Genomic DNA, 70477 nt, shown 5'->3' with positions numbered 1-70477 from the left:
TATTTTTTGTTTCTATTTTTTTTTAACTTTCTTTCTTGTGACATGCAGGCTCACTGGTTGCAAGAGGTTTAGTTGCTCCTCAGCATGTGAGATGTCAGTTCCCCAGCCAGGGACTGAACCCATGTCCCCTGCTTTACGAGATGGATTCTTCACCACTGGACAACCAGGGAAGTCCCTTTTGTTTTTCAGTTTCCAAGCTCCCAGATGCTCCTTTGGGGCCCATATCTCTGCTTGCCCCCACCCCCAACCTCACCCTTCCATTTGACTGAGGCCCCTCTCAGCTCCCTCAAGAAAGGTTCTCTTCTCCAGGGCCTTGAGGCACCACCCACCCTCTGAGCACAGCTCAACAACTCTGCCAGAGGCTTTCCACCACCTACTCAGCACAGAGAGCCCATTTGTGAAATATACTCTTGTTTACATTTGCAACCACCAAGCTAATTGTCTGTGTCTTTTGCTAAAAGCTGTGGGTGATAACAGGCCCACTGGTGGTTGTAGGGACTGTGCAGAAGATTCTGGCTTTGAAATCTCCTCGAAGGCCTACTTGGGTTTGGTCATTTCATCATCTTATGCTTTAAGAGCATTATTGAGCAAGTCTCAACCAGATTAAGAAAATCTGACTAAGGGTGATGCCTGAATGCCCCTGGCAAAGGCATTTCTAAGTATCTCCAGAGCAGGCAATGACAAAGAGGCCGGGCATCTGGGGAATTCAAGTGGAAGAGCTTTTGTGAGAGAAAGCAAGTTGGAAACATTTCATCCAAAAAAAACAAACAAACAAACAATACAAAACCAAAAACCCTTTCATGACCAGAAGCTCAATGAAATCTAAGCATAAGAATTACCAAGCAGGAACTTCCCAGGTAGTCCAGTGGTTAAAGCTCTGTGCTGCCAATGCAGCGGATGTGGGTTCAATCCCTAGTTGGGGGACTAAGATCCCACATGCCATGAGCTACAGCCTAAAGATTAAAAAAAAAACTACCAAGCAAGTAGTAAATGATAAACAAATAAGCTGTCTAGCAAGAAATACAGAGGCATGACCATTTCAATACCAAAGATGAGTGAGGATACAAAAATAAACATCGAATACAGTATAGAAAGCCTCATCTTTTCTCCTTGCTTTGTTTCCATCAGTGCTTCCCAACCTGTCATTTGAATATCACCGTCATGGTTTCCCTCCCTCCTCTGAATTCCCACCTATGTTGTTATTTATTTAGCATTCTTGTCTAAATTAACTCACTTTTTTTTTAACTTTAATTATTTGGAAAGGAACCTTCATACTTTGATTGTAGATGGAAAATATATGTAAAACTATAGCAAATAAAACCAAATATTGTTATTTTTAAATTCTAGCGAAGCAGAATCTGGGATCTGCCAAAGCCTCTAAATCAAGACCGACACTCTCTGTCTTAAAGAGATTAGCAAGTATTAGAGAGTGTATTAAAGATATATTGACACTATAGTGAGACTTTCTCACCAAAGTGAGATTCTTCTTGACTTCATTAGAAGAACTGAAAGAAAGTGTGATCCACTTCTAGGAATTTATCCTATGGCTTTCTGCTCTACAGAATGTCACTCCCTGACGCAAGAACTGGATCTGTTGTGCTCACTACTCTACACACACACACACACACACACACACACACACACACACACACACCATGCCGAGAGCTGATCTGGTGTTACAAGTGCTCAGGAAACATTTGTGGAATGCATGGACTGATTAATATGCAAAATGAAATTGGTACAAAGATATTTACTGCAACAACTCTTCTAATAGGAAACGGGTTGGAAACAAGTAAGTCCATCAATAGGGGGCCAGGTAAATTACATACCAGCAGTACAACAGGATAGAATGAGGCATGTGCGATATGGAACTCACTGATATGTAAAGTGAAATAAAGTACAGAGCTGTTGTGTATAGCATAGTTCCATTTATTTTTTAAAAAAGAGGACACATGAATTTATGTATTTGTAGATGCATGAAACACATCTGGAAAAATACGTAAGAAACTGTATTGGGGAGTTATTTTTGTTTTGTTTTTTTAAATATTTTCTTTTTCTTTTTTTTTTTTTCAGTTTATTTTTTGGCCCTACCACATCAACATGTGGGATCTTAGTTCCTCAACCAGGGACTGAACCCCAAGCTCCCTACATTGGAAGTTTAGAGTTTTAACTGCTGGACTGCCAGGGAAGTCCCAAAACTGTGCATTTTTGAATGGTTGCTTCAAAAGAGGGAAACCTTGGGGCAGAGGTGGGAGAAGCGCACACTTCTGAAATTTGTACATAGTACACACATCAACTATTCAAGGGATAGATAAACCTGAAGAACGAACTGGAAAGAAAACAGCTTTCTCAGCATGGGGTCCAGTGATGCTGAGAGCTGTGGGCCACCATGCATTGTCCAGGTCACCACTGGAGAATCATGTGCCCACTTTGGGTCTATAGGAAAGCTTTACCCAGGTGGCACAGATTTCATGAAAGCATTCTCATCTGCTCAGACATCTGCCCTAACCTTTGAATCTTAATGCCTGGGTTTTTCCTACACCTAATTTGAGCATATTTTATCTTGATTGGCTAAAGCATATCTTGGCCTTGACTGGTCCATCAGCAATGGAGTCATGCAGTCCTTGACTGACATTTCCAGCATCTTTTCCAGCTCATGAAGTCACTCATCTCCTTCCCAGGCAAGGTTTCCTTTCTCAGGAAATAGGAGTGGCACTCTCGGCTGACTTGGGCTACAGACCTGTCTTTCTGTGCTGTTTCCACGCGTTACACAATCTCTCATAAGCAAATGCTTATCATACATTTAGGCTTTTGACACAGTGTGATTCCATTCTGGGGCTATTTTTTACCATTGGGAATTCTCAAGTGGGATAAATTTTTACCAACCTGGGAAAATGGTGGTAGAACAGTTTCATGAGGTCATCAGGGACTCAAAGCCCACATAGCTTTCAGCTCTCCCATCAGAGAATGGAGTTTTCATGTTTATGGCTCCAACACTGGCTACTACACCTCCTGGCAGTGAGTATGCATTCTAGGCTGAAGAAGGATAATAAAACAAAGGGTATGTGCCGGCTGCCCTGGTCCTCTTTAGCAAGTTTTCCCAAGAACCCCACCCAGAGACTTCCATGTACATCTCCCTGGCTAGCATTTTGTCACATGAACTTCCTGGCTACAAGAGAGTCCAGGAAACATTTAAAATGAAGCAGGCCGCCACTACGAACAGAATTAGAATTTCAGTTTTAAATAACGACAGACAAGACAACCTTATGTGTGAAAGACAGTGTTATTATTATTAATATTATTATTTTTACTGTGCTAGGTCTTCATTGCAGTGTGCAGTCTATTAGTTGCATCACATAGGCTTTCTCTGATAGCTCAGTTGGTAAAGAATCCACCTGCAATGCAGGAGACCCAGGTTCTCCCAGGTTCAATTCCTGGGTTGGGAAGATCCCCTGGAGAAGGGATAGGCTACCCACTCCAGTATTCTTGGGCTTCCCTTGTGGCTCAGCTGGTGAAGAATCCACCTGCAATGTGGGAGACCTGGGTTCAGTCCCTGGGTTGGGAAGATCCCCTGGAGAAGAGAAAGGCTTCTCACTCCAGTATTCTGGCCTGGAGAATTCCATGGACTTAATTAACTGAAATAGGCTTTCTCTAATTGTGGCACACGGGCTCTAGAGCATGTGGGCTTAGTTGCCCCACAGCCTGTGGGATCTTAGTTTCCTAATCAGGGATCCAACCCATGTCCCCTGCACTGGAAGGTGATTTCTTAACCACTGGACCACCAAGGAAGTCCCTAAAAGGTATCATTTTAAACTGACATTATATTAGTTACTATTCCCTGGTGGCTCAGATGATAAAGAATCTGCCTGAAATGCAGGAGACCCAGCTTCGATCCCTGGATCAGGAAGATTCCCCTGGAGAAGGGAATGGCTACCCACCCCTGTATTCTTGCCTTGAGAATTCCATGGACAGAGGAGCCTGGCAGGATACAGTCCTTGGGGTTGCAAAGAATCAGATACAACTGAGTGATTAACACACTCCACTACATTAGTTTATTAGTAGGCATAGTTTATCCATCCTGGTAGATAAGGGGAGGGAAGGCAGAATGGCATAGAGTTGAAATTGAATAAGGAATATATTGAGGGGAACAGCAGGGGAATAAAGTTAGAAGATGGAACCTGGGAAGCCACTAGGAACAGATCTGAAGTGGTGGACAATGGGGAGTCACAGCAGGTTCCTGATCTGAGGAATGGTTTTTGAGCCAATTCAGTTCAACACATATTTACTGAAGACCTATGCATCGCAGCGATGAAAAGCTGCCCTCTTAACAGACAGCCTCAGGGTGCTGTGTGTTAAGAGATGAGGCAGTGAACTAGGAATTGCAGTGAGTGGAGAGGAAGCATTTCATCAGGGCCTTGAAGGATGGGTGTGATTTGACCGGCAGAGGCAGGAGACACACGTTGCTGTAGGCAGGACAGCCTTGGGTCTAGACGCACAAGACGTGGGATGGTCTAGGACAATGGAGTCGTACAGAAGGGTGTCTGCCGGGAAGTGGGGAAAATTAAGAGCAAAAAAAGGTAAGCGGGGGCTGGATTGCAAGGACTGAGAGCCAGATAACACGAGTATACTTATCAGTAGGCAATGGAAAGTTTTGAGCGATAGAGAGTCACAACAGACAATAGGAAGGATCATAATAGAAATGACAGGAAGCGAGAGGAAATGGTGGGACATCACGGGGGCCCTGGCGGAAAAGGGGGCCGAAGGGAGGCCACAGGCAGGCCATTATGGAGACAGGATCCACGTGACTTGAGTGAGCAGGCGAGAGGAAGCCAGGACACTCCTGAGAGGGATGGTGATGTCATCAACAGAGCGAGATGCACAAGGCACAGGTTTGGGGACTACTTACAGGCAGCAGCTTCCCTGATAGCTCAGTAGGTAAGGAATCTGCCTGCAATGCAGGAGACCCCGGTTTGACTCCTGGGTCAGGAAGATCTGCTGGAGAAGGGATAGGCTACTGGAGAAGGGATAGGCTACCCACTCCAGTATTCTGGCCTGGAGAATTCCATGGACTCCATGGTCCATGGAGTCACAAAGTCGGACACGACTGAGTGACTTTCACTTTCTTTCACTTTTAGAGGCAGCAAGAATTCGGAAATGCTCTCTGGGCCCCTGGAAATTCCAGTATGCAGCTCAGGCTCGAGGTCAGAGCTAAAGGTGTTCATGTGGAAGTGAACAGTCAAGAAGGACAACTAACAGGGCTAGATGCCCCTCAGATAAAATTAACTGGCCAAAGTTAACACTCCTCTTCCTCCCAGAACCTGTCTCCTCCTATGGCTCATGACCTCAGCAGTATCAGCACGGATTCGCCACCCCCATCTTCCATCCACACCTGAAGATCCGACTTACATTCTCAATTCTGAATCTCTCTGTATTTTGCTAGTCTGTCCTGGCTCCCCATCCCCTTGCTCTGTTGGAGTCCAGCCCCTATCGCCCATCACCTGGTTTATGACAAAGCCTCTCCCATGGGCCTCCTGGTTTGTAGCCTGCTCCACCACCCCAACCCTTTCACACTGCGGAGAAACATCTCTAAAATTGTGTTCCAGAAATGTCTTTTCCCCAGTCCAGCCTAAGGACACAAGGCTGTCTGCAGTTCAGAGTGCAGCCTGAGGGGCCAGCCTGAGGCTCGCTCTCTCTCCCCATCCTTTGCATTCCACACCAGTTCCTTAATGTGCCTTGATGTGCCCCTTGGCTCCATGCCTTTGTACTTGTTATTCCTTCCGCCTGAATGTTCTACCCACCTCATTCACCTGGCTCACTGCTAGTGTACTTGGCAGAAGTCGGCTCCAGTGTCACCTCCTCCAGGAAGCCCTCTAAGCCTCCCTTGATCTCTTCTAAATGTTCTTTCTTCACCCAGGACTTCCTCCACTCTCCACATTGTATTGCAACCTTGTCTGTCTCCTCTTTGAGGGCAGGCCTCATGACTCATTCATCCCTCACTGTCATCAAAGGCTTTAATCAAGTGCCTCGCACACATGAGGCACTCAATTAATGCTTGTGGAATGATGGAATCAAGTCAGGAATAGATGAGATCTCCAAAGGAGAAAGTACAGAGAGGTAGGGGGTTTAGCACTGAAACTTGGGGTGTGTCTCAATCTTTAGGAATGGGAGAATGAGCCACAGCATGGCCAAAAAATAAAAGAATGAGAAAAAGAAATAGAGGCAGAAAGTACAGTATCTGTGAAACCTCAGGGAGAGAATGGGCAGAAAAAAATACCATTTTAATTGTCTCCATAGTTTTGCCTTTTTCAGAATGTCATATAGTCAGGATCATATAATATGTAATCTTTTCATATTGTCTTTCTCTTAATAATATGCATTTAACTCTTGTAAGTAATATGCATATAAATACATAAGTAATGTGCATTTAAATCTTTTCATGTCAGATAGTTCATTTTAGCACTGAATAGTATTTCATTATCTGGATGTATCATAATTTTATTTATTTATTACTATGGAGATAGTAAAAATATCAGCGGCTGCCAAGCTTTTGGGGGGTGGTGGGGTGGGAAGAGGGAGGAATGAACAGAGCAGAGAGGATTTTTAGGGCAGTAAAAATACTCTGTATGATATAATAATGATGAATCATACACTTGTCCAAATCCACAGAATGTACAATAGCCAGAGTGAACCCTATGGAAAGTGTGGACTTTGGGTCATTACAGTGTGTCATGTAGGTTCATGGACTATAATAACAGAGGTACCACTCGGGTGGCTGATGCTGATAACGAGGAGGCTATGCATGTGTGGGGGCAGGAAGTAGATGGGAACTCTCTGCACCTTCTGTTCAGTTTCACTGTGAACCTCAAACTGCTCTAAAAAATTGAAGTCTTTTTAAAATGCCAGTGATTGCTGCGAACATTTTCTCCTCTAACTCCCCTTCACCCTGCAAATCTCAGCTTAGCTTCTCAAGGAAGCCTTCTCTGAATCCCTTTCACTCAGTCAGTCCCCCCTCTCATCGTCTCCCATCCCATCCCTATGGTGGTTTGGCTGTTGCCCTCCCAATCCAGTCCTCACCTTCTCTCTGCTCTTCACTGCTGGTGACTGACCCTCGTAGGGCCTGAGCAGGAGACCAGAGGGTGGAAGGTGAAAGCAAAGGAGAATCTTTGCCTGGCTCAGTCCTAAGCGGTATCTATGGAAGTGGATTGCATCTCTTCTGTGGTTTCAACTTCTTCCAAGTAACCCTGGCCACCAGCCACTGATTACACTGCTTTCTTTCAAGCCAGGACTCATAGTGGATTCCTGGTTACCTCGTCATCTCCTCCTGGGGTTCTCAGCTCTTCCATTCTATGTATAACCAACTCCTTGTAGGAAATTTCATGTTTAAAAATTCAGAGTGAGTTCTGCTTCCCTGGCTGGCCCCTACCTGATGCAGTATACTCTGTCCATCCTCTCAATATCCTCATCATCTGAAATGACTTCAGTCCCCATCCGTAGTCACTCGTTCAAGGCCTACACTCACGCCCCCCTCCTCTCACCCCACACAAACTCTAGACAGGAAGCTCCCTGAGGGCAGGGCAGGGACAAGTCTGAAGGTCCCATACTCCCTCCCCAGGGCCTGATACAGTAGGTGCTCAGAGCATCACAGCAGTGGCTGGCTGCAGATGGGAGCCACAAGAAGTCATCTAACTCTGATGCAATTAGTGAGGGTCTCTGGTGGCTCAGACAGTAAAGCGTCTGCCTACAATGTGGGAGACCCGGGTTCGATCCCTGGGTCAGGAAGATCCCCTGGAGAAGGAAATGGCAACCCACTCCAGTACTCTTGCCTGGAAAATCCCATGGAGGGGCTTGGTGGGCTACAGTCCATGGGGTCCCAAAGAGTCGGATCCGGCTGAGTGACTTCACTCTCTCTCTACAGATAGAAAGGGTGGTGGGCAGAAAGCAACCTACAGGCAGTACATGCTAGTGGGAGATGTAGTGGACACCAGGAGTACTGAGAAGTGTGGCGGCTAAGAGGGGAAAGGAGGCTGGGCCAAGAGTTGAGGGGAAAGCCAGGACGGAGGAAGGGTTTTGTTTTTCTTTTTTCTTCTTTCTTCTTTGTTGGCCTGTTTTTAGGTTGGGTTGAGAAGAAAAAGCCAAAGGGCAGGAGGTGCCTGGATATCCGGGGTGGCACACAGGACCTACGGGGTCTCTCAGGAGGATTAAATCTACCAGAGGGTTTAGGATGATGTTGAGGTGAGTTAGAAGGGGATAACCAATCAGGAAGTGAGAAAAATTTGAGTCAAGCCTTAGCCCAAGGTTCCTGAATAAGCCTAGGAAGGTTCCAAGTTCAGGAAGGGTCTTGAGGATGCCCAGGATCTGCTCTTGGTGACGTCATTTTTGCCCCATGTTTGAGAATTCCCCACCCCCACCCCAGGCTCCATCCTTTGCGAAAATGGACACTTCTCTCCTCAGCCACATCGCCAGGGCTTCTCCTCTTGTCCCATAGCTCTATGGCTTGCAATCCCATAGCTCTATGGCTTGCCATGCCCTCTTCCATGTCCCCTTTGAAGCAGAATGGATAAGGGGCAATCAGAGTCCAGAATCCACATACAATGGTGTGCTGGGAAATGTTGAACACTCAGCTTGGGGGTAGGTAGCCCTGGTTTATATTGTCTGCCAATTACCATGGTGTAAATATTTACATCATGTCTGATTTCAAGCAACATGAATTCCTGACGGCAGCACAGGAAAAGAGTCCCAGCACAGCACTGTCTGCATCCATGCCCTGTCCAGTCTCCCTGGGCCCCTCTTATACGTCTGGACTGTGTGGCAGCAATGGGGCAGCTTCACGCCTGGGAGGACGACAGCACCATGGCTGCAGCCTCGGCCAGGCCCGATGGCAAAAGAAAACTGCGTCTCCTTCAGAAACATCCACTGCCACTCCCTAGTCCTCTCTGATCTCAGCCTCACATCCGAATTCTTCTCAAGCGTAACTTCAGGATCTCCCAAGAATGTGGGGCCTGAGATCCACAGACACACAGATGATTCACTGGCCAGTTTCTCACTAGATGTGGTTGGACACCATGAACTGTGCTGACTAAGGCAATAAAAACCAGAATATAATTCCCTTTGTTCCAAAGCAAACAGAAATGGAGAAATGATTCAAGAATGGCACTCTCTCCCTGATGCACAAAAATCACTCAGTCTTCATCACTCTTCTACAGAAATGATTGGGCAATTTACTTCTTAAAGCCCACGGTGTCTTTGTAGAGTCCCGCATGCAGGAGAGCAGAAGCTCTGGGTCGCATATGATTTGAAAGCCAGATCTTCTATTACTTGAGTGTTACTGTTCTCTGAGCCTCAGTTTGTTCATCTGTGAAGTGGGGGTGGTAATAACAATAACCTATTCTATGAAGTTAAGGGTTCTCAACTGGGGGTAATTTTGCTGTCTTTGGGACATTTGTCAATGCCTGAAGACATTTTTTGTTGTCACAACTGGGTGTAGGAGGGTGGTGTTACTGGCATCAAGTGGGCAGAGGCCAGAAGAGCTTTTTTCTTTTTTTAAACACGGGATATAATCTCCCTTTTTATTTTTTATCTATTTTTATTTTAACTGCACTGGGTCTTCATTGAGGTGCATGGGCTCTCTAGCTATGGCGCTAGGGCTCAGTAGTTGATGCAAGCATACCTCTATTTGTGTCATGCAGGCTTAGTTGCCCCGCAGCATGTGGGATCTTAGTTCCCTGGCCAGGGATCAAACCTGAGTCCACCTGGTGGATTCTTAACCACTGGCCCTCTGGGGAAGTTCCCAGAAAAGCTATTAAAAATCTTATAATATATATGATGCCCCCCCCAACAACAAAGAATTATCCAATCCAAAATGTCAGCAGTGCCAGATTGGGAAACCCTGGACAGAAGTGAATATTTAGCAAGGTGATTATGCATACAAAGCATTTAGAGGGACTTCCCTGGTGGCCCAGTGGCTAAACTGCTGCTGCTGCTAAGTCGCTTCAGTCATGTCCAACTCTGTGCGACCCCATAGACGGCAGCCCACCAGGCTCCCCCGTCCCTGGGATTCTCCAGGCAAGAACACTGGAGTGGGTTGCCATTTCCTTCTCCAATGTATGAAAGTGAAAAGTGAAAGTGAAGTCACTCAGTCGTGTCCGACTCCTAGCGGCCCCATGGACTGCAGCCTACCTGGCTCCTCCGTTCATGGGATTTTCCAGGCAAGAGTACTGGAGTGGGGTGCCATTGCCTTCTCCGGTGGCTAAGACTACACATTCCTAATGCAAGGGGCCCAGGGTTCAATCCCTGGTCAGAGGACTAGATTCCACACGCTGCAGCTAAAGATCTCTGGCTCAATAAAAACAAAAAAATTTTTTTTAGGTTTTTTAAAGCACTTATAAATAGCTGATTTATTTTCTGTAAGCTCTCATAAAACAGAAGCTGTTATTCGTCTTGGAAAAGCAGTCTTGCCCTTCCATTTCCAGACTTGAAACATGGAGGTGAGATGTGGAAATCCTTGACTGCTGAGAACCCAGCTCACTGCTCCAGGTGTGAGTCACCCCACAAATACCAGTTTATTTTATTTCGGGCAGAGCTGAGACTGCACAAGTGACTCGGGGCTAGAAACCTTCCCAGGTTGTCATGACTTAGCTGGCTGGGCTGGAAGGAAGTCATTTTACCCTGAAGCACTCCTTCCAAAAGATGCCAGCATTTCAAGGCCTGGAGTCTCTGTGGAGCTCAGAGTGGATGTTATGCTGCCTCTTACCTCAGCCCACACACAGTGGATCTTGGAAAGGCCTGAGGAAACTAGCTGAAAAAACCACGAGGCCCCGCTTGCCCCAAATCTCTCCCTCACTAGCCTGTAGAGGCTCGCTCCTCTCCTGCAACCTAATGTGAAATTCCTTCTTGGAAGTTGCAACTCTGGATCAAGACATTCACTCATTCCCACTAATACACATTAGTGTTAGTGGATAGATTTTGCTGTTGTTGTTCAGTCGTGTCCAGCTTTTTGCCACTGCTGAGTTTTCGAAAGCTTCTGGATAGATTTAAAGGTAGATCATCTTGATTGCAGGGGGTGGGGGGTGGGGGGTGTGTGCAGGGCTGGGGTGAGGGCATCCCACTGACCCAGAGAAGCGTCAAGGGAAGCTGGGTAAAGTACATGGGCACTGGGTGTCATAAAGAAGGAACAGTGCAAGAGGCAGAAGGCTAAGGCGGGTCAGGGAATGTGTGCAAACTCTGGCCCTGTGCCCATGTCTTTCCTGAGAAGCAATATGCCCAGAGGCAAACAGGTGGTGGAAGAGGCAAGCTCTGCATCCAGGCTTGCTGATAGCAACCATCTGGCCAAGCTCTGCCTCTCCCTGACTCACTTAAATGAAAACCCTGGGGTTGGAAGCAGCTTTAAGGGGCCCCCAGCTTCTTCTTTACCCATCATTTCCCACACCAGTCAGTAGCAGAGCCAGTTTATGCAACGGAGACTATCCAACTCCGAAGCATGGGCTCTATTGGGACCATAACCCCGAATGTCTCAGTAGCCAGGCAGATGACATAGGTTAAGTGGTTGAGAGCAAGACTGGGGGAGGGAGGTGGGGGTGTGCTGTGAGGAACTCCAGGCTCTGCTCTAAGGCATGCAAATTCAATTTTAAGAAAACATTGCACCAGCCAAACAAAACTAATCTATGGCCTGAGTGAGTGGATGAGGCCCTGAGGTTAAGTTTTCTGCCTGAATGAATGGTCTTTCCTATTCCCCTCAACCAAGATGTCTGCTAGAGGCAGATCTCCAGAAACATACATCAAGCTATGAACGACTGTCCAAAAAGTGGTCCTGCGACTTCTCTGACACCCCCATGCTTAAGACTCCGCATTTCCAATGCAGGGGGCATGGGTTTGACCCCTGGTCAAGTAACTAAGAGACCCCATGCTGCGTGGTACAGACTAAAAAACAAAACCTGAGCAGGTCTTTGCTCCAAGGCTTCCAGAGATGGGGTAATCCTTATTTCTCCAGACGGCCTTGAATGGGGCCTGCTTACCTCTACCACTAGAGCCGCTTACCTCACTTGCCTGCCCTAGACCACTGATGGGGGTGGAGTGCCCAGGTACCGGCGTATCTTTTATTTTGCAAACTACTTTTTAAGTGTGGAATTTTTTTCTTTATTATAAATAAAAAACAAGCTCACTGTGGAAACACTAGAAAATTTGGAAAAGCAAAAGTTAGAAAAGAAAAAATAGTCACACCTCCCTAAACCAACTCCCCAACCCCTTCGCTGCCCCATCCCCATTCAGAGAAGCACTGGTGACACCTTGGTGCATATTCGTACTCCAAGTCCTTTTTATACATAGGTAAAGCTCTAGTCTTCTTTCTGGCTCCATAAACCCAGCGAGGAGATGCTTCACGCAGCGCTCACACCAGGTTACTTCTCTGACTGTGGGACGGGATTGCACCACGCCAGCCGCACGCTCTCACCAGACAAGGGTTTCAACACACAGGTGTAACCTGTATAAGCCTTTAACTCCGCAAGCTTCTCGAAGGCAGGCACTATTTAAGCCTCAGAGACGCTACAGCGCCAGGTTCACAGTAAGTGCTTAATAAAATGTTTCTAAATACACAGCCCCGCCCCGCCCTGCCCCTCTCCCCCCAACTGCCAACACACCTGCCTCAGCCGCCAAGGCTTGGAGCAAAGAAGAAACACAACCAAAACCTGGGGAGACGGCGCTTCGCGGTCTCCTAGGTAACCAGGTCTTAGGCTGGGGAGTGCCCATGCATGCGCACACTGGCCCTTCCTTCCCGTAACCTCCAGAGGAACGCAACCAGTAAGACTGCCAGAAGCCGAGCGCGCATGTGTGGTTCCACCAACACCCCGACCGCCTCCGCCTTCTGTCAATCCGTCGGCCCAGCCATCTCTTTGCTATAAACACTGTCCGGAAATAGTGCCCATTTCTGGAAACAGGGCCTCGTTAACCAATCGTTGCTTGGGGCGGTAGGAAGGAACTGGCTGAGACGCGCCGTCTCATTGGAAGATTGGGGAGTGGGCGGGGCCAGAAGCTAGGCGCTGCCAAAGCAAGGAGGCGCGAAGCGAGGCAAATTTGCTGCCGCGGGTGGAGGCGTGGCCCCGGGGGCGGCCGGGAAGGCGGTGAAGGGGCGGGGTCCGGGGTGGGGCGGGGCGACCGTGGGCCCAGAGAGCAGCGGTCCGCGACAGGCGGCGGGAGATCGAGGGCGAGGCGAGCGCGACACTCGCTGGTGGGGGAGATCGGCGCTCGGCCGGTAGGTGACTAGAGCGAGTCCCGGGGCGAGGGGCAGAGAGGACGGGTCACTCCTCAACCCGGGGCCGGGCTGCGGCCTGGCCCGCCGCATCGGAATGGTGGGGTCGGCGGCGCGGCCCGGGGACCCACTCGCGCCGGTCCTCGGCTGTGGCAGCTGGCCGCCGGTGCGCCCTCCCTCACGCCGCCAGGGCCACGGTCGCACGCCGGCCTCACCCTGCACACCCGCAGGCCACACGCTCCCCCGAAGCGCGCGCAAGGGCCCCTTCCTTCCCTTTCCCGGACACCCCCGTTTCCCCGCGCCAGGCTGCTCCACCGCCCAGGCCTGCCCGTCCTGCTCGGTTCCCTGGATGTTCTCCAGAAGGAGGGCTTACCTCGGCACTGGGCTTAAGGTGCCGAACGCCCCAGCGCGCCGGGTCCCTGCGTCCTCCCACCTGTCCAGGCAGTGAAACCCTCAGGTCTTTCCTGGGAAGTTCTCGGGGTCACACCCCGAGCCTGGGAGAAGAGATGGAGCCTCCGATTAGCACCCAGCGGGGCAGTGCTGGCTGGTCGCAGCATCCTTTCTCTCCCTGACTCCTCGATAATTCTTTCCACTCCACTCAGGACTTCCTCTGTCGGCTCAGATAAAATATCCCATCTTGGAAGTCCATCATGGTCCTGGCAGCCTGCAGCCAGAGGCACCAGGCAGAAGGAGGCCCCGTGTAAAGAGCCCCATTTGCCCAGGAACCTCCTCTGTGCCGGGTAACTTCAGGAAAAGCAGTTTGTTTCCTAACTGAAGTTAGGATGTGGCTCTCAGTCCTAAAGGGTGGACTAGGGAATGAGTAGAGAAAAGAGACAGAAATCTGTGATATAAATTGTTTTAACTGGAGGACAATGAACCCTGTCCCTTGATGATGAACTCAAAAAGCAAGTGAAGTTATATGGTGAGAGGTGGGATCTGATACAAAATAGCCTTCTGAAGTTTATTCCAGGAATAAATGTTGAAAACCCCTTGACTAGAAACATAGTCTTTCTGAAAGATTAGAAAGAGATAGTATCTTAACATTAGTGATGTTTTTTTTTTTTACTTAGTGTCTTCATACCTGTAACCCTTTTCCTTCAGATTTGTGTGTGATAAGATAAATAATATTGTCCTGTTTTAGAGGTGAGGCACCTGAAGCAGGTGTGTGTTTGGCAGGGACTGGAGGCGGGTAAATGGCTCTTGCCCAATGCCTCACAGCTGAGACTCAGGGTGACGACTTTAATCTGGGCCACTGGAATCTTTCCCCAGCTCCTTTCCCTAAAGCAGAACCACGTTATGGAACTTGGATGCAGGACATGGGGAGAAATATTTGGTGTGGTATTTATGCTCTTAACATGAGAGAACAGGTGCTTGTCTCACTTACAAAGTGTTTGGATTTACTCTTGGTGTTTTTTAAGTGATGTCAAAGTCCGTTCCTTTGGTGCAGTGATGCCAGACCTCTGAGATTTTCAGATGCCTGGAGGACATCCTCTTTTATTTTGAAGGGTGTGGCAGTGAACTTCTCAGAAGGCCTCAAAATAAAAGTACTCATCTCTGACTTTAATTTTAGAAATCTATACCCAGGTATGTGTTCCAGCTCTTTTGTGAGACCAGACAGCAGTAAGCCACCAAGCTTCAGTCCCCTTCTGACTGTTTTCAGGTTATAAGGAGTAGTTCTGAAAGGGGGTTTTTCGCCCCTGGTGCTGTCTGTTAGAGTTTGTGGGAGCAAGCGGTACCACAGACAGAGACCCTGCCAAATGAACCCTCATCTATTAAACAAAAATGTCTGGTTGGCCATTTCGCCTCCACAGACGGAGGTTTGGTTCCTCATTTTGTTTCTCCTATTGAACACTGACTCCATTGTGATCTGCTTGGAGTGTTTGTGTATCACTGAATGTTGAGAAGCGGGCTTGCCCTGATTGGTTGTCCAACTCCAGGCAACTGTTGTGGTTTTTGTTTGGTGCGTGGTAACGGTTCTTCCTGGCCAGGGTCTGGTGTGAGATCTGCAGAGATGGGAGATGGGTAAAGACTGACCCAGGGCTGTTCTCCTCGTTGTTGGCACCCTCTTAAGGGTGTCCGATCACTTTGGCCTGCGACGTCACTTTAGCTTCCTATTTTTTTTCCTGTCTCAAGGGACAGCACATGAGCTTTCCTAACCGGCCTGCCTCCCTTGATGAAGAGCTGAGAGATTCATGTTGGTTGACCTAACAGATGGTCTTTCTGGGAGGGTAGTTAAGAAATCTTAAACCAAGTTCGGCCCTGAATTAAAAGTGTAAGTTAGCTTGATACACACATAGAGAGCCTCTTTCTATCAATGGCTTCCATCATCTGAGAACTGTTTTTTTTTTTTTTTTTCCTGGCAAAAGGTTAAAATGCAACTAAAATTCTGCTTTCATGATTAATAAGTCACTACCGCAGTTGTATCTGATGCTTCCTGTTTGCCCCATTTTAGTATTTCAGTTAAACTGGAAACATCTGAGCCTTATGGGCACTTTGGAAGACACCAGTGTGAAAGTGGTGGTGGAGGGGGGAACAGTTCCCTGTCAGTGGATTTGGGAAGCTTTAAGGATAAGCCTGCTCCCCCTAGCCTCCACACACTGAGATCCCTGGGCAGGGCAAGTAGTAGGAGTTGAGCACCTTCAAGGGGTAGGTGAGCTTTTAAATTGATGCACGTGTGAACGCTCTGCATTTGCTGGGTGGTGCTGACTGAAATGTTGAAAGCAGTCGATTAGAAATGGAAGGCCAAACATAGGGCAGATGGAGTAGTAGAGCATTTCAGTCGAGCTGAGCGAGGCACTGAACATCTGTTGGCTTTGGGGTCTTCAGTTCTAGCCTTGTCTTAACTACTTGAGGGACCGTGCAGAGAAGACTCACTTTTCCTCAGTGCCCTGTGTGCCCTTCACTGTATTCTAGTTTAAAGGCTCCCCTTCTCGTGGTGGCCAAGGCAGAGGTGGGGGTGGACATGTAGATTGGGAGTTTGGGACCATCAGTTACAGACTCTTACATACAGATTGGATAAACAACAAGGTCCTACTGTACAGCACAGGGGGCTATATTTAATATCCTATAATAAATGATAATGGGAAAAATACATATATGTATATATAAAACTGTATCACTTTGCTATATACTAAAAATTAACACAACATTGTAAATCAACTGTATTTCAGTAAAAAGATCCCCTTCTCTTCTTGCTATTTTGTATGTTTTAATCTCTTATCCTACTGGTATGAATCCCTTGAGATTATATGACATTGAGAATAATGATACCTCATGGCCATTCTCTGTGTTTTCTCACAGTATTCCAACAAAGGAAGGCAGGGACCAAGATCAGGAACATGAAGCCTAGTAAGGAGAGATCAAGTGGATGAGATTACTCAGGGAATCAGTGTCATGTCCAGAATCTAAACCCACATTTCTTGACATCTAGTTCAATGCTTTTTCTACTAACTTACGTATAAAAGGATAAGTTGGGAATTTTTTTGTTTCCAAAACATGTCCATTTTGAATATAACTAAACCAGGGTAGCTGCTTTATTTTTCTATTTACGTTCACAAGGATTATCAAGAAGTGTTATCAGAAGTGTTATCAAGTAATTAAGAGTCGATACTTGTTATCCATAATAATTATTACTAAAAGTCTGAAAGATAAAGAGCACATCCTCTGGTCAAGCCTGCTTATCCCTATTTTACAGATGCAGAAAGTAAAGCAAAGGGGTCAAGCAACTCGCCCAGAACAGGAGAGCCAGTCCACGGCATCTTTGTGCCCTGTGTGGGGGGTTAGGCTGCCGGGTCAGAGAGAGAGCCAGGTCGGGTCCAGGTCTGCCACCGTCTGCCTGTGTGACACCAGGCAAATCAGTTCACTTCTCTAAGCGTCCGGTGCCCCATCTGTAAACATTTCGTGGTGTTGTTTTGAGTAGAAAATGAGAGAATATATATAAAGTGCTGAGCTCAGCACGGAATAAGCCAGAAGACACAATGGCTGTAAATGTGGCTGGTGGTTGTAGTGGTAATCGCAGTACTGGTAGTTGGCAATTACCACTTTGACTAGACCTGTTTTCTGTAAGATGATGTCAGGAAGGGTCAGGCTGCCTGACAGGGCCTGTCATTTTCTCAGCAGAACCACGAGTGGGACATGTCTTCTGTCTGGAGGTTTTAGCTGTCATGTTCTCCCTGTCTTACACTAAATTCTGCCCTCATCACCCTCCAAAGGAACCTAACAAGGCTCCAGCTCTGCCTGCTCAGAGCTGGCAAGCCTAAACCTGGGGCACCCTCGGCCACCACCCAGAGGAAGGTACAGCTGTGCCTTTCTGGGGCCCTCCTGTGTCCCTCATGCAGTGAAGTGGGTGCCAGCCTTAACTGTGGAGGGGAAAAAAGGAAAATACTGTGTAGAATATAAGTCAACAAACACTTGTTCCTCTCTGGGAGAGTAAAAGGGAAGCCTGGGTCCTGTGGGGCAAGGTTCCCACCACCGTGTGGCACCCTGCCCTTTGTCATCTTTTCACTGGTCTGGGGGCCCTTGATCCACAGTCAGCAACTCTCAGATTTCCCTTTAAATCACCCAAGGGAAAAAAAAGCAAAAAAAACAGTTTCACATTACATTTTAAATTATTTTTCTCCCCCCTCTCTTAATAGAAAACAAAAATGCAAGCTCCCACCAGGCTGATGTCCCCTTTAAATAACATCTTGTTTTCTCTTGGGGAAGCTGTCTTCATGGCCAGAGAGTCATTTCTAAAGTGAACCTAGTTTTTAGAAAAAATAGATCACCGGATGTCAAGCCTCGTGTGGAGCTAACAGTTCAGATGAAAATGAAACCAGCAGGCCCGGAGTGGCAACTCCACACTTGACTTCAGACTGGAGGTGAGAGGCAGAGTGTGTCTGAGCCCAGGTCGGCAACTGGTTGGCCCCACAGACTGCATTTGATAGGTGCCTTAGTCATTTTCCAGGCAGCTTTGCTTAGGTGAGCAGAGCACTTTCTCTGGAAGGTGAGTCACACTTGCAGGGGTGTAGGTGACATGCGATTTATTCCCCAGCTCAGTCACAGGAAGTCTTGAGCAGACCTTGTGGAGAAGCTGTCTGCCAAAGCTCATGTTCATTTCAGTCCAGGGGCTTTGGAGGCAGGGGGGATAAGGAAGCCAGCTAGGGGCTCCCAGGGCTTGCCAAACAACAGAAAAATGGCTCCTCCAGCAGGGGGTCATGTGGACCCGGCAGAGAGCCCAGATCAGCAGTGTCACCACGCTCTTGAGCCCAACCACCTTGAGGGTGGAAAATGGCCCATTTCCAATGACAGTCAACAAAGAAGCCAGAGGAGAGCTTTGGCTCCAGGGAGCTGGGAAACCCCTTGGCAAAAAGCAGAAAGATACAAACCACAACTTTGGTGTGAAAGGCCTTTCGGGGAACCCTTTTCTACCTGCTTTCCTTTTTACCACCTGAGTTGGAGGCTCTGAAGAGCTCCAGGGATCAGAAAGGCTGGATTGGACCTTGGCTTTCAGGAAACTTGCGAATTCTGAGCCTGCCACACCAGTGTTTGGATTCAGAAAGATGCTGCAAAGGAGACTCCTGAGCCATCTCTTCCACACAGTTTCTGGTTGCCGGCCTTTCTGCCGACCCTCTTAGCACTAAAGCCATGACCAGGTATCCTTCAAGGCACAGGGTTTGTTTCAGACTCTCTGTCCTGGACCAATACAGTTGGTGTTGAACTTATTGCTGAAGGTCAGAGACCTCTCAGTGTCCAGGTGGGCTTGACTTTATTGAAACCACAGGGGAAGAGCTAGTGTTATCTTGTTTCATTTATCCATCGCAGGCTCCTCTCCAGCCCCCTGCCCACACCTCTTCCATCTAGACTAGCCAGCAGTCACTTTGGGTGGGCGTGGCTAAGTGACCTTAGGCCTGAACCTCTCTGTCAAGAAAGAGCTGCTGGGCTTCCCTAGTGGCTCCGTGGTAAAGAATCCACCTGCCAATGCAGGAGACATGGGTTCAATCCCTGATTTGGGAAGATCCCATATGGCAACTAAGCCTGTGTGCCACAACTATTGGGCCTGCGCTCTAGAGCCCAGGGGCCACGATTGCTGAAGCCTGCGCACCCAAGAGCCCGTGCTCCGTAGCAGGAGAAGCCGCTGCAGCGAGACGCCCGAGCATCGCAACCAGAGAGTAGCCCTGTTCACCGAAACTAGAGAAAGGCCCATGCCGCAGCAAAGACCTGGCACAGCCAAACAAATCAATAAAATCATAAAAAAATTTATTTTTTAAAAAGAAACTGTTTTGAGTTACAGCCTGGAAGCAATCATAACCGTTTACACACTTCTCTGTTTAACAAAAGAGAAAATGGTGAACTCAGGAAGTTAAGTGAGTTGCCCAGGGCCACACAGCTAGTTAATTGCAGGATCTGAGCTAAAGTCCAGGCTCTTTGTGCCTTGCTGTGTTGCCACTGAGCGAAGGAGATACTCCCAGAGCAGGGGTTACTCCTTCATGTCCCCACCCAACCCCATCACACTTGGTCTTTCTTCTCGCTCTGCCAGCCTGGGGAGGGTGGAGCCAGAGCAATAGCCACCCTGAGTCTAAGAAAAAGTAAACAGAAAGCTATTTATTTGACACTCTCTTGTACCATGAGGTTCGTGTAACCACAGGAGGTGAAGGTTGATAAGAAAATACAATTCTGGGCAGGGTTACCTGGAAGTCTCAAAGGTTGTCTCCACCTGTAGGGCACTGACCTACCTCACCAGGCAGTATCTTACCCAGAGGTGGGCCTTCAGTAGCTATGAATGATTGATTGTGAGGCTGCAAACCCACTGTGTGCCAAGAAGCTCTTCTGTATCTTTTTCCTGTCATGTGGCCCACGGCATACAAGTGGCCCAAAGACCTGGAGTAGTTGGGCATCATTCCCTCCGGATCCATCCAGCTCCTCTCAGTGAAGAGGCTCTCCTTTGTGGGCAAAGCTTGATGTCACATCTGAATAATGTCCCCTCTAAGTCTAAAGAATTGTCCTGTCTGAGATCCACCACCATGCTCTGCTGTCTTTGACATTTCCTTTTACCAACCAGAATTAGTCCTGTTACTACTAGGGAGAGCTGGGAGGCTTGGGACAAAGGGAGGCTTTGCCAACCTCAAATGAGGATGCTCTTACCAATTAAGATTAGAAATGGACTTCTCTGGCCCAGGAAGTTAGGTTGGATGATAACTAACCTAACCTAACAGATAACTTGAGCCCGTGCTCAGCAGTCCCAATTGGGAGATGCTTTGAGAGGCAGGAATAGATTTACAAAGACGAATACAAGGGACTTCCCTGGTGGTTCAGTGGTTAAGATTCCATGCTTCTACTGCAGAGGGCACAGGTTCAATACCTGGTCAAGGAACTAAAATCCTGTACTCCCTGTCATGTGGCCAAAAGAAGAAGAAAAAAAGATGAATGTGAAAGGCAGAGATTTGCATGTTACCTCCCATCTAACACATGTATGCAAATCTGAGCCCAGATGCATGCCAACCAGTTGAGAAGGGTCATCGTCTCAGGAATTGGAAATCATGTGTTTCTCTCGATGAGCATGTAGGAGTGCGTGTACATTCTCAGTTGCGTCTGACTCTTGTGACCCCTTGGACTGTAGCCTGCCAGGCTCCTCTGACCTTGGAGTTTCCCAGGCAAGAATGCTGGAGTAGATTGCCATTTCCTTCTCCAGCATTTAGGAGAAAGGATGACAAGGTGGCTCAGTAGCTGGCTTGCAGGACTCCTCCTTGCTGGGGTGCAGGCAGAATACAGCTACCATGCTGTGTGCATGGAGCGGACTTCTTCCCTCCAGCTCACCAGGCGACTGCACCGCCTGGGGTCTCAGAGCCTATGGCACCTGTCTGTCCTGCAGGAGTACATCCGGCATCCTTTATCCCAATCAGAGCTCACCAGGGGGATTAAATGCACTGGCTCTGCTAGGCGCTAGCATCTGAAAACAAGCACAGCTGAGATGCTGTCCCTCGACAAGGTTGCTGTGGTGGCAGAAAGATGGACATAGAGGCAGATACATTGTGTGTGTGTTCAGTCACCAAGTCACGTCCAACTCCTTGCAACCCCATGGACTGCAGCATGAAAGGCCTCCCTGTCCCTCACCATCTACCAGAGTTTGCCCAAGTTCGTGTAGATTGACTCAGCGATGCCATCCAACCATCTCATTCTCTGTTACCCTCTTCTGCTTCTGCCTTCAGTCTTTCCCAATGTCAGGGTCTTTTTCAGTGAATTGGCTCTTCCCTTCAGGTGACCAAAGTATTGGAGCTTCAACTTCAGCATCAGTCCTTTCAATGAGTATTCGGAGTAGATTGACTGGTTTGATCTGCTTGCTGTCCGAGGGACTCTTAGAGTCTTCTCCAGCACCACAGTTCAAAACTATCAATTCTTTAGCTCTCAGCCTTCTTTTGTTGAGGTGCTGCCCCTCAACAAACTTGCCATGGTGGCAGGAAGATGGACATAAAGGCAGACATATTACAAGTGCCAAGTTATGAACCATGGCTATGGGAGCTGGAGGGGGCTGAGTAAGTCCCCTCGGATGGTGGCTCCCCTTCCCCAGCTCCCATGGGGAGGAGCCCCGCCTTCCCATCCAGCGTGTCTGGGCAGGAACACCCACAGTATTGCTCTCATCTCTTGGAATAGGAGTTTGAGAGCAGTCTGGAAACTTCAGCACTCCAGGGGAAGGGAGCACAATGGTGGAGGTATAGGCTCTATCAGTAGAAATGTGCTGGAACATAGCTCAGAGCCAAAGCAGACAGCGAGTAAGTGAAAGGTGAAAAGTGAAGTCACTCGGTCATGTCCAACTCTTTGTGACCCCATGGACTGTAGCCTACCACACTCCTCCGTCCATGGGATTTTCTAGGCAAGAGTACTGGAGTGGGTTGCCATTTCCTTCTCCAGAGGATCTTCCTGACCCAGGGATCGAACCTGGGTCTCCTGCATTGTAGGCAGACACTTAACCGTCTGAGCCACCAGGGAAGTCAGTGAATAGCAGGCCGTTAAAGACACAGCTGACTTATCCTAGCCTTCCAGGCTGGGGCGGAGAGGGCAGTGGCCGCGCTTGCCAATCCTGTATGCTTGGGGCCACTCAGACAGAGGCGCAGGCGGATGGTCTGAGGCCCGACCCGTGACAGTGGGTCTCAGTGACTGGGCTACAGCAGTGAGAACTCGAGACCGTTTCTGCCTTGGTCACCCTCGCATCTGCTCTGGCCAGCACAGCACCTGGAGCGTGGTAGCCGCTGGCTGGCTGTTGTGCATGGCAGTGCAAAACTAGAATCCACACTCCTCTTTCTGGGTCATGCTGGCCTGAGAGAGGCTAAGCTGCCACAGGCTGGCTCCTGGTGCCCCCTCCTTTACCAAGGAATTGATCTGGGACCCGCTGGGAATATTCCCTGTCTTAGTGTGGGTCCCAAGCCCTTTCCTCTGTCCTGGGGGAGGACAAAGAATGTGACCCCGTGTTAGAAAGAGACATGTCCTCAAGGGACATGTCCATCCAGGCCAGTCTGTCAAAGGATGTGTAGGACAGCATCTGAAACGAGGCCATGGTCAGGGTTCAGGGCCATAGTCTGGTGCCACTGCCAAAGGGACCTTGTCCTTCCTTTCATATAGCCCCATGCGTTGGAAGCCTTCTGTGGAAAGCCAAGTTGTTTGGGTTTCTTGTTTATTCTGAAGTTCCTCAAACTAGTTCCTCAATTTCAGAACCAGTCACCAATAACTACAATGAAGTTGAAGCCTCTTCCCTGACAAAGAGGCTGAGCCCATCGCTTTTCAACTCCCCAGCCGAACAGGTAGACCCTGCCTGAAGCCAGTCCTACCTGTGAAAAGCAGAGTTACCAACCAACAGAGGTGGGGAGGGGTTGTGTTGCAGTAGAAATTGACCACAGCCCAGGGAACTGCTCCTTGCTCAGAACTCAATCTGAAAAGTTAAATAACAAGTTTTTCACAAGCAGACCTTGCTCACGGTGATGACCTTAAGGCTTGGCAAGATCCAGAAGTGTGTTTTGACTCATCAAAGAAAGCCGGTTGTGTCTGGTTTGATTTTGGCGTGGAAGGCAGTTTATGGCCCTGTCATCAGAAACTGGTCGCGATGGAGTGGTACACACTGCAGCTACCACTTCGTCAGAGCACTCAGTTACATCAGATACCCCAACCTGCAGATTTCAGTGACTTTATGAAAATTTTTTGACATAGCATACATTAAAAATTGCTTCCTGCATATTGGATAAAACAAAGTACCCATGTGGTCAGGGTTTTTCTCAATTACACCCTCCATGCTCCTGCTTACCAGTCCCATAATTGTCTCTGGATCAGTGATGCTTCCAGTGGCATCTTTCTATATGCTATTGACTCTCCTCATGCAAAAGATTTGAAAGTTGAATTGAAAATGTCCTTGTAATGTGTTTAAGGTTTATACAATACCCTATATCAGGGAACTGGGGAGCAAGTAATAACCACATTTATGAATTTAATAACTGATGCTCAGGGCTTTGCTATTAAAAACAAAAACAAACAAATGGTAAGCTAGGCTCAGGAAACCCGGAGCCAGGCTTTATAAAATGAACGATGAATTTGAATTTTGTCTTAGAATTGGCCCCTGGGACGGGCCCAGCTGAGGTAAGCACGGGTGGGCTAAGGAACACAGGCCTGCCACAGGCTTGGAGTCTTTGTTCCCCACTGCCATTTTAAAGTTGCTTTTTCCAGAACATAGGCTGGCTGTGCTATGCTTCCTAACTGAGATGCTTCCTCCTGGGTCAGTCCCTGGGTTTCTCACTAATAAACGTTTGGCTTGTGGCAGCTTCTCCATTTGGGTCCCAGTTTTTAAAACTTGGATCATTTGAAAGTGGATACAGTGTCATGATTAGAATATGGACTTTGACGTGGAAGTCCCATGTGCAAATCCTGCTTCTGCCACTTCCTTGCAGTGTGACCTTGGGCAGATCACTTGATCTGCTGAGCCTCAGTTTATCCCTCTGTACAAGGGGAATGATAGAGTTATTGTGAGGATTCAAAGAGTAATACACGTGAATACATAGCAAAATTACCTAATATACCCAGTACATAGCAAGCAGTCTTAGCTGCCATTATTATTTTTATTATAATTGACAACCAGCATGTAATTCTCTGCAGACATACAACAGCAGGTTGTTGAAAACACCCAAAGATGTCCACAGGAGAACTGATTTCAGCTGTAGCTGCTGAGGAATCCTGGGTCCTGGTCCATCATGCACAGGCAGGTCATTGTTGAGTCCATTCAGAGCCGAGGCCTTGCCAGCAGACATAAGCAGCCAAAGAGGGGCCAGTGTTTTTCTCTCAGGTCCAGTTCTGCTGTTTCCCACTCTTTTTTTTTTAATTTTTATTGGGGTATAGTTCATTTACAATGGTGTGTTGGTTTCTACTGTACAGCAAAGTGAATCATGCTCTTTTTTTACATGCATATCCACTATTTTTTCCCAATTTTTTTCTCGTATAGATCATTACAGAGTACTGAGTAGTCCTCTGTGCTATACAGCAGGTCCTTATTAATTACTTACTTATTTATAGTGGTATGAATATGTCAGTCTCAAACCTCCAATTTATCCTTTTCCCCACTGGTAATCATAAGTTTGTTTTTTACATCTGTGACTCTTATTTCTGTTTTGGAAATACGTTTATTTGTACCATTTGTTTCCCATTCTTTATGGGGCCACACGTGCCCACGAGCATGCCTTACATCTGGCATCTTCGCCACTGCGGTAAACTTGTCACTGGATGGTTATAAATTAAAAGCAGGGAAGCACTGGCCGCCAGAGCTGGGGACGGCTGGCAGAACCATCTGTGAGCACCCTCCTGCTTCTTGAGTCACTGCAAATGAAACTCACAGTCCCCGGGGGAGAACAAGAAGGGGGGTGAAATGGAAACCAAAACCAGGAGGGACGAGCTTACCCATCTCCAGCTTCTGTGTTCGCAGCCCTGTGGCCAGAACTCACTGACCAGCCCCAGGGGTTCTGGCAAGGTTTCCTCTGTGTGTGTGTGTCTGTGTCTGTGTGTGTGTGTGTGTGTGTGTGTGTGTGTAGGTGGGGGTTACAAATGTGGACCCGATGCCTCATTCCATATCGAGAGACCCTCTTTTAGTTATAGCTTGGTTTCACCATTAAAGTAATATCCCAGAGAGAGCATCTCTAGAGGGACATGTAAGAAATAGGTAATGGGATCCCCTCAGAAGAATGGGAGAAGGGTGGGAGGGACTTATATTTCTCATTGTATATCTTTTCTGTATTTTATTTTTGCCACTTGGAAACCTCTGTTAAAAAAATGAAGACTGAGGGAATTCCCTGGCAGTCTAGTGGTTAGGGCTCTGCACTTTTGCTACCAAGGGTCCAGGTTCTATCCCTGGTCAGAAAACTGAGATCCCACAAGCAGCATGGCATGACCAAAAAAGAAAAATGAAGACTAGGAAAAGTAGTACCTGCTCACTGAGAAGAAAAAAAAAAAAAGTGAAAATGTTAGAAAAGTATAAAGAATATTAAAACACCACCAAGGGAGAACCATTGCTGCATATCTGTGCTAAGTGTCTACATTTTTATAAATGTTGATAAAACATACAGACACATGCTGCTGCTGCTGCTAAGTCGCCTCAGTCGTGTCCGACTCTGTGTGACCCCATAGACAGCAGCCCACCAGGCTCCCCCGTCCCTGGGATTCTCCAAGCAAGAACACTGGCGTGGGTTGCCATTTCCTTCTCCAATGCATGAAAGTGAAGTCGCTCAGTTGTATCCGACTGTTGGAGACCCCACGGACTGCAGCCTACCAGGCTCCTCCATCCATGGGATTTTCCAGGCAAGAGTACTGGAGTGGGGTGCCATTGCCTTCTCCGACAGACACATGCTAGGTGGGATCATGTTGTGGTTGAGTTGCTCAGTTGTGTCCAACTCTTTGTGACCCCATGGACTGTAGCACACCAGGCTTCCCTGTCCTTCACCATCTCCCAGAGTTTGCTCAAACTCATGTCTGTTGAATCGGTGATGCCATCCAACCATCTCATCCTCTGTCTTCCCCTTCTCTTTCTGCCTTCAATCTTTCCCAATATCAGGGTCTTTTCCAGTAAGTCGGCTCTTTGAGTCAGGTGGCCAAAGTATTGGAACTTCAGCTTCAGCATCAGTCCTTCCAATGAATATTCAGGGTTGATTTCCTTTAGGATTGACTGGTTTGATTTCCTTGCTGTCCAAGGGACTTTCAAGAGTATATGATTCTGTATCCTTTTTCTGTTAACATTGTATGCCATAAGCATTTTTCCATATAGGCAATTATTTGTAAACGTTTTTAATGGCTGTGCCATGACTTATTTAATATTATCCTCTCATGTAATTAGACATTGTTATCCAAGTGTTTTACTGTTATAAAGATATACTGAGCATCTTTGTATATCTTTTCCTGTATTTCTCCATACATGCTCCATACCTCCTAGATTGCAGTTCTGGAGTTGTGTGCACAAATGGCTATCTTCCCTTGGTGTATGATGATTTATCATATTTAGAGTTCTTTTATCTACATTACTTCATGTGATGAGTCAAGGGAATAAGGGTGAGAAGAACAAGGAGGCCGGGTGCCAACAGAAGGGACTTCCTGGAGGTGGGAGGCCTGAGCTTCGCCTGGGAAGGATAAGCAGGATGGGCAGGGTGGCCCACACAAGGATGAGGCGCACACGGAGACTGTAGATCTGAGTAGCCAGCAGGGTCTGGAGAGCTCAGACTGACCAAAGCCAAACCCTGTGTTTAGGGAAACAGTGGTGAGAGATTATGGACCACAGAGTTGGGACCGGGCCGTAAGCTGTGCACAGCCGACAGATGTCTTGCAGCTTGAGGTTATCTTAAGGACATGATGAGTTGAGATTAGCTTGGCCTCAGTGTGGGATGGGAGGGGTCAGGGAGAAGCTGAAAGTGGGTAAGGCCTGTGCTAATAGAACAGGTGTGCGGTGATTTCGTGCCTTAAACACTGGAAAGGGCTGGAGACAGCAGTGTTTCAGCACACGTGGGGCTAGTTAACATTGACATGTGGTGGGAACTGGGGATGGGCATAAATATTATTCCACACATTTCATCTACCCGGCAGTGTGACCTATGGAATTGGCAGCGAGACTGAGTTTTGTGGGCATAGCAGATTTATTTTTTATAACTGACCTGTAAGATTTTAATGATTAATGTACATTCACATTTCATTTCCTCTTTAATGGGAAATGCTTAGGCAGAAATTGCTCTCCTGGGAAGCAGGCCGCAAGCTGGCGAGGAGGCAGGTTTTGAGATTCCTGCAGCTGAGTTTCATTCCTTCCTGCAATGTCTTATTTCTAGATCCCAGTGCCCACTTCATCTCTCTGCCAAAGGGAAATTCGCCAGCCCTACAGAGGCCTGTAACTTGTGACTTTATCGGCCCTGGCTGGGCAGGTGAGGGAGCGGGTTCTGTCCCAGTGGCAGGGTTTTCATTCAACGCCCAGTCTCCACCATCTGCCCCTACCCCTTAAGCTCCTCCACCTGGAACCCTGCCCCTGAATTAGACTCCTCTTGCTCTGCTGAGAGTTTCACCCCTGGGGGTGGATCAGGATCAAGCACAGTCCCATGGTCTGGTACCTGAACTCCATCTGCAGCCTCATCTCCTGCAGCTCCTGACAAGCTTTGCTCACCAGCAACCTCAAGCTGTTAATTCCTACAGAGACTCATTTTGTTCCTTAACTTTTGCCGCCCCCTCAATTTGGAATGTTTAGTCACTCAGACATGTCTATCTCTTTGTGACCCCATGGACTGTAGCCCGCCAGACTCCTCTGTCCACGGGATTTCCAAAGCAAGAATACTGGAGTGGGTTGCCATTTCCTTCTCCACGGGATCTTCCTGACCCAGGGATCAAACCCCCTGTCTCCTGCTTGGAACACCCACTCCTTTTTCTTGAGAACTTCTTGCTCAACCCTTGAGACCCACTCCGGGTGTCCCCTGCTTTAGGAAGCCTTTCCTGATCTCCAACAGGCGGGGCTAGCTGTCTGTCCATGTGTTCCCACTGCATCTCGGTGTGTCCGTCCCCGTCATCGCATCGCTGTATTGTAAGGAGCTACTTGTCTCCCCAGGAGACTGTAAGCTCTTCAAGGGGCTGTGTCTTCTTCCTCAGCATACACCCTGCACTCAGCACTGGCTCTACACCCAGCAGACCAGTACATGTTCAAAGAACGCTGTGTTAGAAGATCCTGCAATTCTCTGCAATGTGACAGGACACTCTAAAGGCAAGACCTTCCTCATCCAGAAAGCTTCAACCTGCTTCTGGATTTAGAGGTGCTTTCTTGTGGGCATATAAGTGATTGTTATATCTTTCTGTTTTAAGTATTTTGTCTGCTATTAATAATACATGTTTTAGTGAGTATTGGCCTGGCATATCTCTTTTCATCCTTTGTTCGCAATCTTTCTGTATAATTTTGTTTTGTCTCTTTTAGTTAGCATCTAGCTGGATCTTTTAAAATCCTGATTGTCTGACTTTTAATGTGAAGCAGTCTTCATCTATTTGTGTGTATTGTGAGTAATGACGTATTGATGCTTTGGCTTATTTTTGCCACCATAACTTGTGTTCTCATTTTATACTTACTGTCCTTTTTCTTTGCTTCTTTTTTCCTTCTTTCCCTGCCTTTTGTTAGAGTGATCAAGTTTTCTATTTTTCCTTCTTTACACTTTTGCTTTGGAAACTGACTTGTATTACTATTCTTACAGTTAGTTACTCTTAAATTTTAACATACATACTTATAGTTTTTTTCTGATGAAATGTAAAATATTCATATGTAACTTTCACAAAATAGCAAAGCTCATATCACTCTACCCACTGGACAACGCACCCCACCCTTCTTTCTTATCTGTATTATCTAAAACTTAATGTTTTGTGTTGAAGTAAACAGAACTAGAGAGACGTTTATGTGTTTTTAAAAAAAAATTTTTTTTTTTTTGCCTTGCAGCTTGTAGGACCTTGGTTCTTTGACCAGGGATTGAACCTGGGCTGTGACAGTGAAAGCACTGGGTCCTAACTTCTGGACCACCAGGAAATTCCCTAAAACTTAATGTTTTAAAGTGGTTTAAACTGATTTTTTTTTAAACATTCAATTGTTGATTAAATTGACCAACATCATATCAATTTCTGTGCCTACCATTGTTTCTTGCATCCCATTCTACTCTGATTTACTTTTCTGCTTCCAAAAGCACATCCTTCAGTGCTTCTTTCAGTGAAGGTGGTGCTATCTTTCCTGGAACGCTTGTTCTTTTGTGCATGTATTGTGTGGGTTGTTTTTTTTTTTTTAATCATTTTAAGAAAATGAAATGACCTGTTAAAACTTAGTTAAAAATGGTAACATTCCCAGGAACTGGTGTAACTCCACCAGAAGTTTGACCAGTTTACTGCTGAGCCAGCCCTTAGTGATGAGATCCCTCATTTTTAGTTCTTGTGCTTCCTGCCTACACAGGCTAAGAAATTATTACCAACAGTGAGCAGACCCTGCGGGTAAAACAGGAGTAGTGATATGGACATGGGTAGTAATATTGCTCAATTCCTAGAGTTCCAGGTGCCTTTGCCAACAAGTTTTTATCCTGGAAAGGAAATGAGGATGCTTAGGTTCCCAGGGAAGGGCCCGGAGTGTCCTAGTTTTAGCTTTAAAAACATGTTGATGCTCTAGTTGTATAAATTGGGCCTCATGTGTTTCTGCAGGTAACTTACCTCTCGGAACCTTAGTTTCCTATGAAAAATATCATCAACCCTGCAGGGTGGTTGTTCATCAATAACATGGATAAAGCACCTAACACATGCCCAACACAGAGACTTTAATGAATGGTGGTGACTGTTACAGCCCTTGGCACTTAGGAGGCTCTCATTGATTATCTGTTGTGCGAATGCAGGAGTATGCTAGCAAAGGCTTCATTGAGGAGACAGGTTATAAAAGACAGGTGAGATCTGGACAGATAGCAGTAATAAAGGAAGGAGATGCTCTTTACAGAAGAGCAAAGTGAGCAGAGGAAAAAACCAAAGCTTACCCATTGCTGCTCAGGCAAGTAAAGGACCATCGCGACTGAAACAGTGACTGAGGGCAGGGGCTTGGAGAGGGTCGGCAGGGCAGGAAGGGGGTCTGGGGGATGCATGGGGATCTCTGGGTCCGCCTGGCCAGATGGCTGTTTTGCCTGGCCAGCTCATCTGCCCAGCGCTTGCCCTTGGTTCCCCTTCCTGCACACCCCTTGTTCCTGATAGGCAGAGGCCGGCCCAGTGTGGCCTAGTAGGCAGGCAAGCTGAAGGCTTAAAAGAGGAAGCAGCAGAGAGAGATTGGTTTTCAACTAATATCTTATTAAGGAAGTTGAGTCATTCTACTTCTGCTATTTGTCTCCTCTGGGCATTCAGAGAAGGACACGTTTTTGCTTCCAGATGAAATATCATGAGAGGGATTTGCCCTGGTCTGCTCTGGCCCCTCTGGACATTTTGTACATGGCCCTATATTTCTGTCTGATATACAGCAAACCAAGGCCTAAAGTGTTGAATGCCTTAGGTGAGGCTTGATGGGCTGGCTGTATGATGCTGAAACAGAGAAGTCCCATTGTCTCAGTGATGGTGCTCATGAGCTTGGTCACAGGTAAGGGAATGAACTTTGATTCAGCATCGTCTCCTGGCCAAGCAAGCTAACTGGAGAGGCAGCACCGTGAGTGCAGCTGCACCTCTGCAGTTTGTCACCGTGTGACTGTTTTGGCAGGCTACTGAACTTCTCTAAGCCTGAGTTTTCATTCTGAAATTGACACTAGTAATGATGGTGCTTAGGAAATACTAACTATCATTCTGAATCGAAGTCCTCTAGCCTTCAAAAACCCTGACAAGTCAGTGGCATTTAGGGAACTACAAGGAACCTCAAATGATTTCCTAGGTCAGTAGTTTTCAAACTCTTTTCCTTGAAGACCTAGGATGTTGGAGAGGTCCTTGGTGGACGGAGGCAAGCTGAGTGTGTGGGGCCCTTGCCCACCTTCAGCAGAGCAGCTTTCTCTAATTTGAGTTACGTGTCAGTTGCACGTTTCCAGGTCTTTTATATTTTGAAGGTTGAGGTATGATTTCTTTTAATAAAAATGGTCCTGTTGCTTTTTAATAAAAAGCCTCCACAGCTAGAACTCGTATCTTCTGGTCCCCAATCTGCTGTTTTTACTGTCCTTACTAAAACAGGGAACTGAAATATGATACATTTTAGAAAGGTCATCACCACTGAAGATCAAAATTTTAAACATTACTCTGTGCCTCCCAGTTTAATCAAGCAATCATTTCATCTAAACCCTATCCCCATCCCAGAATCCTAGGAAGAGAAAGTATGCTGTCAGAAAAAGCATTGCTGAAATAGTCTCAGGCAGGAGCTGTCTAATAGCACTTTCTACAGTGATAGAGGTGTTCTGTGTGAACGCTACTATATGGTAGCTAGGATAACTGAAGAACTGATTTTTAAATTTTATTTTAAATGAACTGATTTGAATGTCACCTACCATACAGCACAGGGAACTCTGCTCAATGCTGTGTGACAGCCGGAATGGGAAAGGAGTTTGGGGGAGAATGGATACATGTATATGCATGGCTGAGTCCCTTTGCTGTCTATGTGAAACTGTCACAACATTGGTAATCAGCTATACTCCAATACAAAGAGCCCTCCATGCTCCTCTGTCCATGGGATTCTCTAGGCAAGAATACTGGAGTGGGTTGCCATTCCCTTCTCCAGGGGATCTTTCCCATCCAGGGATCAAACCCAGGTCTCCTACATTGCAGGCAGATTCTTTACCATCTGAGCCACCAGGAAAGCCTGCAATACAAAGTAAAAGAGAAATAGAAAAGTAAAATAAATGTAAATAGCCATGTGGCCAGTGGCTGCCGTATTGACAGTGCAGCCTGAGAGTATAGAGCAGGGGTCGGATGGCAGTCCCTGGCCACTGGGCATTAGAGTCATCCAGAGAACTTGTCAGAAGTACAGATTCTGGGCCTAATGCCCAGTGACTGACTCAGTAGACCTAGGGCAAGTATGTTTGAGAGCCCATCTAGTTATTGTAACTTAGGTAGGATAGCGCTGCCTTAGTGAGCTCTTACTTGGCATAGAAGAATTGAGCCAGAATCAGCCGTTTAGCCTTGGCCTTGGTCTTCTGGGGAGACTAGAACAACCTTCTGAGGAATGTCAGACCCTTGGGAAATGTGATGAAACCTATTTACCTCTTCCCTGGAGAAACACCAATAAAGTTCCTAGGGTTCCCAGACCTCCCTGAAGCCATCCTTGAACCCACATGGAGAACTCCTCAGCTTGGACAGATCTTTACTAAGCTGGAGAGGGAACTGAGCTGGAGCCCAGGAGCCTTGTCCACCGCAGGAGTGTCACACACACCTGCCCAGGGGTTGACCTGGTGCTCTCCCCATCATTCCTACCCCCAGGCCGCTCCAGGGGGTCATGGAAGCCCCACAGAAGAGAGGACAGGCCGTGTACGTGGATCAGGCCCTACAAGAATACTGACTTAATTCTGCCCCTTTCCCTTCCCCTTGTGTGTTCATGGCCTTGTGAGTGAGCTGAGCGGGTGTGGCTGTTGCCGCTGCTCACATCCTCGGCTCTGACACGTGGAGCGGAGGGGAGAGTGCATCTAAGGCCTGAGTGGAGCTGTGGAGAGCGTCCAGCTGAGTAATGGATCAGGATTTTGACTTGCCTTCAAAGGCAGAAACACAGCAGGCTCCCACTTAGTCCTCACTTCCCGCGAGCTGCAGGAGCGAGAGAAGGGGCAGAGCTTCAGGGCTCCAGGCTGGGGCAGCAAGCCGGGGCCCAAAGCCCAGAGCTGGGCAGGCCCACCCAACCAGCAGTCCCAGGCTTAGTGCAGAACCCCACTTTTTGTCGATCAGAACCCACGTGGAAGTGGGGAGGGAGTGAGGAAGCAAGCGTGTATATATGTCGAGCGCTGCTGTCCGGCCGGTGTCCTGAAAATAGCCTCTTGAACTTGGAGACAGTCGATGAGAGTCTGAGTCATGGTCATGTGGCACCGGAAAGGCAGACACAGGAGAAGCTGTGCAACTCCCGGGCCGTGATTTCGCGCCCCCGGGAGGCGAGGGGCAGCCTGTTTTCCCCGTGCCCTTCACAGGTTCAGCAGCCAGCTGCTGGGTTAGCTTCTCAGGCTCCCTTGTTCCTCTCTCTGCCTGTCAGGCTGCCGGGTGAGTCATCAGGGCACTGCAGAGGAGGCAGCCCCGACCTCGGCTGCCTTGGCCTCGGTTTCTCTGGGATGGGGCGCCTAGAGTGCTCACAGAGGAAGGACCAGGGCCCCTGGCCAGCTGCCCACCCAGCCACCAAGGTGAAAGGACAGCTCATAGAGGAGGGGCTCCCCACAGCCTGTCTGGAGGAGCGCCAGCTCCGGGTGAGCCATGTCAGGCAGGAAAGGCCACGTGAGCCCGAGTGCAGCTCGGCTCTAAACAGCAGGGTGCCTCAGAACAAGACTGACCACTGGCCATTCCTCTCACCGCCCGGTGAAACTCTCTCTTCATCCTAAGGTTCCCGGCATCATCCTCAATTCCCTCCTGCAGCCAGCACCCCCTGTGCCCTGCTCTGCTGCCCACCAGGGACACCACCTCTGCCCTCAGGAGCCTTCTGCCCAGGGAGGCCCATGACATCCCCCCTTGCCTGCAGCCCAGGGACTGGGGAGTGGACAGCACAGCCCAATAGGCCCGGCTCCACACAGCCCCATGCAGACTGGTGATCTCCGGCAAGTCTCCGCCTAATTAGGCCTCCATAAAAATGAGGAGATTGAAGCAGTGTCCCTGTAGGCATACCTCTAATATTGTTAGGTTTGGAGCACTGGGGGTCTGTTTGTACGATCTTATTTCTCTTATAAAGAGGCTGAGAGAGGTAGGCCCTACTCTAGGCCCTGGATCAAGGCCTTTTGGAGATGGACAGGGGCTGCAGAGGTGTGGAGTGGGATGAAAGTACCCTTACAAGTAGAACAGCCAGCCTTGGAGGGCTTTCCCCTAGTTGAAGTCAGAGCACCCCTCAGACTTAAGGTCATCAAGAAACAGTGAGGCCACCCATTCAGCCGCCTGAGCATCCAGCCTGCAGGACCACACCAGCATCCAGGCTGAAAGCTGGAACCACTCTGAGTTCAAAGCTAGCAAGCCCCTGAAGGCAGAAATGTGGGCATCAAATTCATAGCAACCGACAAACCTTCCCCCACCCCCACACCCCAGTCAAGCTGCCTCAGCCTTTCGTGTCTGCTGTGGTGAGGCAGATGCCGTAGGCAGGAGGTTTCAGCCTAGAGTTTCCCAGTGTCCCACGGGCTCTTGGAAGCTTCCAGCCTCCTCAGGCAAAAGGGCAGAGGTATAGAGGCCTGGCTTCCCGCAGTCTGTCTTCATCCCTCAAGAGCAAACGGAGGCGTGATTCAGGATGAATGGAGCTACCGCAGAGAAGACCTCATGTGTTAGCAGCAGCCTGAGGACCAGCCTGCCATCAAAGAGCGTTTAGGAAAGTGTCTGCAGTCAGTGCCTTCTCAGGCTTTGTCGCAAACAAGTCATGACCCAGTAGGGCACTGCCCTTGGGAGTTCAGAGCCCCAGTCTTTAAAAAACTTCCCAACTGCAAACAGTCTCAGGGCAGTGCTGTTCTCTTTTGTGACCACTCCAGCCTGCGTGCTCTTTGCACAGATTGTCACAACAGTACTTTCTCTCTCCCATCTGGCTCTGTGGGAATACAGAGCTGGGGGAGACGGAGCCCGGAGAGAGATGAATTCTTGTGCTTTGTCCTCATATTTCTAGAGGTGTCAGTTGGTGGGGTGCGTGGGCTGTAATAGAAATTCCATTACTAATGTTGCCTGAAAGAAAAACGATACCCGAAAGAGGTTTTCAGCAAGTGAGTTTGGACATTACAGAAGGAAGCATGTCAGTCCCTTCTGGAAAGCCACAAACAGATGCAGCTCAGGGAAGGAGCCAAGTTCTGGTGTTGCTGCTTGCATGGGTTTTAGGTTTTACAGGATTTCATATGTGTCTCTATATAATGTGTGTATGTTTAAATAGACACATCTATATGTATACACACGGGCATGCACGTCTATATGTATATATACACACATCACATGCGCTCACATATGTACACACATGCCTCTACCTGTAACTTGGGAACAAAACCAAACCTCGATTCTCTCCACTCGGAGAAAAGCCCTCAATGGGTGGCACAGGCATGTATCTAAGAAGGCAAGTCTTGTGCAGAATCGGTGAGGTGACTAATAGCTTTGGAGTATGGGATCCACCACCCTGTTCTGCGGAAGCAAAGTTCACCACAAAACAAACAGCAGAAGACGACTCAGCCATTATTTACAAAGGCAAGAAAGAACCAACCCAGGCATTGATCCACAGCTGTCCCAGAGGAGGTGGACTAGAGTTCTTGTGAAGTGAAGGGGAAGAGCTGGTAGGGCCAGGGGGCTCACCCCACATGAGACTGCGGCGAGGTTGCCATTTGGAACCTTTGGAGGATAAATACATGTGGCCTGAGAGGGCAAAGCCTCTCTGCCCCCTGATTTTCTCCTCCCACTGCAGCCTGCCCTGGGATCTAGGGGTGACCTGCTTTGCGTGTTGTCTCTCTCGCAGGGTGAGCGTGAGCCTAGGAGATGGCAGTGATGGAAATGGCCTGCCCAGGCGCCCCCGGCTCCACGGTCGGGCAGCAGAAGGAGTTCGCCAAAGCCAAGGAGAAGACACAGGTGATGGGGAAGAAACAGAGCTCCGTCCACAAGCTGGAGGCCGTGGAGAAGAGCCCCGTGTTCTGCGGGAAGTGGGAGATCCTGAACGACGTGATCACCAAAGGCACAGCCAAGGACGGCTCCGAGGCTGGGCCAGCTGCCATCTCCATCATCGCCCAGGCTGAGTGTAAGAGCCCCGGGCTTCAGGGCAGGGTGCGGGGTGCAGAGAGAGAGGGTGGGCACAGCATATGGACGAGGGTGGTTGGCCACGGGTAGGGCTGGGCTCAGGGTCCCCTTGTGGAAGAGGGAGGTCAGGGTGACCACCATAGGAGACGCTCACAAGATAGGACTGGGGCTTAAGCCAGGAATCAGTGTGACATGGGAGCTAGGACAGTGCCAGGGAGGGACACACAGGAAGAGAGGCGTTGCCCATGGTGACCAAAGCAGGGGAAGGTAGCTGGGAGGCAGGGGTACGTGGGCTCCAAGGTGCCAGGGAGTCTGCAGGGTCATCAGGCAGGCCCTCTGCCTTCTGCTGGGACCTCAGGCAGCCTGAGCATCTCTGGAGAGGCCCAGACAGGAAAGGCCAGGTCTCCCGGAAAGCTGCTCTGGGGCCTTAGGCTCTTCACCACTTCCACCTCAAGGCGGCCCCCACCCCAAAGGATGAACACCTGCCCTCAGGCCTGCAGAGCAGGCTGAGGTCCGGTCTGGTCCTTCTGCTTCCGCTCACAAGACCTCAAGATGGCTCAGAGATGGCTCTGCTGCCAGAGCCTGAGAAACTCCCAAGGGGGTGGGTAGGGCCAGGAGTCCCCTCCCTCCCCACACCTTCCCTCCACCCCAGGAAGTCTCTGGGGTGGAGCCTGGTGAGACCAACCGCTGGTGACGGTCTTTTCCCACGTACATCCATCCTTCCCCACATCTTCTGCTTCCTTCTGGCTGGTCTCTGACGAGAGATGAGACAATAAAAATTGCAGCAGAGTGGCATGGTTATGGTAGTTCAGCCCACACACGTATGTCATAGTATATACTGAGCCATGTGCCAGGCACCGGGTCGAGTGTTTTATATGGACCATCTCACTTACACCTCACAGTGTGTGAAGTGGGGTGGGTGCCCTTAAATGATCCCGTGTTGTAGGCACGCCCAGTGCCCTTGACCCCCCAGGCTGGGAGGGCAGAGTGAGGTCACCATGAGAGGTGGTAAGCCACGGGAGAGAGGAGTGGCCAGGAAGGCATCTGCAAAGTGCCGCTCTCCTAAGTGCCGAATCCCCCTCTTTCTCCTTTCTGCTCGTCCAACCCCTTTTCCTTTAATTAAAAGGTGAGAACAGCCAAGAGTTCAGCCCCACCTTTTCAGAACGGATCTTCATCGCTGGCTCGAAACAGTACAGGTAAGGCGGTCAGCCTGAGTGGGGCGCCCCGAGCTGACACAGCAGCAGCGTCCCCACCCCAGCTGCTCACCCCAGCCGCTCCCGAATGACCCCTGGCTCCCGCCTTCAGCACCTGTGGTTCGGCTCTTGGAACCCACCCAGGCTTCCTGGCTGAGCCGCTCTCCCAGCCAAATAAGCTTTTCAAAAGCTGCTCCCAGAGTGTGGATGACTGCTTCTGGGTCATATCAGCTTGACGTTTTATTTGTATTCTCCACGGAGCCCTTGATGCTCCCCTCAGTTCCCATCAGTAGGGAGGTGCTGGGAACAGGAGGCACCTTGCCACTGGTGCGTGACCACAAGTGCAGGCCCAGAGAAGCTACTCGGGGAGAAACCTCCCATGTCCTTCCCTCTGTGAGACACACCCAGGGAGGGATGAGGACTTGGAAACAGGCAGGGGCAGACTCGCAGCTCACTGGCCCTGTGGAAAGGAGGCTGAGTGAGGCTCCCCAGTGAGGTTCCCCAGCCCCAAAGACTGGTTCTTGGCAACTGGAGGTCAAACCTGGACATAGGCCCTCCTCTCTCCCCAGGCAGACTTCCTTTATCACTGGAGTTTGGGAACCACTAGTGATGAAAAGGTTTTAGGAGGGCACCTGGCCTTGAACCAAGAAATGCTCCCTGTTTGGTCAGATTCCTTATGCCAGCCCGATGCCTTTTGACCAGGGTTGGAGGTTTCTGTTGGACTCACTTCTTTCCGCTGCCTGAGAAACCCCCAGGCCTCTAGCAATCCCCAGAACTGGGGCGAGTCGGCCTCCCTCTCCAGCCTCGGGCAGAAGACGAGGCCATGGGAGAGCAGCTGAGGCCGTGGTTGGCTCCACAGCTGTTTGGCAGCAGCCCTTTCAGTAGGGCCACCAGGACCTTGATATCCAGAGGGGTGAGAGCCGAGTTAGAGCCAACGGTGATGCTCAGCCTCCAGCTGTCAGAGCAGGGCGGGCTCCCCTGGTACCCGGGCACCAGCCTGGGCAAGGTGTCTGTTTATGCCACTCCTCACATTCCTGGCGGAGCCCAGTGGAGGTGACCAACATCAACTGTCCTTGCTCCAGAGGCCACAGAAACTCAACACAGAGCTGAGAAGGCCTGCCATGGGGTGTGGCCTTCTGAGCCACATGCCCCCTTCTGGGCCCTCTCCATGGGCAGTCCCCCTAGTCTCTCTCCATCCACATCAAAAGAGCAATGTGCAGCCTCTCACCTTAGTAATAACCACTGTTTATCAGAGGCTTACCTTGGGACCAGGCACCGAGGTAGCCTTTTTTTTTTTTAATCATTATTTATTTATTTTTGGCTGTGCTGAGTCTTCGATGCTACACGGCCTTTTCTCTAGTTGCAGCAAGCAGGAGGCTACTCTCTAGTTGCAATGCGCAGGCTTCTCGTTGCAGCAGCTTCTCCTGCTGTGGAGCACGGGCTCTAGGGCGCTAGGGCTTCAGTGGTCGTGGTGTGTGGGCTCAGTAGCTGCGGTTCCCGGGCTCCAGAGGGCAGGCTCTGTAGTCGCTCTATAGTTGCACTGTAGCACATGGGATCCCCCCAGACCAGGGATCAAACCCACGTCTCCCGCACCAGCAGGTGGACTGTACACCACTCAGCCACCAGGGAAGCCCCCCAGGTCGCCTTTTTAAATGAGCTGTTTCATTTAAACCCCATCCCCACGCCACCTGGCAGAAAAGACTACCTCCTCTTTACCAGTGAGGACCTGGACTGTCCTTGGGGCTCAGCAACTGTCCTTCATTCCCACAAGTCCTGACTAAGCTGGGATGTGACCTTGGGTCTCTGTGAGTCCATCGCAGAGTTACCTACACCTCCTCACACCCAGACGCCATGTCTGTGTCTGTCTGACAGCCAGTCCGAGAGTCTTGATCAGATCCCCAACAATGTGGCCCACTCGACCGAGGGCAAAATGGCCCGTGTGTGCTGGAAGGGGAAGCGCCGCAGCAAAGCCCGGAAGAAACGCAAGAAGAAGAGCTCCAAGTCCCCTGCTCAGGCAGGGGTGGCCTTGGCCAAACCCCTCCCCAGGACCCCCGAGCAGGAGAGCTGCACAGTCCCGGTGCAGGTGAGGCCTCCCCCCACCCCAACCTCCATGTCCAGCTCAGGGCCTGCAGAAGACCTGCACCCTGACCGCAGCTCCGTGTCCTAACACTGTGTTTCCCCTGCAGGAAGATGAGTCTCCACTGGGTCCTCCATATGTTAGAAATGTACCGCAGTTCACCAAGCCTCTGAAGGAGCCAGACCTTGGTCAGCTCTGGTTTAAGAAGCTCGGGGAGGGCCTGCGGCCAGCGCTGCCTCGACCAGAACTCCACAAACTGATCAGCCCCCTGCAGTGTCTGAACCACGTGTGGAAAGTCCACCACCCACAGGACGCCGGCCCCCTGCCCCAGCCTTTCCCCTACAGCAGGCTGCCTCACCCCTTCCCATTCCACCCTCTCCAGCCCTGGAAGCCTCACCCGCTAGAGTCCTTCTTCCTTGGCAAACTGGCAGACTGTGTAGACAACCAGCAGCCCCTGCCTGGCCCTCACCTGGGCAGACTGGCCTGTGTAGACAGCCAGAAGCCCCTGCCCAGCCCTCACCTGAAGCCCAGCTGCCTGTCTCGTGGCTCAAGGGACAAGCTGTCCGTGGAGGAGTACCTGGTACACGCCCTGCAAGGCAGCGTGAGCTCCGGCCAGCCCCACAGCCTGGCCAGCCTGGCCAAGACCTGGTCAGTGGGGGGCTCCAGGCCCCAGGCGCCCAGCCCCGAGACTGAGGACAGCGAGGGGGTCCTACTCATTGAGGCAAGTAGTCCCCAAACACACAGACACATGCCGTCACCACCCCCTCCACCTCCGCCTCCAGGGCCGCCCATCTTCGCTTCCCCCTTTCCTTCACCTTCCTCCTCTTGTTGTTCAGTCACTAAGTCGTGTCTGACTCTTTGTGACCCCATGACTGCAGCACACCAGACTTCCCTGTCCCTCACCATCTCCCAGAGTTTGCTCAAACTCATGTTCATTGAGTCAGTGATGCCCTCCAACCATCTCACGCTCTGTCGTCCCCTTCTCCTCCTGCCCTCAATCTTTCCCAGCATCAGGGTCTTTTCTAATGAGTCAGTTCTTTGCATCAGGTGGCCAAAGTATTGGAGCTTCAGCATCAGTCCTTCCAATGAATATTCAGGGTTGATTTCCTGGTATTGACTAGTTTGATCTCCTTGCTTGTCCAAAAGACTCACAAAAGTCTTCTCCAACACCACAATTTGAAAGTATCAATTCTTCGGCTCTCTGCCTTCTTTATGGTCCAGCTCTCACATCCGTACGTGACCACTGGAAAAATCATTGCTTTGACTGTATAGGTCTTTGTCGGCAAAGTGGTGTCTCTGCTTTTTAATATGCCGTCTAGGTTTGTCATAGCTTTGTTTCTCCCTCTCTAGTTTACTGGATAACTTTGTAACATTACATGATTTTCCCAAACTTAGATTTCTGGATGTTAATCCCATCCATCTCTGACATTATCCCTTGTCTTCTGCCCCTCTTCGTTGTCCTTCCCTTTCTTTTACCTTTTAGCTGAAGTCATGTTTTTTCACAGTCAAGGTCGTTGACAATTTCATTTCTGTCCCACAACCACAAATCTGGGGAGGAGGTTTTTTCATTGCAAGGATCAGCTTGCCTCAGGCAGACCGTGAAGCTCTCCTTTGCCTTCGCCTATCACCCCCTCTCTGGTAGTCCTGTCCCCCCCCCCCCCCCCCCCCCCCCGCTGACCCCAAGCCCTGCCTGAGACCAGTTGGTGTCTTCTGTTGTGAGGGCTCAGCTCAGCCCAGCAGCCTGGCATGGGCCACCAGCTGGCAAGCCTTCCTCACTGTAACCTTCATCCCTCCACTGCCCTGGCCACTGAAACCGGCCTCTCTCTCCTGCCAACCCCAGAAACTCAAGCCGGTGGATTATGAGTACCGAGAGGAGGTCCACTGGGCCACGCGCCAGCCCTGCCTGGGCAGAGGCTCCTTTGGAGAGGTCCACAGGATGGAGGACAAGCAGACCGGCTTCCAGTGTGCCGTCAAAAAGGTATGCTGGGCTCCGAGGCTGAGGAGGGCAGGGGCCGGAGGCCCATCGCCTTCCCTCTGCCTTCTTTCAGGGTTAGTCACAGGGTGACCATGGGTCTGACTCTCTTTAACGGAGCCTGGCTATCCTGGCTGCCCTGGGTCAGCTGGCACTGGAAGGGGAGACAGTCCTGGTCCCATGTCCCCGCCTGGGAGCCGCACTTGGTGCGTGTGTATGTGAGAGGGAGCGTGAGGCTGTATGTGCAGCCTGGGCCCCTTCTGATGCCAGGCCCCTTGGGCAAGTCAAAACCGGGAAGATGATTGGATTGTCACGAAATTCATACTGAGCTGAAACTCTTAAACTTCACAGCGGATAGCAAGGTAATAGCGAGAGCACAGTCTCCCCCTAACAGGAACCTCCCTAAGAGAAGCCCCCTGACAGGAGCCCTTTGGGAGGCAGATCTGACTCTGCCTCCTGTTGACTGGATGTAATCAGTCCTGGGAGATGGACAATAGGAGGCAATGAGACTTAGTGAGGGCCCCAGGTAAATGGCACCCCACCCCTGTACTCTTGCCTGGAGAATCCCATGCACGGAGGATCCTGGTAGGCTGCAGGCCATGGGGTCACAAAGAGTCAGACACGACTGAGCAACTTCACTTCACTTACTTCGTACTTATCACTGGAGAAGGAAATGGCAACCCACTCCAGTATTCTTGCCTGGAGAACCCCACGGACAATGGGGTCACAGAGAGTCGGACACAGCTGAAGTGACTAAGCACGCAGGTTTATCCAACTACAGAGTTTGGCTTTGACCCTCTCCTCGAGAAGGGGCAGAGGAGGAAGACTCACGCTTCTAGAGTTTGAATTAGAGGCAGAGGCCGGAGTCACGTCTCCCTCTCCCTCCACTCTGTGATGTTAGGACTGGAGGCCAGAGAGGGCCTGCACCTTGCCCACAGCCCCACAGCCAGGCCTAGGCCTGAGGCCTCCTTCTGTCAAATCACACTGTCCAGGCCCAGCAAACCTTGGAGGGTGTCAGCCCTCCTCTCCTTCAGATATCCTTTCTCCTACCCCGACTCTTCCCCTCACCTTAATTGGAAGCCACCTTGCCCTTGACCTTAAATTCAGCTAAGAATAAGGGCTAGCCCCAAAGACTTCCTAAGGTGGAAATCAGAAACATTTCCACAGGCCACTTCCTTGGCCCATGGGCAGCGTGAAATAAGCTAATTCAAAGATGGACCTTGGTTCCAGATGGCTTTTTTTCAGGACACTCTGATTCCCCAAAGGAAGGGGGCCAAATAGCCAGAACAGGCAGGTCCAGCCTGCTCAGGCCCCACGCAGAGTGGACACTGCTGGCGCCACTGTCTTGGGTGCCTGCGGCTTTAAGGGGTGAGGGGATTGTGATGTGAACAGGGCTGGCTTCCATGGCTGGTGCGTGACCAGGTGTTAAAGCTGGAGAGTCTGGGCCTCGGGCAGTGGGTTGAGAGAGGGGACTATCCTTAGGTATTACCCCAAACTTCAGACACACTGTGTCAAATAAGCCAGCTCCACCCCTGCCCACCCCACCACTGACCAAAGCACGTGCTTAGTTCTTGCCAGCATGGGTCATCATCTCCCGCTGGGATGCCAGGGCCACGTGCCTGACCTCCTCAGCTGCAGTCCCCTCCCCAGGCCACCAGAGAAGGCTCAGCTGTCCCTCCTGAGAGGTGGGTGGGAGGAGGGCAAGAGAGTGTGAAGTATCCTGGAGATGAACGCCTGTGCTGGGGAGCTTAGTCACCAGGCTTCTCAGCTGTTGCGCTGCTGAGGTTCTCAGAGTCCCAGGCAACAAGGTAAACAACCCTAATATAGTAGAAGAGGACAGGGACTCCACTCCTCACCTCCCCAGGGCAGCCAGACAAGCTCCAAGCACAATGTGCGGACTTGCCAGGCCCAGACCTGCTGCTCAAGCCCCCCAGAGCCGGCCCCTCGGACCTCTGCCTCCCCCGAGTCCAGGACCTCAGCAGGGTTGGCTTTGGGTGGCCCACAGCTGCCTTTGGTCAGGCAGACCTCCCCCCCTCCTTTCTCTCCAGGGAAGGGGAGTAAGGAAGGTTTCCTTTAGCATTTTTAGCTCCTGAGAAACAGATCTCTGCCAGGAGGGTAGGGGTGGAGGGTGAGGGCCAAGGATCACAGGTCAAAGTGCACACAGGGTCAGAGCAAGTCTGCACGCCCTCTGATGCTCCCCAGGGAGGATCCAGGATGTGGAGCATCACATGATGATGTCAGCACCCTGCTGGCCCCAGGTCAGATGCTAATTGGTTGCACACCCAGGCTTTAATGTCCAGTTTTGGGGGTTTTTTTAAGATTTTGTTTGATCTTACTTTTGCTTTCAAATTAATAGAGACTCATTATAAAATAATGATACCCCCAAAACCAAGTCTCTGTGTCCCCCAGTCCTCTTCTGAGGTAACCACCCTTTGATATGCATATATAAACATGTAGTTAGGACTTTTATTAAAATGAGGTTGCGCTCATTTGTTCTGTACCATGTATTTTCATGCAACAGTGGATCATGGACAGATTTCCTCACTGGTAATAGACACCTGTCTAGTGCTTTTGAACAGTCAGTGTAGAAGTTCTAATCCTAGTCAGTTCATTCCTAAGATTCACGAACTCCTGGAATTGTATTCCACACGTGGTGTGGGTGGACCCACACACACTTTTTATTCACCAGATTTTCACAGGGGTCTGTGGCCCAAAGAGGGTTAAGAACAGTTCATTTGAGCATGTCTGGCTGGAACGTAGAGTTCTAGGAGCCTCCTGTTGCTCTGCCCTGATCTGGGCTAGAGTGGCTTTGGCCAAGTCCAGCCAGCTGTTGTTACCAAGCCCCTGCTCTGTGCCAGATGCTAGGCCCGGGCTGGGGACAGAGGTGTGGGGTCCACACACCTGACCTGAAGGAGCTCGGATTGTAACGGGGGTGGACACTTACATGGTGGAAAGGTGGTAGAAGCAGCCATCAGCCGGGCACGTGGGCAAAGTCAGCCAGGATGAGTGTTGAGGAAATCAGCACAAGGACCAAGAGGAGACTGTCTCCATGACGATGAGGAAATAAAGGACCAAACTATCTGCCTCTCACATATGATTGTTCCTGAGATCTTTAAAAGAGCTTGTAGAATTGCTTTTATTCCCTTATATTTACTGGTGAAAGAAAATGAATATGAATACTAAAGAAAACAAGAGGGAGTGTTCCAAGAAGGAAAGAGAGACCCCTGGTATAAAGCGTGCGGGCAGTTAAGCAGAGGGAAATGGCCTGTGGATTTGGCAGTTAGGTGATTGCTGACCATTCTTCCACCTGGGCATGCATGCTCTTGAACTTCAGTAAAAAATGTCCAGGATGTAAAAGCTAATACCCCTGGAAAACGGCCTTCAGCAAGGTATGGAGCTGGCAGCTCTGGAGTGAGGCTTACCCCCGCCTGAGACCCCAGCTCTGCCCCTTCATATCCCGTGACCTTGAGCAGGTCACCGGTCTGATCTTCAGCTTCTTTGTCTATAAAATGAGATGATATCACCTCCGAGTCTATTGTAAGATGCAAACGATGAATAAAGTTCTGAGCACAGTCCCTGGAATCTGTTAAGTGGGCATTAAATATTAGTTCTCATTAACATACTCATCAGAGTCCAGCCCTCACTGTACAGATGAGGACACTGAAGTCCAGAGAGAAAAAGGTGGCCAGATGGGCAGCTGGCCTGGATTAGAAGGGCAACCTTTCTCCCTTGAGAGCATCCTTTCAACCTGCTCTCCCTGGAGCTGCCCCAGACTTCTAACACACCTTGTATTTTGAAGTGTCCCTTCCAACTCCCTTTGATCAAAGTGGTTGGGAAGGGTTTTAATATCACTGGGGTACTCTGAAAGACTTACGAATTTCTTCAGAATTAAAGCCTAAGCTTCCAGACTTCCTTGGTTCACAGCCCTTCATGTCATTTTTTCAAGGTGCCCCAGACTAAAGCAAGTTTCATCTGTTAAATAATTGGGTCAAGTAATAAGTCTTTATCCTAACAATCTAGTAACCCTTTGCATAACAACACACATAAATGGAAAGATAAATTTCCTTCTTAAACAACCATAATTACTAACGGAATGTATATCCTGTTGGGCACGCACAACTTCTCCACCTTTGAGATCACTGGACACCATCCCTTCACATCCTGCTCCACACTATCCCCCTAAAGAACCTTTTTGTCACAGCAGCCTCCAAAAACCTACCTTCATAAAGATACATCCTCAAAAGAATGCAGTGCAGCCATGGAAACTGAACTATCTCAGGCTAGTAGTCTAGGTGGTGTTCCCAGATGTCACCATCACTGTTCCCCTTGTGAGCTCTCTGTGGTGCGCGCTTCACCTCACAGTTTGGGAGCAATAGGGTGAAAGACATTTGCTAATACAAGTCCTGTCGACAAATTAGTTCCAATTCAGGTTCAGAGCTGGAAACACTGACAGAGAGTCAAAGTTCGTGCAAGATGATCAACCAGATATTCTGCAAGTAATCAGAAGAGAGACATTTTCCACTGATAGGCAAAAGTCCAAAAGCCGCACAAGTCAGCAGGTCTCCGAAGAAGACTGCCAGACCCTGACCGACTGCTTCCTGGCTAGTGTTGTTACCACTCCCGCCCCCTGGTGGCACTTCTCGGGGATAACAGGCAAGCCAACTGCAGCCGGAAGGAAAAACAAGTCTCTATTATAGGAAGTATAAGCATTTATTAAGCGGCTCTCATTTGAGCTGGAGGGAGGAGGCAGGAGCTACCATACCTGAGCACCCACTGAGGCCTAGTGCTGGTTATCACCCCTCCAAACCGCTGCCCTACACAGGAGCAGAGGCCACTGCCCCCACCATTCACACATGGCTTAGAGGAAGTGATCCACCTTTGGAAACTGCCAAGCCAGGGTCTCAGCCCGGGTTGCTTGTATCCAAGGCCTATTTCTTTCCTCCATGCCACGCTGGTCCCTGCAGAGGAGTGGGTGGTCCCCAGCCTGCCAGTCCATTGCAGGCGGGGCCTGGGCCAAGCCCCTCCCCGTAGGAGAATCCTCTCCTATGCCCAGATCCCGGGGAAACAGCTGCAAACAGAATAAACAAGCACTGTTGCATCTACATGGACATTTTAGCCCTCAGGGGGAAAGGCAAACAATTATCAGCGAATACTAAGTGCTGAGAAGGATGCTGAGGATCCAGAGGCACTGACAGAGCCAGAATCTTGGCTGTCCCAGCTCTGGCTACAGAAGCATCTTAAGACGTGGATGTTGATAAACAAAAGGTCCCATAACCTAGAAACTGTCCGGACATTTGAGCTGGGGGGAAGGAAAGTTCTGTGTTCAGCAGATCTGAGGGTGAGCAGCATGCCAGGGGCCTGGATAAGGACTGTCGTTTTTGTGTGACTGTTTCCATAAACATCAGCACTGTAGAACTTTAGTCAAGTGCTAGGCATTGACCCTGACCGCCCCAGGGTTCACGCTTTAGTTTCTAAGTGTCCAGCAGGCCCTTCAGGGCCCTGCCTGGCCTCAGAATCATCACCAGGCCCATCCATGGTCTCCATGTAGGGAGCTCCAAGGGTCCAAATAGGAACCCAGGGAACCAACCCCGGACCTTCAGCTTGACTCCCACCCACCTCTGGGCCCTTCTAGGTGCGAGTCGAAGTATTTCGGGCCGAGGAGTTGATGGCATGTGCAGGATTGACCTCCCCCAGAATCGTCCCTTTGTATGGAGCTGTGAAGGAAGGGCCTTGGGTCAACATCTTCATGGAACTGCTGGAAGGTAAGGAGCCAGGGGCCACTCTTACTCCCTCCAGAGTCAGAGCCAAGAGTTTCTCCAAGTCTTGCCCAGGTTAACCTTGGTCCCCAGTCAATCCAGTTTTAAACCCTTGACCTCATGACATCAGCAAGAAAGGCCTGCTTTCTACCACCTGCCGTTTGAAGTCTCTTGCCCTTGGCTGACTTGGAGGCCTGGAAGAGCTCCATGTAAAGACCAGCCATTGATCTCCTAGGTGGTTCGCTAGGCCAGCTTATAAAGCAGAAAGGCTGTCTGCCAGAGGACCGGGCCCTTTACTACCTGGGCCAGGCGCTGGAAGGGCTGGAATACCTCCATACCCGCAGGATTCTACACGGAGATGTGAAAGGTGAGGCCCAGGGCACCCGTGGCCCTGGTCCCTGTTGGGCTCCTACCTCGCCCCATCATGCCTGCTTCCTCCCAGATCTTCTGTGCCTGCATCAAGGTGGGTGGGCTGAGGAAAGGAGAATGTGTTCTCCCAGCCCTCAGCCTGGCACTGTGACTTCCAGTGGCTGATGCCCACAGGGAACACTAATCAAGCTCCTGCTTACTGGTGACCATGGGAGGGGAGGGTAGCAAGGCTGAGTGGCCATATCCCCTCACCCTCTGAGAGCCTGCCTGCTGCCTGCCTCCAGCCTGAACTGATCCCCGCCTCCCCCCTCCCTCCATGACTAATGAAACTAATCAGAAGCTGCAGCTGCCACGTAGGGTCAGCCAGAAAACTGCCCCGCCGGAGGTTTAAATTGGGCCGGGGCCCTCGGTGACTCACCTGTTCCTCTTCTTCCCCGGGGTGGCCTGGCAGCCGACAACGTGCTCCTGTCCAGTGATGGGAGCCGCGCAGCCCTCTGCGACTTTGGCCACGCTGTGTGCCTTCAACCCGACGGCCTGGGGAAGTCTTTGCTCACAGGTATGCCCTGCCCCCCACCCCTTCCCCCAAAGATAACAGCCGGGCAGCCTTCACTAAGCATTAGCCCTGCGCCTTCTCCTGTACCTTCCTTAATGGCAGTCAGAGAGGCAAGCACTTTATGTCCATGAAGATTCTTCAGCCCCACAACCACCCTGGGTTATGAGGCTTTTGTTGTTAAGCTTAAATGCAATCATGCATGTCAGGTGCTTGCTTCTGATGTTTTTGTTACACAGAGGAGGGAACAAAAGAAGCTGGGTGCCACAGCCAAGGTCCAAGGTCTGCTGTCTCCAAACCCCCAGGGCTCCAGGCCCCTTGACCAGCCTTTACGGGGGAGCTGTGCTCCCAGCCTGTGAGCTCAGCCCTCCCTCGCCTCTGAGAGCTCGGTTTTGCAAAGCAGAATGAGATGGCTGACCAAGGGGCCTATGCTTTGTAGCTGGAGAAATGCCTGTTTTTAACTTATATTTTTCTGATTATTAAAAGAATCCGTGTCCACAGTAAAATATTAGATAACTACAGTGTTAAGTGGTTTGGAAGGGGAGGAAAAGTTCTTACCATTCCTCTTGCCCAGAGAGATAATCATGAATATTTTAGATAATTCCCTCCAGGTCTTTCCTTATTCATAATTTTTTGGGTACTTTTCTGTATATAGTTAAGGTCATCATAACACAGTTTTGTGCCCTGCTTTTTATTTATAGCTTTAGCATAAAATTATTTCATTTTGACCAAAGGAAAAGCAATCTTTGAGAAGTGATTCTTTGTTGTCAGAGGACTCTTGATAATTCTGGAGATGTAATTTGAACACAGATACCTGCTTTCCACTTTGAAATAACTATAGTGTTATATTATAAAATATCTTTTATATCATATATATTATATATATTGATATCATATATTAACTTTAGTATATAATATATACATATATATCTTATTATAAAAATATCTTTTCTAATATCTTTCACAGAAAGTAGAGCTAAACAAAAATAAGAAACACAAACCACCAGAAAAATAACAGTATTCACATCTGGCATCAGTCTTTCTAATCTTTTATGCATATAAGTTTTTTTTCCTTTTTTTTTTAAGTTACTAAAATTTCAGGAACATCATACTATTAATCCCTCCCCCCTTTTAGAAGGCATTTTGAGAGTTTGATCCAAATGGCAGCGCCAATGGGTTTTTTAATTAACTTATTTATTTGTTTTTGGCTGTGCTGGGTCTTCATCACTGCATAGACTTTCTCCATTTGCGATAAGCAGGGGTCTCTCTTCTTAGCTGTGCGCGGGCTGGGCTTCCCATTGTGGTGACAGCTCTTGTTGTGGAGCGCAGGCTCTAAAGTGCAGGCTTCTATAATTGTGGTGCACAGGCTTAGTTGCTCCATGGTATATGGAATCTTCCTGGACTGAGGATCGAACCGTGTCCCCTGCACTGGTAGGCAGACTCTCAACCACTGGACCACCGCAGACGTCCAGAGCCCGTGTGTTAGATGATATATTCTTTGTTCCTGTCCCCAGTACAATCCCCACCTTGGCTTATCCCCAGCAAGTTGGATCTGGAGGCTTTCTCTCTACTTACAGTACTTTGAGACAGAGTCGAGGTATATCAGGAGCTGACTGGGGTGGTCATAGCCGAGGCTTCCGCCCATCAGAGCTCACAGTCGCCTTTTCTACCTCACCTCACCTCCGCAGGGGACTACATCCCTGGTACAGAGACCCACATGGCGCCAGAGGTGGTGATGGGCAAGCCCTGCGACGCCAAGGTGGACATCTGGAGCAGCTGTTGTATGATGCTGCACATGCTCAACGGCTGCCACCCCTGGACCCAGTACTTCCGAGGACCGCTCTGCCTCAAGGTCCGTGAGAGCACCTGGGACGGCCAGCAGGGCCAGGGGCCCAGGCTGCAGGCTTGGTGGCGCCTCCTGTGTTGGCCGCCCTTCAGTGGCAGGCAGGAGCAAGCAAGGGCCTCATCAGAGATGTGGGATCCTGACTTAAATTCTTGGCTACCCAAATTTGAGGGTCCGAGGGCAGATCCTGGGTGAAGGGTCTTCTTGAGTTCATGGTTCAGGGCTCTCTTGTGTCCACACCCCAGGCCACCCCAACCTGTCCTCCTGAGGGTTGTGGGGGTCGTGGGTGCCTGGGGGGTATGGGCGCCTCACCTCCTGCTCTGTTCTGTCCTACCTAAGCCCCTTTCCCCTTCTTCTCGGAAAAGTCCCAGCCCTCACTCTAGACCAGGCCGCTCTAGTCCTTTTGACTGACCCCAGCACAGCAGGACAGGGGAGAGTGGGGAGCAGCAAGAAAAGGAAGTGAGGCGCAGGAAGTGATGGGGAGGCGAGTCTCATATGTTGCCTTTTGACCCCCAGATTGCCAGTGAGCCTCCACCTGTGAGGGAGATCCCGGCCTCCTGTGCCCCGCTCACGGCCCAGGCCATCCAGGAGGGGCTCAGGAAAGAGCCGGTCCACCGAGCATCTGCAGTGGAGCTGGGGGGGAAGGTCAGCCTGGCGCTGCAGCACGGTAAGAGCCCCGCGCTGGCTGCGGGGAGAGAGAGAGCCAGTGGGGTTGTGTGGTGGTCAAGAACAAGAACAAGATAAATCTCAAGAGCCTTGGTTTCCCCATCTAGAGGGTGGGCATGGCACCAACCTCAGGCCTGTTAGGAAAACTGAGGTCACATGAGTCCAAGTGCTTAGTACTGTACCTTGATGCAGAGGCCATGCTCAGGAGATGGGGGAATGAGGTCACAACATATAAAGGGGGCTTGAACTCATTAGTATCAGAGAATGTGAAATCAAGCCAGGTATCACTTTCTAGCCATCTGTGTGGGAGAAAGTCAGAAAGCTGGCGGTGCCAACTATGGGTGGGGATATGGGACAGTGGCCCGTGGGCTCTGCTGGAGGGCACCTGGCCGCACTCAGACAGATGTCTGCAGACCTGGGACCCTGCACCCTACTCTGGGCACACTGCCAAAGAGACTCTGCCCAGATCCATGAGGGACACACCTGGGGATGTACATTAGAGTGTCATTTGTGGGAGGGGAGATGGGCACAGTTGGGTGTCCCTCCTTGGGAACACGAAGAGGCCAGTGGTGGGAGTGGGATGGGGTGGGGTGGGGTACGGGATGCTCCACGCAGCACCCACAGCAGTAAAAGCACCTCGGTGTTCACAGGGCAACCTGGCTGGATCTTAAAACTATAGTGCCTGGTGAAGCAGGGACCAAGAAAGCAAGGCCTAGAATACAGTGCCGTTTGTGTAAATTAAAAATCGATAAAAACAACACACACTTAGCAAGAATTCAGTGAGACCTAAAGTGACATATTGGACTTTTGATGTCTACTGAAGATAGAACATCAGTGGGGTGCAAGGGAGGGAAGTGTCAGGACTTGAAAGGCAGTGGTGAGGAGAACGAATAGGGATTGAGTAAAACAGGAGAGACACCTTGCATGGCCCCCACCCCAAGCGTAGATGGTAGTTATAATGGCCCGCCCATTTATAATGCCTGAACTGCCCCCCACCACTCCAGAGAGATAGTGCCCCCTCAGGAAGCACTGACTGTCGGGAAGGGAAGGGTAAGACGCAGAGGGTCAGCGAGGCCCATTCTCCTGGAAGCTATGAGTGGGCATTACCCCAGAGCTATTTTTAAATCTTCCCTTTATAATACTATTAATATTAACAAAGTCCTTCTCTGGAGCCAATTCTATAATTTTTAAATTTCCAACTGTTACCTGGAAGGAAAATGGAATAAAACAAATACTGTTCTATTTTTGTGAGAGGACCCACCTTAAGAAAGAAGCCTGCTGTGAAGACCACGCAGTGCCCTCTGAAATCATGTCCTGGCTGGGCAAGGGACCACCCTCCCTGCCCACTTCAGGTGCTTCTCTGCTCAGAAAAGGCCACCCGGCCTGGCCCGTTCCCTCCTCACCACGTGTCCTCTCTGTTTTGTAGTGGGAGGTCTGAGGAGTCCCTGGAGAGGAGAGTACAAAGAACCAAGACATCCACTGCCACTCCAAGCCCACCCACCGCCAAGCCAAGGCCACCCTCACCAGACCCTGCATGCCCCGCCAGGGGAGCTCTCACCAGGGGCCCCGGGGCTGCAGCCGGCTAAGGACGCAGCAGGCAGGGCCCCTAAGCTCCAGCCTCCTCCACCTCCAGACCCCCCAGAGCAGAGCAAGTCGCCCAGCCTGCACTGGGGCAAGGAGGAGTCTGGGACATGGGATCCATTGCCCCTGTCCTCCCTGGATCCAGCCCCCGCCAGGAACCCCAGCTCACCTGAGCGAAAGGCAACCTTTCCTGAGCAGGAGCTACAGCAGCTGGAGATAGGTATGGGCAGCTGCGGCCTCCAGGGCCCTGGACATAGGCCTGGGCCCTGCCCCAAGGCCTTGGCTTCATCCTCTCCATAGCCAGCCCCCACCCTGGGCTCAGCGATCCATGCAGTGAGCCCAGACCCCTCCCGGTCCTTCACAGTCATTTTCTGCTTCTCTCTGCAGAGTTATTTCTGAACAGCCTGTCCCAGCCGTTCTCCCTGGAGGAGCAGGAGCAGATCCTCTCGTGCCTCAGCGTCGACAGCCTCTCCCTGTCAGACGACAGTGAGAAGGTGAGTGGGCTGTGGGCCATGGACCAGGAGCCTAGGCACAGGGCTGGTGGCTTTGTGTCCACCCTGTGGAGGTGTTCAGTGCAGGTAGAGGGTAAAGGGCAGGTGATAGGGTCGCCCCTTTCTTACAGGAGGGGTCCTCGTTGGGGCTGGGGGGTCCTGGTTTCTCAGAATGAAACAGTCCATCTCCAGCATACCTGGGAATGCAGGACTGGTTTGGTGACTAAGATAGTGAGGGGAAAGGCTGGGCTTTAGTCCCCATAGAGAATAATCGTCACCTTCCTCCAGCCCGGGACCCTCAAGAATTCAGCCCCGTGCTGAGTCCAGTAGTGACCAGTAGAGCCACACTCCAGCCCAAGCCAGGAGCACTTCCTCGCCAAAGCAGACCAAGGCCAGAGAAGGTTCCCTGAGCCCAGGGACCTGAGTCTGTGCCCACTCTCGTTTTAGAACCCGTCCAAGGCTTCTCAGAGCTCACGGGACACACTGAGTTCCGGCGTGCACTCGTGGAGCAGCCAGGCAGAGGCCCGCAGCTCCAGCTGGAACATGGTGCTGGCCCGGGGGCGGCCCACTGACACACCAAGCTATTTCAACGGTACAGTCCCCTGATCTCTGCCTGGGACTGGGGAGTCTGAGGGTAGGGCACAGTGGGGACGGGAGAGGAGGAAGGTACCTGGCACCCAGAACTTGAAGTGCCTGGCCACTGAGTCAGTTTAGAGTAAACTAAACTCAGAGCCTTTCCTTACGGGGCAGTGAAGGACCATGGCCCCTCATGGGTAGCTGATGGAGTCCCAGAAGCCTCTAGCTGGGGGTAGAGAGCAGTCTCTCCTGGCTTGGAGTCAAAAACCTGAACTTTTGAAGGGAAAGGGAAAAACAGGAGCCCATGAGCATTTTAATCAAGAACTCAGCAAGAGGTACTTGCCCAGTGGTCCAGTGGTTAAGACTGCCTTCCATGCAGGAGGTGCAAATTCAATTCCTGGTCAGGAAACTGAGATCCCACATGCCGTGGGGTGTGGCCAAAAAATAGAAGAAAAGAGACAGAGCTTAGCAATAGGTTTCCTGAGATCCTCCTCTGGGATTTGAAGTCGGAAGATGAGAAAGACAACACATGTGGAACTTTTTTGTTTTCAAGTGTGGTTGCAGAGGTCATTCTGTGATTTTGATAGAACAAGGCTTTAATCAGCACACAGTTCCCTGGCCTTTCCAGGGCCAGTGTGACTCATGGCATCAAGCCCCATGCCTGGCCAGAGGCTGTCCCACCTCAGGGAACCTTACCATCTAAGTTGCCCACAACCCAATTTAAGAATCTTTGCTTCCAGCTCCTTTCTGCTTTGTGTGTATAAGCTGGAGTACTGCTTCCACGCAGGAGCCAACCTTAGCCCTTTGCGTTGTGCAGGCCAGACTTCCGGTACTGGCAGAACATGGCCATGGAGAGCTAGCAGGGGTATGATGTTACAGCCCTTCCATCCTAAAGCCATCTCTGCAGCTTCTTCAGCCACCTTGCTTCCCCCTCCCTAGGGCGCCTTAGGGAGCTTGCAGCCACTCTCCTGATGGTCACCCTGCCTGACTTCTAGGTGTGAAAGTCCAAATACAGTCTCTCAATGGCGAACACCTGCACATCCGGGAATTCCACCGGGCCAAGGTGGGAGACATCGCAACAGGCATCAGCAGCCAGGTGAGGGGCAGGTGCCTGCTGAGGGGCAGACTCCCAGAATCCAGTGTGCCTAGCTCAGTCCTCCAGGAAGGAAGCTTTCGAATAAGTAGACATGGCACCAGAGGGAATAGTTGGCCCTGTGATGTCCGCCCCCCCCCTCCGCCCCCCGGGTCCCAGGGCAAGACTGGCAGTGGTGACTGAGGGGTCCTCAGGATCCCCACCCACTTGGGCTGGGTGAGATTCTCCAAGTCTTCCAGAATGAAAGGCAGATAATACTCCAAGGCTGCCTGCTGCGTTGGAGGGAAGTATCTCCCAGTGTAGCAGGAAGCCATCAGCTCTGCTCTGCTGGGACCCTTCAGCACCCCGGCCGCTCTCAGGCCCCCTGGTTTGCTCTGCCCCCAGATCCCAGCTGCAGCCTTCAGCCTGGTGACCAAGGACGGGCAGCCCGTGCGCTACGACATGGAGGTGCCGGACTCAGGCATCGACTTGCAGTGCACCCTGGCCCCAGACGGCAGCTTCGCCTGGAGCTGGAGGGTCAAGCACGGCCAGCTGGAGAACAGGCCCTAAGCAGCCTTCTAAAACTGGCTCCACTCGGCCAGAAGCGGCTTTCCTTCTCGGTGCTCAGTGCTGCCCTGAGACACAGGCTCTGCCTGCTCCCGGAGCTCTGCCAGCCCGTGGCTCAACAGTGGGACCAGGGGCTGGCAGCAGAAAGGCGGTGCCAGCAGAGCACCTCCCGGGATCTTCCACCTGGGTTCTGCCTGAGCCCACAGGAGAGGAGGAGGAAGACAGGAGGCCTTCCCACGAGGAACAGAGGGTCTTCTCTGCCTTGGTCCCGACAAGCTGGCCTGACCGTGTTAGGATCAGTGGCCACCTGCTGGCAGTCAGGGGAGAGCGGCTTCTGGCCCAGGTCAGGAGAGGGGGGTGCCCCTGCCCTCGGTTTCCAGGCAGGTGGGAGCGTCTAACGATTCCCCCAGGCCCAGGCCAGGACTGGGGCGGCAGGTGTGCCTCCCCTTGCGTTCATGGAGGGGCCCCTCTGACCCCCTTGTCCGGCTGTGCCTGGCCACCAACCCCTCTTCTAGCACTAGGAGCTTTTCAGGCCAGGGAGGGAGAAACGCCTGACGTGGGGGTCTCCCAGGGAGGGGTCTCCCTGGGAGAGAATGCCACTCCTCAGGGTACCGCGACTCAGGCCCTGAGGGGAGGTCAGCTTCAGAAGAACCAGACAAGGCGTTCAAGTGACATGGTTCTCAGCCTCCAAGCACGTGCCCCTTTGCCACCAGCCCCCAGTCTGCCCCGGAGCAGCAGGCCCCGAGCCCAGCCGCAGGCCCAGCACTGCCCCTGCCCAGCTGGCACTCAGCTCACTCAGCTGTGGGAGTGGAGGGCGACATGAGGCCTACCCGACAGGAACGCTCTGAGGACAGAGCGCGATCGACTCCGCAGAAAGCACCCGACGCGGGCGCTCCTGTTAGCCAGGCCCCGGCCCTCCACACCCTCACACGAGCCTCCCAGGACACTCTGACCCTGCCGCCCCTGGTCTCCAGGGCACCGCCAGCGGCACTTTGCACTCTGATGACCTCAAAGCACTTTCATGGCTGCCCTCCAGGAGGGCAGGCTAGCGGTTCTGCATGGGCACAAGCAAGCCAGGAGATGGGGGAACAGACTGAGTTCTTGACCCTTCTTCATGCATGTGACCCCTCAAACCTCCTCCAGATTTCCTTAAGATGTACCCCCCCCCACCGCCCCGAGGCCAGCCTCTTCTTTTGGGGGGCAGCTGATCAGGACTCATGTAGCATTAATCAACTGTGAATTATTGAGGGGTAAGGGGGTATCCCCTGAGATTCCATCTGGGGAGAAGCTCGACCCCATACCTTGCCAGGTGGCCTTTGCCCAGCTATCCACATTTAGCCATTACTCCTCCCCAGGGAGAGACTCCCAGCCCCCAGGATGTGAAGAACTGCAGCATTCGCACTGCAGAGTTGCAATGGTAGATAACTTTGTAAGCAATAAAGTTTGAGGTAATGACAAGTGTGTCTGGACCGTGGTTATCTCCACTCCCTCCTGCCTATGCCCTGAACCTCACATCCTACCAGCTGCCTCCCTCTGGCTTCTTGATGGGATCTTATCCAATCTTGCCCCACCCTGGGCAAAGACTGTTTTCAGCCCTTTCCCACCACTCCTCCCAGTGACACTTCCAGTCCTACCTCTAGGCTATCCATTCAGACCAGTCAGACAAGATGTCCCACATGGTGACAGCTGGGAAGTCCCTGGCCAAACGGTGCCAGGCTGAGGGGAGTGGGGTAGTGGCGGCAGACTGCATGCCCAGAATCAAGACTGTCCCACTCACTCCTCTGTCCCTGAGGCTCCCAGGGAACTGGACTGGGAATGGGCCTGAACTGCCAGCCTTTCCAGCCAGCTGGGTGTCTGCACGTGCTCAGAGTTGACTTTCCCAAAGTAGATTCCCTGGCGCTGGGACAGAACCCCAGGATGGATGTCACTGGCACACAGGGTGCCTCGTCTAATCTGGCTCTACAACAGGAATCTATGTCCAAGTTCGTGTGCACAGATAAATGTGTATACCTTGGGGCAAAGGTGGCAAGCTCAGCAGGTTCTTGGAAGATCCTGGGAACACAGAAAGTGCAGCGGCCTTATGCCAGTGTGCCCAGGGCAGATCAAAGCTCAGCCCAGCAGACCTCAGGCTTACCAGGCTCCATCGTCCACCCATCTGGGCCGGCAGCAGAGAGCAGCGCCTCCTGGATGTCTCCCAAGGAGGAGCTCCGGCTGCGGGGCAAGGAGGAGCCCCATTCTCTGGAAGACTCCTCCACCAACTGCCAAGCCCACCCACACGCCGCGGGGCTCGCGTCAGGGACGTCACAGAGGCAGCGACATCACAGGCACCGGCTCCCCCCTCTACCCCACCGCACCCCCCGCATCTCTGCCGCCCCGGACAGCCTGCCACCAAAGAGCGCACTGGAGGCGGAGGGGCAGCAGCCACCAGCCCGCTCCCGCCTCCAGTACAGAGTCTCGGTCAGCATGGGGGTGACAGGTGGGAGCGGGCGGCGCTCGGCGGGGCAGGGGCGGGGCCGGGCGGGAAAAGTGAAAGTGAGGTAGGGGCTCGGGGGGCGGGGATTGGCCGAGGCGGGCGGGCGCCGGAGAGGAAGGTCGACCCCCAGCCAGACCCCCGCGGTCCCCGTGGATGAGGGGCGGTGGCCTTGTGCCCAGGAAGCGATATATGAATTACCCCAAACTGCAGAGGAAACCCACCCCCGCTCCAAATCAAATCAAGTGTTTCCGTGGTTGGTGCTTGAGGCTTTTGCAGAGAAAGGCGGTGTGCTTCAACAGATGTTTCACTGAGACCCTCCGTTGTGCTTTGCACTTGTCTCTGTACCCTTAAGCAAAGATGGTTTCCCCTGAGGGCCCTGGATCTCCCAGGTTTCTAACAAGGGGGCCCAGATCTCCCCCACCCCCGGATTGGAGGCTTTCTTCTCAGAACTTTCTCTCCCAGGACGACATGGGCCAGCCTTCAAAACGTGCCAAAAATCAACAACCAGAGAACAGCTTTCCCCTCAACAAATTGATGCAGACATCTTAAATCACTCCTGCAGTATTTATTGCATCCCCTTCTCTTTTTTCTGTTTTTTAATCTTAGAGAACTGTATTTTATTGTATTTTTAATTGAAGTACTGTTGATTTACAATGTGTTGATTTCAGGTGTACAACACAATGATTCAGTGATATATATATTTTTTTTTCAGATCCTTTTCTCTTATAGGTTATTGCAAAATATTGAGTGTAGTTCCCTGTGCTATACAGCTGGTTGGTTATCTATTTTAATATATAGTAGTGTGCATGTTATTCTTACCCACCCACCCCCTTGAAAGGGAAAGTGTTAGTTGCTCAATCCTTTTCAGTTCTTTGCAACCCCACGGGCTATAGAGCCTACCAGGTTCCTCTGGCCATGGGATGCTCCAAGCCAGAATACTGGAAAGGGCTGCCATTTCCTTCTCCAGGGCATCTTCCCAACCCAGAAATCAAGCTCAGGTTTCTTGCATTGCAGGCAGGTTTTTTACCACCTGAGCCATCAGGGAAGTTGCTTTCCCCTTTGGTAACCATATGTTTTCTGTGTCGGAGAGTCTCTGTTTGGTAAATAAGTTCATTTGTTTGTTTTTTAGTTTCCACATATAAGTCATATCATATTTGTCTTTCTCTGTCTGGCTTCTTCAGTAGTAACCTCTAGGTCCATCCATGTTCCCTGGAGAAGGGAACGGCTACCCACTCCAGTATTCTGGCCTGGAGCATTCCATGGACCGTATAGTCCATGGGGTCGTGAAGAGTTGGACACGACTGAGAGATTTTCACTCACTTCATCCATGTTACTGTGAATGGCATTATTTCATTCTTTTTTATGACTGACTACTATTCCAGTGTGTGTATGTGTGTGTGTATACCACACCATCTTTATGCATTCATCTGTTGATGAACATTTAGGTTGCGTCCATGTCTTGAGTATTGTAAACGCTGTAATGAACATTGGGGTGCAGGTATCATTTCAAAATAGAGTTTTCTCCAGATGTTCTCCAGTGGAATTGTAAGGTCTTGTGGTAACTCTACGTTTAGTTTTTTAAGGGATCTCCATACTGTTCTCAATGGTGACTGCACCAATTTACATTCCCACAAACAGCGTAGGAGGAATTTTTTTCTTCACACCCTCTCTGCTTCTGCTGCTGCAAAGTTGCCTCAGTCGTGTCCGACTCTGTGCGACCCCATAGACGGCAGCCCATGAGGCTCCCCCATCCCTGGGATTTTCCAGGCAAGAGTGCTGGAGTGGGGTGCCATTGCCTTCTCCGTCACACTCTCTCTAGCATTTATTATTTGCCAGCACTTACTCTTACTCTGTGCTAGGCCCTGAGTCTAATGAGTTAACTAAAAATTAAAATATGGGTTAGACAGCCAGGTATGTCACAGAGATAATGACATTGGAGATTTGAGTTGGGCTGTCAGGAATGAGTAGGATTTTTATCAGGAGAGAGACTTTCTGAGTATCAAAAACAGCATGTGCAAAGGCACTGAGGCCCAAAAGTTCCCTCCATGCTCCAGGGCCTCTTGAGCTTGGGGCAAGGCAGGGAACTGGATACCAGGAGACGAAAAAAGAAAGCAGGGATCAGACTATGCAGGATCTTTGAGGCCACCCTAGAGTCTGGATGTGAGCAGGTGCGATGCAGCAGGCTTGTTCTGCAGTCACTGAGATGCCCAGGCTGGGGCCGGGGTCAGGGGGAATGTAGATCAGTGGTCCATATTGTATTACATCAGCTAGAGGCCTAGAGAAATTTCAGTCAGCACAGTGGGTAGCACCACGGGGTTTGGAGCCAGTCTGACTTGTGTTCAGGTCGTGGTGCTATTCTTAAGAGCTGTGTGACTTGTGCAAACTTCCTCATCTATGAGAGGAGAGTCATGGCCACCTGTGCAGAATGTGGCCCTGAGGGCTGAATGCATGCAAAGCACTCAGCACCGAGTGTTGAGGGGGTCATGAGTCCTGGGTTTGTGTTGACTTTGGTGTCGGAAGAGGAGAGAGGCAGTGGAGATGGAGAAAGGATGTGCACTAGGTCATTAACAGTGGTGGGAAAGTCAGGAGCTGGGGAAGGGAGGAGGCTGCAAGTGACCCAGGTCTCTAACTGGGGTGATAGGATAAATGAAAAAACCAGGGAGAGGAGCTTATCAAGAGATGAGAGATTGGAAAGGAAGATGGGTCAAACATGCAGAACTGTGTTGGCCATCCTAGAGTCTGGACACCAAGGTATGAACTTGAGGCCAAAAATGGGAGATAATCTAAAGAGTTTCGTAGGGTGAGAGGAATAAGGAAACTATTCTTTTAAAAAATAATTTTATTTAGTTAGTTAGTTTTGGCTGCACTGAGTCTTCATTGCTGTGCAAAGACTTTCTCTAGTTGTGGCAAGCGGGCTACTCTCCAGCCACGGCGCACGGGCTTCCCGTTGCGGTGGCTTCTCTTGTTGCAGAGCATGGTCTCTCAAGCATGGCCTCAGCAATTGTGGCGCATGGGCTTAGCTGCTCCATGGCAGATGGGATCTTCCCAGACCAGGGATCGAACTTGTATCCCCTGCATTGACAGGCAGATTCTTAACCACTGGACCACCAGCGAAGTCCCAGGAAACCATTCTTTGCACAGACTTTTGCTGAGAATCCACCTTGTGCCTGACTCTGTGTAGAGGATCAGAGATTCAAAGTAAGCAAACCACACACCCAACCCACCTCTCACTGAGGGTCAGCAAGAAGCTGTGCACTTAGATAGAGGTCTGCTGTGGGGGGTGGGGGGGGGGCTTGGGGTAGAGTCTGGGAGGTCTTTAGGAAGAGATGAGCCCCTAGCTCACCTAGTCATAACAATAGTAAAGGGGAATTCTATTCAAACTACTCATCTCAGGCTTTGACAAGGAATCCATAGGGTTTTAAACAAAGTGAAGTTGAGGCCCCCTGAGGGAAAAATGTGTAATCAGTGACTGCAGTTTAAGTCTAGAACTCAGGAGAAATGGGAGTAAGAAATAGAAATTGGAGGGTCAAAGTGGGAGTATGAAATAGAGATTGGGGGTTCTCCTGTGGTTACAGCCACAGGCTTGAAAGCTCCAAGGGGCAGAGATTGTGTATGTTCATCACTGTGTCCTCTGCCCTTAGCACAGTCCCTGGACAATAGCCGGCCTCAACCTTTTAAAAATATATTTATTTGGCTACACCAGGCCTTCAATCTCCATAAAGACCGTCAATCTTCGTCGTGGCATGTGGAATCTTTAGTTGCAGCATGCCAACTCTGAGTTGTGGCAATGTGGGATCTAGTTCCCTGACCAGGGATCAAACCCTGGGCCCCCAGCATTGGGATGGCAGAGTCTTAGCCACTGGACCGCCAGGGAAGTACCCCTGGAGCTCAAAATTTCTTTTTAACTTTATCCAAGAAATACATGCATATGGTTAAATGGTACTGAAGAGCTTATTCAGTGATTGAAAAGCAAGAATCCCCTATACCACATCCCCAGCTTCACTCCTCAGAGCCACCACTACTGTTTCATTTGAACAATTTTTCTGCCTGGTTACCATCTCATCTCTCCACAAGCTGACAGGCTTCTTCTTGGACCACCTACCCGCTCTAATGGAAACCACCCTGCCCCACCTTCCCAACATCAATTATTTTTAATCTGCTAATGCCTTTGTAAATTTATTTATTTTTTCATCAACTTTAGAGAGTATCTTTTGACACACATATAGTAAGATGTTTTAGTGACCCTACCTTTTCCTTCAACTTTTCTTCCTGCCTTGTAGCTCCCAAAGACTCTAACCTGTATGTTTGGTTTTTTTAATATCAAGGTTGATAGCATTCACATTGTCCCATAACCATAATTATGTTTTCCAAATTTTGCCTATATATTGATTCTAAATGTTGAAAGTTAATAAACAGGATTTATTATCATGACTACATGAAAACTGTTCACTGCTGAGCCATAAAAGGTACCACAATTACCTTTTCTTTCTCATACAGCTTTTTGTTTTTCCTGTTTTTGTTTTTTAGTGGCCTTTTACATATACTCCTGGCTTTCATCACAGTCTTTGTTTTCTTCAACCTCTACATTTAGTTAACTATTCTGTTAGGTTTTCTTTATTTCAGAGACCTATTGGCCAGGATCCTTCATCCTATTGCACCAATGTGTAGGCCTCTATACAGTTAACATCTGGGATTCAGCTGCTTTCCTGGGTTGGATATGCTTTTTCATCCCTGACTCTCTTGTTTTACACCTTTATTTTGTGTTAGCACATCCTCAAATAACTTCAAAAAAAAAAAAAAGGAATAAACTTTCTTACTTTTCCATGTCTGAAATGATAGTTTTGCTGGATATAAAATTCTAGGTTAAAAACCATTTCCCTCAGAATGTTAAAAGCAACTGTATTGCTAACTCCACCGCCAGTATGATTCTCCTTCCCTTGTTGGTAACTTCTTTTTCACTTAGAAGTATTTAGGAATCCTTTGTTCCTGGTGCAATGAACTTTTAGAGCAAAGATCTTTTGGCATCTATAGTGCTGGGTATTCAGCAAACATTTTTAAGCTAATGACATCCTTCAGCTCAGGGAAATACTGATTTCACTTTTCGTCTCCATGGTCTCCATTCTTTCTGAATCTCCTTTCTATAACCCAGCATTGGATTTCCTTTTGATCCTTTTCTCTCACATCGTCTTGATATTTTAGTTCTACCTTCTAGGAATATTCTCTGTATTTTATTTTTTAATTGTTTGCTAAAAAGGTCTTTCTCTTCATAGTTCTTTTTAAAATAGTATCCTGTTTGTGTTCTTTGGATGCAATATATATGTTGCTGAATATCTTAAACTCTGAGTCTCTGAAGATGATTAGAATTTTTCAGTTCCCTTGTTTCTCTTCTGGTGTTCTGGAGTAGTCTCTTCTCTCAGTCTAGCTCTCCTATGTTAGCAGTTTTCTCAAATGCCTAGTGATGCTTGGTTGTCCATGTATAAGAGTGAAATCATAAAAAGCTGATTGGGAGCCTATGACTGCAGGAGCCTATTGCTTTGCAGATATTACTTTAATGTGACCACTCAGGAATCAGACATATATCTCTGGCAGGTTTGAGAAGACCCATACAACTGATACATCTACAGCCAAACTGGACAAGGGGAAAAAAAAAAACAGACAAAAATTACCAGCATGAGGAATGAAAGAGGTAACATCACTATAGACTCTGCAGATATGAAAAGAAATAATTAAGGAATATTAGGAATAATTTATGCCAATAAACTTGACAACTTAGATGAAATGGATAAATTCCTTAAAAAAAAATACAAACTCCAAAACCTCACTCAAGAAGAAATAGATATTCTGGGAATGGATAGTGGTGATGGCTGCATGATAATATACTTAATGCCACTGAACTGCATACTTAAAAATAATTTTAAAAGGACAATTTATGATATGTGTATTTTGCCACAATAAAAAATAAATAGGTAGGCTAAATAACCCTGTATCTATTTTTTAAGTTGAATTTGTAATTAAAAATCTTCTCACAAAGAAACTCCAGGTCCAGGTCCACAGGCTTCATTTGTGAATTCTACCAAACATAATAAATAAATAGTAAAAATTTTACACAAACTCAGAAAATTGAAGACGAGACATGTCTCAACTCATTCTATGAGACCAGCATTACTCTACTGTCAAAACCTTACATCATAGACATTATAAAAAGAAAGACATTATAAGAATAGAAAATAGTGTACCAATAGACCTCATGAACATATATGTGGAAATTCATCTTAAAAGTTAGAAAATAAAATTTGACAATATATAAAAAGATAGTACATTGTGATCAAGTGAGATTTATCCCAGGAATAAAGATCTCACCATAAACAAATTATAATAGAATTATTAGCAGAATAATATGTAATATATGTAGCACATGCTATATATAACTTCCCTGGTTCCCTGGTGGGTCAGGCAGTAAAGAATCCGCCTACAATGCAGGAGACCTGGGTTCCATCCCTGGGTTGGGAAGATCCCCTGAAGGCAGGCATGGCAACCCACTCCAGTATTCCTGCCCAGAGAATCTCATGGACAGAGGAGCCTAGTGGACTTTAGTCCATGGGATCACAAAGAGTCAGATATGACTGAGAAACTAAGCACATATAGCCATACATACATAACTTATATATTAACAGAATATTAGAAAAACATCATCTCAATAAACTCAGAAAAAGCATCAGATAAAACCCAACATCCCCTCCTATTTAAAAATTAAGTAAGAATAGAAGGAAACTTCTTCAACCTGATAAATAGCATCTATGAGAAAAACTATAACGTTATATTTCAGAATGAAATACTGGATACTTTTCCCCTAAGCTCACTAGCAAAGCAAGAATATCTACTCTCAATTCTGTTCCACATTGTTCCAGAGATTATTCTCAGTGCAATAAGGCAAGAAAAGGAACTTGGAGACATCCAGGTTGAAAAGGAAGAAGACAGACTATGTTGAGTCACAGATATTATTGTTTATGTAGAAAACCCTATGGAATCTTAAAAAAGCTACTAGAACCAATAAGATTTTAGGATGGTTGCGGGATACAAAATCAATGCCTTTCTATACAAAGCAATCCACAGTTGGAAGTCGAAATTACTTCATACACTACCAAATGTCACGTGAATCCCTAATAGAACATTCCCAGGTTGAATATAGAGGCCCCAAGTTGAGTCAACCTCAGATTTTTGCTTCTAAACCCCAGTGCAGCAGTGAGGTGCATACCATCATAATTTTTCCTTCTATCCATATCCAAGTGCTTTTTATGGAAGAGTTAAGGCTTTTAGGTGTTGATTAAACTTCCCAGAGAAACTTTGTAAAACAAGCAAAGGAAACTAAGATCATGACATCCAGTCCTATCACTTTATGGCAAATAGATGGGGAAACAATGGAAACAGTGATAGATTTTATCTTCTTGGGCTCCATAATCATTGCAGATGGTGATTTCAGCCATGAAATTAAAAGACGCTTGTCTCTTGGAAGAAAAGCTATGCGAAAGCTAGACAGAATATTATAAAGCAGAGATATTACTTTGCCAGCAAAGGTCCATCTAGTCAAAGCTATATTTTTCCAGTAGTCATGTATGGATGCAAGAGTGCTAAAGAATTGATGCTTTTGGGCTGTGGTGTTGGAGAAGACTCTTGAGAGTCCCATGGACAGCAAGGAGATCAAACCAGTAAGTCCTAAAGAAATCAATCCTGAATATTCATTGGAAGGACTGATGCTGAAGCTGAAGCTCCAAAATTTTGGCCACCTGACATGAAGGGAGACTCATTGGAAAAGACACTGATGCTGGTAAAGATTGAAGGCAGGAGGAGAAGGGGATGACAGAGGACAAGCTGGTTGGATGGCATCACCTACTCAATGGACATGAGTTTGAGCAAGCTCTGGGAGATGGTGAAGGACAGGGAAGCCTGGTGTGCTGTAGTCCACGGGATCACAAGGAGTTGGACACAACTGAGCAACTGAATAACCACAAAGCAAAAGAAGGCTGTGGGGTCAGAAGCCTGAGGCATAGCAGCAGCTGGGGCAGGCAGAAATGGAGCAGAAGAGATGTGGGGAGGAAGTTGAGGGATGGTCAAAGAAAGCATGGTGGTCAAAGAAGTGATGAGTTCTGAAGAGACCACTGAGCTGGCCGCTGGGAGCCTGCCCCTGGTGCACTCTTAGCTCAGTCACCCAGCTGATCCAGGATCCCAGGCCCAGGCTGAACCTGTGGGTGCATGCTTACTAAGTCACTTCAATCCTGTCCGGCTGCTCTTTGTGACCTTATGGACAGTAGCCTACCAGGCTCCTCCGTCCGTGGGATTCTCCAGGCAAAAATATTGGAGTGCGTTGCCATTTCCTCCTCCAGGGGAACTTCCTCATCCAGGGATTGAACTCATGTCTCTCACATCTCCTATACTGGCAGGTGGGTTCTTTACCACTAGCATCAGCTAGGAAGTGCATGGAGCAACCCAAAGCCCAGGACCCAATATCAGCCATGCAAGGACCCTCGCCAGCCTCTCCACCTCTAGGAAGAGGCCACAGCACATTCTAATCCTTCTAAGCTAATCCTGGGAGCAATTCTTCCCAGGGCTAAGGCTGTCACTTCCTGTCACACTGCAGGCTCATAGGGATCCAGGCTTGCTCATTGCCGTAATGGCCCCACCATCAACCCCTATCCACCATCCTGGGGCTCAGAGAATGGGACAGCCTGGTGGCCCCTATCACCAAAAGATGGAAGAGAAGCTTCTGCAATAAAAGATACAAGCTTTTAGGAAAGGGGACTATGAGGGGGGACGTACCCCAAGGAGCCAATCTCCTCTACAAAGGATGTTTCATGTTGCGAAATAAACAGATGAGCTTCCCACATGGCACTAGTGGTAAAGAATATCCCTGCCACTGCAGGAGGCCTAAGGGATGCAGGTTCAATCTTTTAGTTGGTAAGATCCCCTGGAGGAGGGCATGGCATAGAGGAGGCTGGTAGGCTACAATCCATGGGTCACACAGTCAGTCACAACTGAATCAACTTAGCACGCAAGTGTCACCTCAAATCAAGCACCTGGGGTGAGAATTCTGGCCTGGCATTGGAAATAGATGATCCCAGGATGTGAAATGGCATGAGAAGCCGGGGGAAGAGAGGACAGGATAAGAGTGGCTAGGATGAGAGTGAGTGGCAGATCTGAAGCCTGGCCAGACACAGTGGAGAAAGGGGAGCAAGGGCAGGAATGGAAAAGATGAAGAAAGTTCACCTGGGGTGCGACGGAGAACCCCGCACATTTACAGGCTCCAGGATAGGATGGCATTCAGGGCAGGGCAGTAAAGAGTTCCTTAAGTGAAGCCTGCATCTAAGTCCTGACTTCCTGAGTGATCAGCTGAGGGACCTTGGGCAAATGAACCTCTTCTCATGTTTTGCTTTCAATCAAAGAACTAAAGCCTATAACGTGCTCAACACAACCCCTGGGCTAGTTTCTAGCACGCAATGAATGGAAGTAACCACTATTATTCGTATTTGCCCTAATGGAAGACAGTGATGGATCACGAAAGGTGGGAGGGAGCAGACGTGGAGGATGGGGTCCTGGTGATGCTGGCAAGGGGCAGGATGGGCAAGGGAATGGCGCGTGGGCTTCGGTAAGGGACAGGGAAGGAGAGGGGTGGCTGCAGCAGTGCCACCAGCCTGAGCTCCGGACTCTCTCAGGGACTATCTGCACTTGCAGGTCCCCTGCCCTCACGTCCTTCTCCCTGCCAGGTGCCAATGGATTTCCTTGCTGTGGCAAAGAGTCGGTGGACATTATGGATTCACAGTGAGAACCAGTCCCCCATCATCATAGGACTTCTCCCCCACCCCCGAGATCACCCACCCTCACCCAGGATCTCCTTCTATCTTGCTTATTTCCAAAATCTCCCCAAGGCCAGTATCCAGGCCAAAAGGCAGCAGGGGTGGGGATGGAGGCCATCCCCTGCTCTGCTTCCGTCCCCAATCCCTCAGGTTGGAGAGGGACTGAAGGGTGGTGGGGTACACCCAGGACATGGATGGAGCCTGACCCCTTAGCATTGCCTTTCTTTGAGATCAGAACTGTCCAAGGGGAGGGTGGACAGGTGCCTAAATAAGAGAAAGGTTACAATGACTGAGGGCAGCGGTTGAGATGGCAGCCAACTAGCAATAAGAACCAAGGGTACCCTCCACACACACCCTTGTACTTCAGATTTGCTGAGCTAAGAGCCGGCAGGTTCTGGAGAGGGCTCTGGGCTTCTCCCTCTGTGATGAGCCGCTTGCAAGACACTGGCCCACTGGGATGCTAGATTAAAATGCAGATTTCTGGGCTTCACCTCCAGCTGAAATAAAAGACACAAGCTTCTAGGAAGGGGACTGTTGGATAGGGGGACCTCCCCCAAGGAGTCAGTCTCCTCTGCAGAGATTGTAGGGGGAGGGGAGCAACTTGGCAAGCTCTCTAGGTGCTTTCTGAACTCACTGAAGTTTGAGAATATGAGTCTGCCATGGGATTCTCAGTGGGAGTGGGCACCACCAGGGGAGTGAACTGGGAGCATCTTGCCAGTCCTTGCACAAGGCAGGAGGCTTTAAGGGCACCAGAGACCCTCCCCAGATGCTGCTACTCCTACTGCAGGAGCCCTGACATCCACCCTGTGCCTCCTTCTGTCTTAGGGGTGACATAAACCGAAACCAGTTCCAGCCAATACAAGAGGAAGATGACATGGAGGTAACTGCAGACCGTATCACCTCCTAGGGGGAGGTAGGAGGCCAGGGGCAGGGGTCTTTGAGGCCCATCTTGTCTAAAGCCTGATAAGCCCCCACCCTGGACAATTATGGGACCAACCCTAGCACCAGGCCAGGGCTGGCACACACATGCACACCCACCCTCACCAGCTGCCCCCACTGCCTCCCTGCCCCAAGCAGGTCACTTGGAGGAGGCAAGTGTTGGGGAGGAAGTGAGCAGAAGGACAGTGCGGGATGGGGCCGGGCAGAGAATGGGGGATGGGGAGAACCGTGGCGGTTGGGGTGGGGGTGCCAGGCGCAGCCTCAGCTTCCTGTTGAAACCTTTCAGCTGGAGGACGAATTGCTAGGGCCAGAGCTTCCCGAAGAAGAGCTCCCTCAAGTGGAGCCAGAACAGAAGCCCAAGCCCTTCCCACAGGCAGAGCCCAAGGCCAAACAGGAAGACCCCGAGCCCCAGGGATACAGGGAAGAGTCCCCACAACCCTATGGAGATGCGCTAACAAAGCCTGACATCAGACAGCTGAGCATGAGGTCCAACTCCAGCTACGTGAGTTCCATGGACGAGGACTACCGCTCCATCCACGTGCAGACCTCCAGGCACCTCTTCTGGGTAGACAGGCTCATCCAGGTGTCAGAACACAGCCTGCAGCCAGTGATCAGCACGCAGACCGTCCAGAAGAGCACAGAAAAGACCACCAGATGCCCAGCCCAACAGACGGTCCCCAAGGACACCGAGAGCTCCAAGAAGCAGAGCCAGGACTCCAGCGCCCAGCAAGGCCCTCTAGACAAAGCCTCCCAGAAGACTCCAAGCCCCGAGCTGTCCCTCTGCACGCCCAGCATGGGCCTGGAAGAGCTGATCAATTTCGCATCAACCCTGGCCATGGCCTCCTCCAGCAGGATGGACCTGCCCAGCTTGCAGCACATGATCAAGAGCACACCCCAGAAGGCCAAGCCACCTCCCACAGAGCCTGCCGTGGGTCATGCTGCCCAACCCACTACGGATGAGCCAGAGCAGGGAAAACTCACGAAGGATGAGAAGCCGCCAGAGGAACCAGGAGAAGCCAGGAAAACGCAGGATGCCCCAAAGCGAGAAGATGAGGACGTCCCTCACCCTTGCCTTGACCTCAGAAAGCCAGGGTTCAAGAGGGCCACCATTGAAGGCGAGCTGAAGTTTCTCCAGTCCCCGACCACGTCCCCTCAGCCAAAAGGAGCTGCAAAAGAGTAAGTGAGGCTGCCCCACGGCTCCCCCCAGGATGTGCAGGCGGGCCTACTCCTCACACAGCCAAGTGGGGGCAGGGGACAATGGAATGAGGGGCTGGCTGAGTGATGTCTCCACCTCAGTGACCTCATAAAGGCTGCTGGAAACAAGTTCCGGTGGGCCGAGGTGCAGTACCAAGGCCAGGGCTGACAGAGGCCTGGGGACCATGGAGGGTAAGCGCTCCAGGGCGGGGGCAGGGACTTGGGTTCGAAGCCAGAACTAGAACGCCATTCTAGCATCAGGAGGTTTCTTGCCATGAGTGTAGACGGCCTCACCCTCACTGGAAGCACTCAGGCTTTTTCCTACTGAGCACCCCTAGGTCTCAGCCCTGGGCCCTGGATATGCCCAGCGAGGCAGGACTGAGGACTCTGGGTTCTCTAGCACCCCACGCTTCCTGGTGATGGAGGAACGTGACAGAGAGGCAGCTGCCCGTCCACATCACGCAGCAGGAAGAGGCCGTCTGAGCCCCTGTGCCCTCCTCAGAAAGGCCTCCGGGCTCACCCCTCCTTTGTCCTTCCCACCAGGGCCCAAGTGACACTCTCTCTTTTGCGTTGCAGCTCGGTGCCGGGAACCATGAAAGGGAATCCATTATTCCTGAAAATCCATTTTAAGCTGTCAACCCCCGCCTCCCCAGAGAAATGACTAGACAAAACCAGTAAAGCCTCCAGTGCTGGCCCCCTGGCTCAGACTTTTTGTGCAAATGCTCCTGGACCAGTGAGCTCCTCTGACTTCAGCATCCTGGTCTCCAATGCCTAGAGATGCCACCTGCACTGTTAGCCACCCCAGCACCCCCTGCCCGCCGCGGGCTCCATCAGCCCTGTGTGGTCCCTGCTTACTCCCCCCACAGCGCGCCAGACTCCTAGGCCAGCATCAGAGAGTCATGACTTGCCTTGGGGAGACCTCAGTTGTGCCCTGTCTGAGGCTTCTTAGATGTAAAAAGAGACATTTGGGGATCGTCTGAGGCAAGAGCCTCCTGGAGGTGGGACTGGGCAGGCGAGAAGGCTTCTGGAAGGAATTCTTCCCGCTTCTCTCATGGTGAAGCCCTGGCATGGGGAAGGGATGGTGTTCAGGGCTTGAAGGAGGGGAAGCATGCAGCCGAGGGACTGGTCCTCCAGGGGCCACCACCTCCACTCAGAGGTACCTCCAGTGTAGGGGAGAGTCCATGGGTCACGATGCACTTCTGCAGGCAGT

The 70477-nt window shown here is 50.0% G+C and overlaps 2 protein-coding genes across 3 annotated transcripts; both read left to right on the top strand.

The window, feature by feature from the left end:
• The first annotated feature begins 13156 nt into the window (after positions 1-13156).
• MAP3K14 (mitogen-activated protein kinase kinase kinase 14) lies at positions 13157-56271 on the top strand. Of its 2 annotated transcripts, XM_004012997.3 has the most exons (16): positions 13157-13243; positions 35826-36101; positions 37227-37296; positions 39166-39376; positions 39480-40091; positions 41211-41348; positions 46975-47104; positions 47334-47465; positions 47919-48023; positions 49706-49869; positions 50377-50527; positions 51953-52327; positions 52495-52601; positions 53046-53190; positions 54170-54270; positions 54652-56271. In XM_004012997.3, exons 2-16 carry the CDS (start codon positions 35846-35848, stop codon positions 54814-54816), a joined length of 2862 nt encoding a protein of 953 aa, XP_004013046.2. In that variant the 5' UTR covers positions 13157-13243; positions 35826-35845; the 3' UTR covers positions 54817-56271. The 2 variants fall into 2 exon arrangements, with proteins under 2 accessions (XP_004013046.2, XP_042112044.1); XM_042256110.1 differs by lacking the exon at positions 54652-56271 and having other exon boundaries at positions 54114-54226.
• A 115-nt stretch (positions 56272-56386) lies between these two features.
• On the top strand, positions 56387-69961 carry SPATA32 (spermatogenesis associated 32). The gene is given in 6 exon segments (XM_060394938.1): positions 56387-57250; positions 57252-57289; positions 67045-67099; positions 67960-68014; positions 68360-69249; positions 69844-69961. Coding segments are annotated over 6 exon segments (1560 nt in total). The 5' UTR covers positions 56387-56813; the 3' UTR covers positions 69929-69961.
• Positions 69962-70477: the final 516 nt, after the last annotated feature.

Source organism: Ovis aries, chromosome 11 (assembly GCF_016772045.2).
Source record: "Ovis aries strain OAR_USU_Benz2616 breed Rambouillet chromosome 11, ARS-UI_Ramb_v3.0, whole genome shotgun sequence".
Lineage (NCBI taxonomy): Eukaryota > Metazoa > Chordata > Mammalia > Artiodactyla > Bovidae > Ovis > Ovis aries.
This window is presented reverse-complemented; position numbering and strand designations above follow the sequence as displayed.

Bases quoted from the DNA above. Each gene is read 5' to 3' on its own strand.
- MAP3K14 (XM_004012997.3), top strand. From the start codon at position 35,846: ATGGCAGTGATGGAAATGGCCTGCCCAGGCGCCCCCGGCTCCACGGTC. The intron at 39,377-39,479 runs GTGAGGCCTCCC...TTTCCCCTGCAG, and splicing joins GCTGCACAGTCCCGGTGCAG to GAAGATGAGTCTCCACTGGG. The intron at 40,092-41,210 runs GCAAGTAGTCCC...TGCCAACCCCAG, and splicing joins AGGGGGTCCTACTCATTGAG to AAACTCAAGCCGGTGGATTA.